This window comes from Pseudopodoces humilis, chromosome 12, assembly GCF_049639895.1.
Source record: "Pseudopodoces humilis isolate 2021_Gansu_Grassland_sample_001 chromosome 12, ASM4963989v1, whole genome shotgun sequence".
Lineage (NCBI taxonomy): Eukaryota > Metazoa > Chordata > Aves > Passeriformes > Paridae > Pseudopodoces > Pseudopodoces humilis.
Window position 1 is genome coordinate 10,701,798 of NC_142211.1, and position 72,089 is coordinate 10,773,886.

At 45.5% G+C, this 72,089-nt stretch overlaps 1 pseudogene; it reads left to right on the top strand.

Moving 5' to 3' along the window:
- Positions 1–30,602: 30,602 nt before the first annotated feature.
- LOC148183362 (uncharacterized) lies at positions 30,603–44,756 on the top strand (annotated as a pseudogene).
- The last annotated feature ends 27,333 nt before the right edge of the window (positions 44,757–72,089 follow it).

The following is a 72,089-nucleotide window of genomic DNA, read 5'->3' on the forward strand; positions in this document are numbered from 1 at the left end:
GTTTTTGTGCATCATTAAGGGTGCGGATCTCAGTGGTTAATTCCAATTTTTGTGGGTGGACTGGCGATGATGTCAGAATCCACCCTAGATACTTCCATGGAGCTTGTTTTTGAATTTTTTCTGGGGCAACCACCAAGCCTTTTGCTGCGAGCTGGGCAGTGATAAATGTGAGATCTTCATCTTGGAATGGATCACGTTGACAAAACAAGATGTCATCCATGTAGTGATAAATAATTGTCTGGGAGAGCTTGGCACGTACAGGTGCCCAGTGCACAAACAGTTGGCACATTGTTGGAGAATTTTTCATCCCTTGTGGAAGGACCACCCATTCAAATCTCTGAGACGGACTTTCTTTGTTGATTGATGGTAAGGTGAAGGCAAATCACACTGTGTCTTCTTTCTGCAGGGGTATTGTGAAGAAACAGTCTTTCAAATCTATAACTAGAAGATACCATTCTTGTGGCAGCATTGTGGGAGAGGGCATCCCTGGTTGTAATGCTCCCATTGCCCACATCTGGTCATTTACCTTGCGCAGATCATGCAGCAGTCGCCATTTTCCGGACTTCTTTGGGATGACAAAAATTGGAGTATTCCATGGGCTGAGCGATGGTTTGATATGCTTTGAGTGTAGCTGTTCTTTGACAAGTTCATGTGCAATTGCCAGCCGCTCCTGAGAGAGAGGCCACTGCTCAACCCACACAGGCTCATTAGATTTCCACTGAATCCTTGGGGTTGGCGGCCTGTCAGCAGTGGTGACTACTGAAAAAGCGATTGATTGGGAAGAGTTAGTGTTGCCCTGAGCTGGCTGAGAACATCTCGACCAACGAGCCCTCCAAGGCTTCCAGGCAAAGGCATGACGTATGGACATAAGGTGGTAGTCTGTCCTTCAGGAAATCGAAACTGGATCGGGTGTACATTTCACAGCGGTGTGGAGTATCCTCCTACACCTTGTACTGAGCTTAAGGCTCTGTGGAGAGGCCATTCTCTTGACCACCAAACTCGGCTGATGATGGTAACATCAGCTCCTGTGTCTAGCATCATCTTGACTCTTTGCTGCTTTGATCTGTGGCACAGGGTGATTTCAACTACTGGCCGATGGCTCATTTTCTGAACAAGATTCACCACTGTGTCTTCTGTTGACCCAAATCCTCTGACTCCACGTCTAGGAGCACTTCAAAAAATGTCTTTCTTGGTTGTCACCTTTTGAAATAACACCAATTGAGCAATTCTTGTTCCCTTTTTGATCGTAAGTGGAGGAGCTAAGGTGTAGGCACAAACTTGGATTTCACCGGTATAATCAGCATCAATGACTCCTGGGAGAACAATAAGTCCTGCATGCAGCAGTGGCATGATTGTCTACTTGGCATCGGGCACACCACACAGGGACTCGACAGAATTTTCGGAAGTGTCCTCTGTTGCCACATCGATAACAGATGGCTGAAGGTGTGGTGGAAGGTTTACATCCACTTCCCAGTTTACTGACTGCAGCAGCAAGTAGACTTGTAGTTGGCTTGATGGCTTCTGCAACGGCATTGGCCACTAGCTGCCCTTGTTGCATCTGATTTACTCGCAGGGCAATATCGAGCATGTCTCCCACATCTGCTTGCTTTGGGAGTGTGGCAAGGATAGGCTTTATCGTCGAGTTGGCATTCTCAAAAGCTAACAGTTTAAACATGTTTTGTTTTGCCTCTTCAGTCATGTCATTCTGAGCTTTCAGGGCTGCTGACAGACGGTCGATGAAATGGGAATACGGTTCCGTGAGGCCTTGCTGTACTCTTGTGAAGGAAGGATGAGGCTTGGAATCAGGCACAGCATTAAAGGTTTGACGAGCAAGCTGTGCAGACAAATGATGCATTGCAAGAGGGTAGTTTAACTGTACAGCCATATGACTGTAAATTCCTGAATCGGTGAGCATGTCAGGATTAAGTTCATATAATACATCATTTTGATCTCGAGCTCGATTGGCTTCTAGAACTGCTAACCTTTTCCATTCCTTCTCCCTCACCATAAGTTGTGATGGAGTTAAAAGCAGACGTGCGAGATTTTAGTTGTCTATGGGACTATTAACATCAGAGGTGAACAGCCAAACCAATGCAGTGTTTGCAGCTTCAGATTTAATGCCATTCTCAGTAACTGTCTGAATTGCATCTCGAATGATGCTGGACCACCTCTGCTGTGCTCTGTGTTTTCTGTTCTCTTCCTCCAGGGTGATAGAGCTAGAACAAGGTTGTGGTGTTGCCAGTGTTTCCAAAGGTGGAGCAGATGGTTCAGGACGCAGCATATCCTGTAGTTGTTGAACTGACTCTGCTCGCTGTCTCGGTGTTTGCTGCAGAGCTGCTTTCTCTTGTTGAGGCTGTGCTCTGTTTGCACATAGGGTTTGTTCCATCTGAGCTTGCAGCTGTTGCACGAGCTGCTCTATTTGTTGTTGCCATTCCAGTAGCACTTTCTTTGATGTACTGTTGTCATCAATTGGCTCTGCTCCTGCTGCAAGCCGTCTGTCATTGGAGTGCATGGAGATATAATCATCGGAGGGGAGAGGGATGTCCTGCGGTCTTCCCCAGTGAACAGTAGATGGCATCGAAGGGTAGATCTTTGGTTTGCACTTTGTGGCTCTCGTTTCTGCTGACGTATCAGGCTCCGCCTGGCTGGAGCTGGCGCCCGCTCCTTCCGGGGGAGCCGCCATTTCTACATCCGCGTTCGGCAGGGTGACTTCCGGCTTAGGCTCCGCCGGCGCGGCCGGAGCTGGAGAGGGCTCCGCCGGCGCGGCCGGAGCCGCGTCTGAGCACCCTTGGGATTTTAAAAGTTCCGACACGGTGCTACACTGCTTCCCTGTGAGCCCCTTCGCTGGCCGGACATGCCCAACCCCGAAAAATGCACTCAAACGGCTAGCGGAATTGGCAGGAGGTGGCTGCGGCGCGTCCGTCTCGGACAGCGCCATGGCATCTAAGGCAGCTGCTGCTGCTGAGGATTCTGCCTTCATATCGCTTAAGGTATTTAACACAATTTTCCATACTGAACCGAGGGCTACTACGTCTTTTTCCCGTGATTGCCGTGTCCCACATCAGATTCCCGGCATCTATCCTTTCTTCTACCGCAAAAAGCAGTGAGGGCACTCCAAAATGCCCACGATTTTTCGCCCATATAATGAGCTTATCCAGGTCCTTTTCCCTGGCTGCTCCACCTCGTTTAACGAGGATGCAGAGAAGCAGTTTTTCCGCCGCTGCAAATTCCACATCCATGTTAACGGCCTGCGACAGGGGGGAAAGTTGCGACCCTTCTACAGCGTCCCCACCTTCGGACTCCCCCAGCGACTCACCCCCGTTGATTCGCGAGCCGCCTATGTGGTACCGATCCAAGGCAGCATCTATCTGCGCTCAGATCCGTTCCACCAACCTCGGTCCAAGGCTCCGTCGCAACGTGCGTGGACCCACTGAAGCCCCCCTGCCCGCAGGGTGTCCCGTTCGAGCTCCAGATATTGAGAGACCGCCAGCTATTCACCACTCTTCACAGAAGTAATCGTGAACGCCGTTTATTTCTATTATTAACACACCTTTTATAGGGTTTTACAGGGTCCGTGGGCAGAGCAAGCTACTATTGGCTAGTACACACAAGTTTACATTTTTTTCCTTGTACACAAGATTATTGTTTTGCTTTACTCTCTCTTCTTCAGGCAAGTTTCAGGGATTTTAGCCCTTAATATTACGACTTACTCCAGAGGCTGGTTTGTGCAGACAGGCTTTTACTAATATATTGTGCCCACCATCTGCTAAAAAACTCTATAGAGAGTCATGAGGCTGGATCAGCCCAATTGGTGGAATTTCGGGCTTCTGTCATAGCATTTCAGAAGCTTTCCCAAGCACCTTTCAATTTGGCCATGGATTCTGCCTCCGTGACCAAATTGAGAGCCACCCACAAGCAGGTGTTGATGTTTTCACTTTTATTTTGTTGGGGTTTTTTTAATAACGAAAGGGTGATATATCACCCTGAAATTACAGCCTTCTGATTGTATGGAGCACTGTTTTTCTATTATTTTTCCTTTTGATTGTTTATAATGTTGCTAGCTTCTTTGTTCATTTTTCTTTTCCTTTTTGTTAAAACCAAAAGGGTGAGATGTCGCCCTGAAAACTCAGCTTCTGAGCTTGCTGACATGGTTTTCTTAAGAACTTTCCCAGGACAGTAACTATAAACATAGAGATATGTATGCATTCCTTCTGTTATACGATTTATTCATCTCCAGTGGCAACAGATCTTCCTCTATGAGATCTACATTTTAAAAACAGAAATCCTGGGAAATCTCTTTCTTTTTTGCTTCTGGCCTTGAAAGGTAACAGAGCTCTAGTGAGGCTGGCCCTGCTCCCTTGCATCCTGGGGGAGGCTTGGCCGGAACCCAGTGGCTTCCAGGCAGGGGACAGGAGGCCAGAGGGGCCCCGGCCCCAGGCTGGGCTGAGCCATGGCTGCAGACATCTTGCTGACATCAAGCGCTCCCCCCCCCCCCCCCTCCTTGCCCCCAGTGGCTGCCAGGCAGAAGGAGGGGCCCAGCACAGCCTGAAATCCATCATCATGACTTCTAAGGCTACTGTCTATGACTATCTGCAGGCCTGACAAGATTTAACTCTTTCAGTGCACATATGAGTCCTGCAGACTACGATTGTCTCTTTGGGTGAGAGAAAAGGACAAAATGAGGACACGTAGAAGACAACGTGAAGACACTGAGGTCAGTAAAGAAAAACTCTAGATGGAAGGTGAATGAAGAGATGTCTTAGTGTTGGGCTGAAATATTCTTTTGACAAGGCTATGGAGACGGATAATGATACACTGAAATATCCTCTTCCATTCATGAGAGAGTATGGGGGAATGAAGTATTCAAACTGTAAATGTGAGCAGGTTTTACCTCTATGTTGTCAGCTGGGGAAGGAAAAGTGTTCTGGAGGTTTTATTCTGATGCTTCATATTCTTGTAGTCCTGTTAATAAAGTTTCTTGATACCTTTTAAGTTTTAAGCCTGTTTTGCCCTTCTCCTAATCCATATCTCAGCAAGAAATGAATAAGTGAACTAGTGATTTTAGGCAGTGTTAAAACCCACCACATTATTTGGTGCATTGGCCAGGAAACTCAAATTGGCAAATCTAAACCACTACAGAGAGGTTTTATGATTTCACACTATTCATTTTTTCATACTTGTTGCTGTTCAGGGCCCCAGTGGAAATCATTTTTCTTGTGGGTAACCAGGTAGAGAGGGCTCACGATTTGGCTGTACTCAGGAATGTGCATCCTCCAAAAACCTATGGTGACTAGGAAAGCTTGTGTTTCCTCCTTGCTGGTCGATGGAGACATTGCAGTGATCTTATTGATGACCTCAGTGGCAACCTGATGCCGTTCGTCCTGCCACTTTACCCCCAGGAACTGAATCTCACGAGCTGTTCCTTTAATTTTGCTCTTCTTGATGGCAAAACAAGCTTCCAGGAGGATCTGGATGATTTTCTCTCCTTTCTCAAACACTTCTGCTGCTGTGTTCACCCACAGAATGATGTCATCAATGTACTGCAGATGTTCTGGAGCCTCACCCTTTTCCAGTGCAGCCTGGATCAGTCCATGGCAGATGGTGGGGCTGTGCTTCCACCCCTGGGGCAGTCGGTTCCAGGTGTACTGCACTCCCCTCCACATGAAGGCAAACTGAGGCCTGCATTCTGCTGCCAGGGGAGCAGAGAAAAATGCATTGGCAATATCAATAGTGGCGTACCACTTTGCTGCCTTGGACTCCAGCTCATACTGGAGCTCCAGCATATCCAGCATGGCAGCACTCAGCAGTGGAGTCCATTCAATGCACGATAGACCACAGTCAATCTCCATTCTCTTTCAGATTTACGCACAGGCCAAATGGGGCTGTTGAAGAGTGAGTGGGTTTTGCTGATCACCCCTTGGCTCTCCAAGTCATGGATCATCTTATGGATGGAGATCACATCATCTCGAGTTGTTCTATACTGTCGGCGGTGCACCGTCGAGGTGGCAATTGGTACTTGCTGTTCTTTCACCTTCAGAAGTCCTACTGTAGATGGATTCTCGGACAGTCCAGGCAAGGTGTTCAGTTGCTGGACACCCTCTGTCTCCACAGCTGCTATCCCAAATGCCCACCTGAGTCTCTTTGGGTCTTTGAAATACCCACTTTGGAGGTAGTCTATGCCCAGAATGCATGGGGCCTCTGGGCTTGTCACAATAGGGTGTTTCTTCCATTCACTTCCAGTCAAGCTCACATCAGCTTCCACCAAGGTAAAATCCTGCGATCCCCCTGTCATGCCAGCAATAGAAACAGATTCTGCCCCTACATGTCTTGATGGGATTAATGTGCACTGTGCACCAGTATCAACCAAAGCCTCATATTTTTGTGGTTCTGATGTGCCAGGCCAAGGAATCCACACAGTCCAAAAAACACGATTTTCCCTAGCCTCTACCTGGCTAGAGGCAGGGCCCCTCTAAGCCTGGTTATCCTTCTTTCCTTGGGTATATGATTTGGAGGTTCCTTCAAGGGGATCGGACATATCATCATCATACATGGCAGTTAGACTACGGGCAACTGGAGCTGCTTCCCTTTTGGTGGAACTTCCTTTGTGACTATTCTCTTCCTTCAATTCACAAACCCGTTGTGCCAGAGCCGCAGTAGATTTCCCATCCCATCTCCTCATGTTTTCTCTGCAATCACGCAGGAAGAACCACAGCTCATCTCGTGGGGTATACCTTCTCTCCCGATCTGGGGAACGTCTGCGTTGAGTACCAGGACCTCTGATCTGTACTGCTGAGATTTGGAGAAGGTCCTCTTTAATCTCATCTCTAAGTTTCTTGTGATTCTCTTCTATCTTCTAATTTCTGCAGACGTGTTTCCACAGCTGCAATTCTTGCATGTGTGGGGCCATGCACAGCATCTGCATATGCTCGAAGCTTCTTCGCCATATCCAGCACGGTCTCCTCCCTTTCATCCCGCTTCATCATTGCTAAAGGAGATGCATATTCTTGTGGCCCAAGTCGTACAAATTTTCGCCACATCACGGATGTACATGGCACCAAGTCTGGATTCTTAGTTGGTATGTCATCTGAAAAGACAATCTCTACCACTGCCATTTCCCTCAGGCATTGGATCCTTTGTTCGATGGTTTTCCACTGCGTTTGCTGCATGTAGAGATCATCTACACACAGATATGTTTGAGCTACACTTTCCAGGACCCGTGCGCAGAGACTGTGAGTGTTAGCCCCCCATATCATCCCCTGGTCGATAACCGAATCATGTGACAGGGATCCCAGATGCCTCACTTCAGTACCATCCAGAACTGTAGCGTCACCTGCGGCGTCCCACAGACGGACTAACCAACTTATAGATTCATCAGGTCATTGAGTGTAGTCCTTCCTTAGGCCACGAAGGTCTTTCAGGGAAAAGGGCTCAATATTAGCCTCTGATCTTGTGCCAGTTGCATTGACTCTTGATTTTATGTCAGGAGGCATTGAGGGTCCTTCTCCTACATCATCATCATCATCCACTGGTCGATCGGTTTTGTCCGTGTACTTTCTGCTTCTCGTGCTAGTAGCAACAGCCATTGGTTGAGGCTTGCTGTCTGGTTTAGCTACCGTCTTTGTAACTGGGGTGTTGGCTGCAGCCTGAGTGACTGGGGTAGCTGTTGATTTATCTCTCTGTCCCCTTTCTCCTGTTTGCTGCCCTACAGTATCTAGCAGTGTACAATAAGCATATGCTAGGGCCCAGCTTACTGCAATGATCTTTTTTTCCTTGGAATCATCATGACACTTCTCTTTCAGGTATTTCCCCACCTCAGCTGGATTCAGACTTTGTTCATGTGGAAAGTCCCAAACTATAGGGTCAGAAAATTCCTTCAGAATTTGGCCCATATCCTCCTATTCTCCACACCACTCAGGATTTTCCATGCCTGGTTCAGGGGTCTCATCAGTCCCTCTAGAAATCTCAGCCCTCATTCTAGAGAGGCTGAAGACTGTATAGAGGAAACTTGCCAGATTAAATGCCACAAAGATGGTCTCTAACATTCAGGGGAAACTGAACACTCTCCAGTAGTGATGTAACAGATTCAAAGAAGAAGGAAAGGAAAGGCTGAAAAGCCTCATCCCCTGCTCCTCCTCTAACAAACTGTGTGCATAACCATACCCATGAATCCTTTATACCTGGAACAGACTCCAGCACCTGAATAAACTTCTTAGAAGTCATTATCACTAGGCCCAGCCCAATAGCTATTCTAATCCCTGCCCCTCTACTGTAAAAGCTATGTGTTAGGGAAAATACCAGGGCTAGTTCTGGATAAGAAAATAAACCAACAGCCCATAAAGGTATTAAAACCTAAAAAAAGCCTAGCGACCAGAAACACATGAAGGCCTGCACCCCAAAAGACATTATTAATTCAAACAGCATGGCTGGATGGCTAGGGACTGCTTTATCCTATCCCAATACAAAGTAATTGCCACTTCAGCACAATCACTACAGGTTTTTTCCACTCCCTTGTGCCACGCGCTGGGCGCCAATTAATATATTTCTCCTGGTTTAGGGCAAATTTGGGAGAAAACCTCAAATGGGCCCCCCCCCGGGAAGCAAACCCATGTGGCCCCTTTCTCCCACCCCCCAACCAGTTTGGGAAGAGATTTCTCTGAGAGAAGTGGAAAAAACCTGTTTATTTCACAGGCACAGCACTACCCAGCACAAGAATGAACAATATCAAATTACAAAACTCGCCTCTCTGAAGAGATGACAAAATTCAGAGGGTCTCTTTCCTGTGGATGCTCACTCTTATCAATCCCTCTGGCGCTGGAAAATGCCGCTGCCCAGGCTGGGCTCCCAGTAGTCGACGGGTGCAAGCTCCCAGTGCTCCCCTGAGTCCCCAGTCCAGAGCAGGTTTGATCCGTTTCAAGGAAAAGGGAAAGAAAACAGTCCAGGAAGAACTCTGCTTTGACTAGTTGGAAAGCCAAGGCCATCTGTCCCTTGTTGTCTGTCTGTGCTGTAGTCAAAACCCCGTCCCGGGATGTGGGGGGAGCAAGTACAGTCTCTGATAACAGACCCGGTGCTTCTTCACTTTTACTCTTAGATGAAGTTTTAAGGATACAAAACCTATTTCTGGGCTAGGTGGATGAATGGGGATACAATTTAACATCACACTCCCCCCAGGACAATAATGTTGGAAAAATTTGCTGTATGAAACTTAGAAATAGTGTTGTAATACATATATATATATATATATATATATATATTTAGGCTGTAGTATGGTATTAAAATAAAGACTGCTTTTGTTCATATAACACATAGAATGAAAAGATAGTCAGGAACCTCCCCCCCACATTCTTAGATTATCTTATCCAGATGAAGACAGTGGTGACTGGAGCCCCAAGGGAGGAATTTTTCAACCTCTGTTATCAGGGGATGTGAGACTCAACGGAGCCAAGAAGATTGATCTATTGGGGAGGGGGGAGTGGATGCTAAACAAAGGAACATCTAAAACTTAAGAGGAATGTTTGAATCATGCATGAGAATTTATGAATATGCAAGAGATTGGTGTTTTTTTTTAATAAGGTGTGCTCTTGGCTGAATGCTGAGGCACCTGGCCGTATTTGTTCATTCTGCTTTATTTCTGTCTCCTAACTGTCTTTTTATTAAACTTTTTAAATTATACCAAAAAGGTGAACCTCATTTTTCACACCAACACATTCCCAGAGGCATTTCCCAAGCCTTCTATTGTTTTAATAATAAAGTGAAACAGAGGAAATGTAGTGGTTTAGATTTGCCAGTTTTGTTTCCCGGCCAATGCACCAAATAAATGTCATGGTTTTAAAGCAGTAACTAAACAATTACTAGAAAACTTACTTATTTCTTGCTGTGAGATAGGGATTAGAACAAGAGCAAAACAGGCTTAAAACTTAAAAGGAATAAAGAAAGTTTATTAACAAAACTACAAGAATAAGAATACCAAAATAAAACTTCCAGAAAACTTTTTCCCCCACTACCCAACCAATCCCTTGTTTATATGACAACATAGAGACAAAAAACTTTGGAACTTTGGTGTTTAAAAGTCCCAGTTCCTGCTAGAGTCTTTTCATCAGTCTTTGTAGAGAAACAGAAGTCTTCTGCTAATCTATGGAGTTTTTCACAAGAAAACTATTTCTGTTATAGCTTTCTATTTTTCTGATGCCAGCTGCCCGGAAATCTGTCATCAGAATTCACTCCTCCCATTTCACATCACTCTGAGGTGTGTTATGGGCCATGAGTCTAGGGATGTCATTTTAAGGATGAGTTATTCAAAGGCAAAAGTTCTCTTCATCTGTCTCTGTGAGCTTTCCTGGAAACAGAAGTTTTCTCTTTGCCTCTACAACGGCCCCAAATCTTCAACTATTACTTCTCCCCCCTCTGTTCCAGCACCTCACTGTATCACAATTACTCCACCTTTTGCTCAAAATCCAAACTTTGAACACTCCATTCCTCCCAATATACTCTGTCATGAATTAAAGGCGTTTTTCCAGAACACTATTGTCCATCTCCATAGCTTTAACAGAAAAATATTTCAGCTTATAAATCATCTACTTATTCTCTTTTCCCCATCTAAAACTTAACTCTTTCCTTCACTGTCTTTGATGGTTTTATGATGTCTTCTTCATGTTGATTGTCTCTCTCTCTCTCTGGGAAAAAAAGGAGTAATCTGTACGTCTCATCTAGGTAGTAAAAGAGTTGAAGTCTTGGAAAGCTGCAGATGTTCATGGTGTCAGGTTTCAGTTCAGCAGCAGAAACTGCAAACCAACCCAGGCCAGCCGGCTCTGTTTCCCCCCCCCGCCCTCTGCGGCCTTGTCCGGCCTGGAGGGGGGGGGGAGGAGGCCGAGACAGAGCCTGTTACCTTGTCAGAGGCCGGAAACCAAAGAGAACAAGAAAGCCCTGGCTTTACATCTTAAAGTGGTGTTCACAAGTTGATCTCACTTTTCAATGGTCAAAATTGCTGTCAATTCTTAGAAATGACCAATAATTGGTCAGGAGAAAAGACTCCCATCAGCCTCCAGCAGCTTCAACTTCCTTAGCTCCCAAAGCTATCTTAAAGGTAAAGTCACCCCATGACAGGAAAGAATTTAGAAACCGAAAGGTCCTTTTCTGCTAAAACCAAATACAGTTTTTTCCCAACAGCATCCCAGAAAGAATCCAGACAAACAGAATCCCATGTAGCATTTGGGAATTGCTTGAAAACCCAGTGAACAAAACGTTTTAACTGTCCCTTAGAAAACCTGAAATTCCCCACAAGTAAGGCATTTAGAGCCTGGAAATAAGTGTTCATTTGAGGATGGGTGAGTGTAGGATGGTGTAAGAGATGGTCCGAAGATTCTCTCATTTGTCTCACAACTGTCTCAAGGCCAGAGACTGAGACCCTGAATATCACAAGGGACTTGGTTTAGGGGTTTGGGACTAGCTGAGGTGGATGTTTGCTAAGTGATTGTTTGCAGGTGGTTGCATGGTACACTGCACTCTTTCCTGCTGGTGAGCAAAAGCTTGTGCATTGTATCCTGCACAATGTATTTCCACGACACATTACCCTTGTTCCTGCTGGTGAGCAAAGACTTGCAAGATGTGGTTTGCTCTGTACCCTACACCTGCCCCCTGCGCAATGGAATTCATCACAATGATCATCAATCTCCTCTGTTTTTGGCCCTGTGCCCCTTGCTTTGTAAAAGACTATAAAATTACACCCCAAACTTACCTTCCTTTGAGATCTCCCCAACAGACAGGAGACTCTGCATCGATGGACGGCTGAGTGGACTTCGACGTTGGTAGCTATAATCCCCTTACTCTCTTTTCCTATGCTTTGCTTTCTCCTCTTTTCTCTCTATCGCATATTAGTGCTGATGAGCACTCAATAAAGTGCATTTTGCTGTTTAAGTACCTGGTTTGCTGATAATCTTTTGTACTCTAAGATCGACTAAAAGAACCACATCACAAATCCCACCTTGCAGATCATGACAGATGGCTAAACTCATTTCCCATTCTTGTTCGTCACCCACTCCCAGTAGTAAAAGGCAAAAAAAGCGCCCCAAATCGACACACACTTCAGGCACGGAAAGCCTTCTGGGTGAAAAAAAGCTGCTGGGTGTGGCAGTCACCTCTTCAACCAGTCCTCAGGGGGTCTTCCTCGCTCCCCAGATGATTTTTGGAGAATCCTGGTCGCCCATCAGAGAACCTTTGCTAAAACATAAGAGGTTACTCCTCGGGGACCTGGCTGTCCCGAACGTGGCTTCTGCCTTGCATCTGAAAGCTGCAGGGATGCTTTTCCATGGAACCTCCTAGCATCCCTGTTTGGGCACCAGCTGAGGCGGCTGGGTGTAGCAGTCAGGTGCGGTGACTATCGAAGGATGCGTCCCGAGAAGAGGACTTCCTGGAAGTCCAGGAACCCCTGAAGCTGCTCCTGTGATTTCAGCTCTGAGCCCTTAGAAGGGCTTTTGATTCAAATTCCAGTTCTCCAAGGCGGCACAGAAGAAAGAGACGTAGCTTTCACAATAGATGTCTCAGGAGGTTTTGAAGATGTCTCAGGAGGTTTTGATTAGCACTTTTCTCCAAGAAATCCCCTAACGAATAGCTAGGGATACAGAAAAAACAGAGGTTTCTATCCCTGAGGGCCTGTGGTAGGGCAAAGGGGAAGAACTAATGAGATACCTAGAATCTATGTAGGCTGCAAGCATGCCAGGAAGTGACTTATTTTGGCCACCACAACTGCAAGGGCTCTTAACTAGGGTTTCTCCCCCGGGGGAGCATGACAAGCTGAATCCTAAGGGTTTCCTCTGCAGGGGAGCACAGACACCCCGCTGGTCAGCTCACCACCCCCCACAGGCCTGTGCCCCAGATTGCTCTCACTTGCAAGTTCTTAAGAATGGCCAATTAGGTCTATTATTAAATGAATTATTTATTGAATAGACACAAAATTAATAGACATAAGACTTTAAAGAGACTATTTACTACACAGGATAAAACAAAAAGAACTACTAGTAGATAAAAATAGAGTGCACGATAAAAGTACCTATATTACAGCTAACAAAGAAATAGTATAAATTAGGATTTGATGTAACTTACCACAAAATTGATGATGGAGAACACATAGAATTCTTTCACTCAGTTCCCAGGAAAGTATCCATGGATCCAAATTCCAGGGAAAGTCCTACATGTTTCCAGGGCGTGTGCAGGAGGCTTCTGCCTCTGTGAAAGTGTAGCTTTTATAGCTTGTAGTGTCTCTCAGTCAAGAATTCTAGCTTATCTCTCCACATCTTGTTCTCAAGCCCAGTCATTTGTTGGGAATTCTACTCCTGGCATGAGAGGGGATGAGCACCAGCTGATGGACAGAGAAGATAAGCTCTTTTGTGGTAGGGGAGATGTCCTGCCATGATAAATATATAGGCCAGAAAAGAAAGGACAAGGAGAGTGTGTGCCACCACCATCCCCAAAAAACAAGGAGAACTAGTATTAGCAAATATGAAGAAGGCTGAGGTCCTCAATGACTTCTTTGCCTCAGTCTTCACTGGCAGTCAGGCTTCCTACATCTTTCACATCCCTGAACCTCTAGGTGGGGGTTAGGGGAGCAAAATCTATTGGAAAACCGCTCAGACTGTTCACTGAGTCTTCATAGAAGTATAGCGAATGTAGTTTATTTCTATCTTTAGCACACTTTTATAGGGTGAGACAGGGTTCGCGGGGCTTAACAAGCTACTATTGGTTAATACATATTGTTTACATTCTTTTCCCAATACACAATGCCATTGTTTTTCTTTTTTCTCACTGTTCCAGGAGAGTTTCAAGGACACTGCCTTTAATATTGTCACCTGGATTGAAAGCTGGGTTGTGTTGACAGGCTTTTACTAAAATATCATGCTTTTACTCTGTTAAAATGTTTCTCTACAAAAATCCCTCACATGGTAAGCAAAGAGCAGGTGAGACCAATTGATGAAACTGAATAGCCACAAGTCTATGGGACCCAATGAGATGCATCCCAGGGTCCTAAGGGAACTGCCTGATGTTGTTGCCAAGCCATTCCGATCATATTTGAAAAGTCATGTGTCCTGTTTTAGGGCAAATTTGGGAGAAAACCTCCAAATGGGGTCCCTCTAGAAAGCAAATTTAAGTGGCCCCTCCCCCAACTGGTTCAGGAAAATATTTCCTTGAGAAAAGTGGAAAAAAATGTTTATTTAACACGCAAAGTATCTACAAGCATTAAAAATGAATAATATTAAACAATAAAACCTCTCGCTGTTCGAAGAGTATGGCAAATCCAGAAAGTCTTTTTTGTGGGGTGTAGCTCAGCTCACTCAGTTTCTTATCAGTCCCTCTGGCGCTGGAAAGTGCCGAGGCCCAGGCCCTGGTGGGCCACAGGCGTGAGCTACCAGTGTTTTCCTGAGTTTTCAGTCCAGAGCAGGTATGAAGATATCCAAGAAAAAAGGAAAAACAATCCAGGGAACTCCCCTGCCTCAGCTAGCTAAAAACTACCTAAAAGCAAAGGAGAGCTCTGTCCCACTGTCTGTCCGTGCTGCAGACAGCACAGTCCAGAGAGGCATGTGGGGGAGTGAGTGCCCTTTCTGAAAAGAAAGTGCACACTTCTTCTTTCCCCCCCTTCGCTCTCAGAACCAGTCTTAAAGGTGCAGAACTTAACATCCAGCAAAAACAGAAGAGATGATTTGGGATACAAGCATCATAAAGTCACCCCCAGGACATTCTGCCCTTTATCCCCATATCGTCAGCTTATTACCCAAAATAATATATTAGTCTACAAACCCAAACATTATACATACATACATATATATATATATATATATATATATATATATACAGACAAGGACAGCAACATTCATCAAATAGTGATATTTACACATGGTTCTAACTCAACAATCACATCTCCCTGAGGTACACATCGTATTGTTCCATCTTTCTGTATTATCCTCCATGTGCAACCTGGTCCTTGAGCAAAGACAACCCCACAGATGGGTTTGTCTGTACTTGAAGCAGAATTGATCCAAACTGTTTTCCCTAACAAACCTCTGACATGTACCACTGGGACTTTGTACCTGTCTCTTGAGAGACCACCAGCTATTCAACAAACCTTCACAGAAGTAAATGTGAATGCCGTTTATTTCTATTATTAACACACCTTTTATAGGTTTTTACAGGGTCTGCGGGCAAAGCGAGTTACTATTGGCTAATACACACAAGTTTACATTTTTTCCCTTGTACACAAGAATATTGTTTTGCTTTACTCTCTCTTCTGCAGGAAAGTTTCAAGGATTTTAGCCTTTAATATCACGACTTATTCCAGAGGCTGGTTTGTGCAGACAGGCTTTCCCTAATATATCGTGCCCACCTTCTGCTAAAAAACTCTCTATACCTGTCTACTGTATGCAGGGGCTCAGATTGGGCAGGGCCTGCTCGGTTGGTGGAACCTTGGGTGTTAACTAACCAGGTGACCTTTGCTAGATGATGCTCCTAATTTTTGTAAGATCCCCCACCTACTGCTTTCAAGGTGGTTTTTAACAGTCCATTGTACCTCTCCACTTTACCTGCAGCTGTTGCATGGTCGGGGATATGGTACACCCATTCAATACCATGATGCCTAGCACAGGTGTTGATAAGGCTGTTCTTGAAATGAGTCCCACTGACTCAATACTCTCAAGGGTACCATGCCTCCAAAGGACTTGTTTTTCAAGGCCAGGATGGTGTTCCGGGCAGTGGCATGAGGCACAGGGTAGGTTTCCAACCATCCAGTGGTGGCTTCTACCATTGCGAGCACATAGTGCTTGCCTTGGCGGGTTTGGGGCAGTGTGATGTAGTCAATCTGCCAGGCCTTCCCATACTTATATTTGGACCACCACCCACCATACCATAAGGGTTTCAACCGCCAATTCAGGCCAATTGACAATTATCTCCAAAATCCCAGGGCGATTCAGTTTTCCAATACAGGCCTGCTGTGTGATGAGAGCAATCCACCTGCTCCATGTGGAATTGAGGGCACAGTGAATAGAGGGAACCTTTGCTTTGAAAATCCATCCTAGCACCAGTAGTTGGGGTGCCAGTAGTGGTGCCTCCATGATAATCACCTCTGAGGCAGCTTGAACTCCTTCATAGGCTGCTTAAATTTCCTTCTCTTTTGGAGTGTAGTTGACTTCAGACCGTCTGCAACTTCGACTCCAGAATCCCAGAGGTTGACCTGAAGTCTCACCAGGCACCTTCTGCCAAAGGCTCCAGGACAGACCACGGGTCCCCGCTGAAGAGTAGAGCACATTCTTGACATCTGGTCCTTTCCTGACTGGGCCAAGGGCTACTGCATGAGCAATTTCCTGCTTGATCTGAGCAAAGGCTTGTTGCTGTTCAGGGCCCCACTGGAAATCATTCTTCTTGCAAATAACTAGGTAGAGAGGGCTCACAATCTGGCTGTACTCAGGAATATGCATTCTCCAAAAGTCTGTGGCACCTGAGAAAGCTTGTGTTTCCTTCTTGTTGGTTGGTGGAGACATTGCTATGATCTTGTTGATGACATTGGTGGGAATCTGACGCCATCCATCTTGCCACTTTACTCCCAGGAACTAGATCTCTCAAGCAGGTCCCTTAACTTTGCTCTTCTTGATGGCAAAACCAGCTTTCAGGAGAATCTGGATGATTTTCTCTCCTTTCTCAAACACCTCTGCTGCTGTTGTGGTAGTTTGGCATTTAGGGAAAGAAGTGGGAAACACCCACGGAAGTGATTTCTCTGAGAGAGGCTGCTGGGAGTTTCTTCTCTGCTTGAGATCAGGCCATTAGCTGGCCAGTTCTGAGGACTGAGAGCATTTTGCAACACTGAAGAGTAAGTTCACCTTTGTCAATACCACCTTTTAAAAACCCAAGCGTGGGAGCTTCTTGTCTCTTTCTTTCCAGCCTTGAAAGGTAGCAGAGCTCTGGTGTGGCTGGCCCGCTCCCCCACCACCTGTGTGGCCTGGGGGAGGCTGGGCCAGACTCCAGAAACTCCCGAGCCGGGGATAGAGTCTGCGGGACCTCCCCTGCCCCCCCACCCCTGCCCAGGCTGGGCCGGGCTCTGCTGTGGCCTCTTCCGGGAAGCCCTCCGGGTACCATTCCAGTGGGGTGGCTGAAACGCTTCTTAGGGGGGCCCCCGGCCCTAGGCTGGGCTGGGTCACGGATGCTGACATTCCCCCAATACCACCCCCCTACCTCCCCCATGGCCCACACAGATGGCTCCAGGCCGAGGACCATCCAGTCTCTCTCAGCAGCTGCTGTGATGAAATCTAACACTGACTGCTTGCCGCAGCTTGGGCCAGATTTAACCCTTTCACTACACAGATGAGACCTGCAGACTTTAATCTTCTCTCCAAATAAAGAAAAGGATGAGAGCAATCGACACGTAAAGAAACAACATGAAACATCAAGGTCAGTAAAAGAAGGAGTCAAGCCTCAAATAGAAAGAGAATGAGGAGATGCTCAAATAAGCAGAAATATTCTTTTGGTAAGGCCAAGGAGATGGACAATAATGTTCTGAAAAATAACTTATTTAATTCATGAAAGAATATTGAGGGAATGATGTATTCAAACTGTAGATATGAGCAAAGGTATCCATTGATAAAGCTAAGCAGATGGTGGAGTAGCTGTGATCCCATGAGATGCTTAAACAGAGAGACAGAAGTGAGAGCTGATGAAGACCCTTTGTCCTCAGGGAGAGAAGAAGAAAACCTCTGTTCCCAGACATGATCACAGAGACAGATTAAGAGAACCTTTGCCTTTAAATAACTCATCCTTAAAATAATACCCCTTGAGTTCATGGCCCGTGAACACACCTCTGAGTGGTGTGAAAATGAGAAGAGATGGCAGAGTTTGTGCCTGGGTGGCTGCCAGTCATAGAAATAAAAAGCCAAGAGAAAACTGTTTCTTGTGGAGAACTCTCCATGGAATGACAATAGAAAATTCCTCTCCCTACAGAGACTGATGAAAATACTTGTATAGTTGGTACTGCTTTAACATCCCAGGTATTGTCTCTACATTGTCAGTTGGGAAAAGAAAGGTTGGGTGGGGAGGGGAGAAAAGGTTTCTAGAAGTTTTATTCTGGTTTCTTATTCTTGTAGTCCTGTTAATAAAGTTTCTTTATTCCTGTTAAGTTTCAAGCCTGTTTTGCCCTTCTCCTGGTCCATATCTCACAGCAAGAAATGAGAAAGCACCCTGGTGATTTTAGCTAGTTCTAAAATCCACCACAGCTGTGTTCCTTCACACAATGATATCATTTATGTATTGCAGATGTTCTACAGCCTCACCCATTTCTAGTGTAGCCTGGATCAGTCCATGGCAGATGGTGAGTGAGCTTCCACCCCTGGGGAAATAGGTTCCAGGTGTACTGCACTCCCCTCCATGTGAAGGCAAACTGAGGCCTGCATTCTGCTGTCAAAGGGATGGAGAAAAATGCATTGCAAATGTCATTAGTGGCATACCACTTTGCTGCCTTAGACTCCAGCTCATACTGTAGCTCCAACATGTCTGGCACTGCAGCGCTCAATGGTGGAGTCACTTCATTTAAGGCACGATAGACCACAGTCAATCTCCATTCTCCTTCAGATTTACACACAGGCCAAATAGGGCTGTTGAAGGGTGAGTGGATTTTGCTGATCACCCCTTGGCTCTCCAAGTCATGGATCATCTTATGGATGGAGATCACATCATCTCGAGTTGTTCTATACTACCGGCGGTGCACTGTTGACTTGGCAATTGGTACTCGATGCTCTTCCTCACTCAGGAGTCCTACTGTAGATGGGTTCTCTGATAATCCAGGCAAGGTGTTCAATTGCTTGATGCCCTCTGTCTCTACAGTTGCTATCCCAATTGCCCACCTGAACCCCTTTGGGTCTTTGAAATACCCACTTTGGAGGTAGTCTATGCCCAAAATGCATGGGGCCTCTGGGCCTGTCACAATGGGGTGTTTCTTCCACTCACTTCCAGTCAGGCTCACATCTGCTTCTACCAAGGTAAAATCCTGCGACCCCCCTGTCATGCCAGCAATAGAAACAGATTCTGCCCCCACATGTCTTGATGGGATTAATGTGCACTGCGCACCAGTATCAACTAAAGCCTCATATTTTTGTGGTTCTGATGTGCCAGGCCAAGGAATCCACACAGTCCAAAAAACATGATTTTCCCTAGCCTCTACCTGGCTAGAGGCAGGGCCCCTCTAAGCCTGGTTATTCTTCTTTCCTTGGGTATATGTCTTGGAAGTTCCTTCAAGGGGATCAGACATGTCATCATCATCATCATACCTGGCAGTTAGACTACGGGCAACTGGAGCTGCTTCCCTTTTGGTGGAACTTCCTCTCTGAGTTTTGCTGTCCTCCAATTCAAGCGCCCATTGTGCCAGAGCCGCAGTAGATTTTCCATCCCATCTCCTCTTTTTTTCTCCACAGTTGTGCAGGAAGAACCACAGCTCATCTCGTGGGGTATACTTTCTCTCCCTATCTGGGGGCCACCTGCATCCGGTCACAGAACCTCTGATCTGTACTGCTGAGATTTGGAGAAGGTTCTCTTTAATATCTTCCATGAGTTTCTGGTTATTCTCCTCCATCCTATCTTCCATCTTCTGCAGACGTGTTTCCACAGCTGCAATTCTTGCATGTGTGGGGCCATGCATGGCATCTGCATATGCTCGGAGCTTCTTTCCTGTGGCAACTGCTAGTGGCTTGGGTGCACTGTCTGTTTTAGCTGCTGGCTTGGGCTCACTGTCTGGTTTAGCTATTGGCTTAGGCTCATGTCACAATCCTTCTTCCCCTCCCTGGGGTTCACCACAGCTAGCTCCAAGTCCACCCGGGGGGAAGAAGATTTGACAAGGACAAAGGTAAAAGACAAGGAGGCTCTTTCTCCTCAGGACACTGTTCCACAGTTTATTATTGGAATGAATTCCAGGGGGAAAAGAGCGAGCAATAGATGGCAGGGATTTTCAAACTGGGGGGAAAGGGGAGGGGGAGAGCAGAACTACAACTGATGGGACACAGCCAAATGGGTGGGGTGAGGGGAAGGAACCAACACCACAACCTAGGTGGGGGGAGCACAGGGAAAAACTACTTAGTGTAAATAGAACAACCTACTTAGTGCAACACAACATCTCACTCTTTTTAATTGCATAAAGTTAAAAGAAAGGCATCGGGCTTATTCTGATTCAGAACATTAATTTGTCCACCACTCAAAATTTGCGGGCTGGTTAGATTGCTCTCGGTCCGTTAATTCTATGTGGTTGACTACTGAGGTAGCAGGGATTAAACTGCTGATGGCTTTTAAAATTAAGCAATGTACAACCCCAAACACTAACACTATTAGGAGCAAAACAACAAGAAATAACAGAATTGTTTTAACTATCTAAGTCCACCATCCCATGAGTCCCCAGCCTTTGAACAATTCACTGAACCAGTCTGGATTCTTGTTTCACTTGTCCAATCAAACTTTTCATGACTCGGAGGGTTGTGTGAACATTGGGAGCTTTTGAGGTTAGGTTTAAGCAACAAAGTCCTTCAAATTCCTCGCATTCATGTCCATGCAGCATCAGGAGGAAGTCAACGGCCGCTTGATTTTGCAGTGTGGTCCGCCTGGTAATTTCCTCATCTTGTAGGAGGGCGCTGATCGTCGTGAATGTTAAGTTTGACTGTTTGACCACTCAGCACTTTTGGTGTCCCAACTCACCCAGAGTTTTGGCGGCTGCGACCCATGGAAAGAATAGGGAAGCAGCAATTCTTTCTGATTTGGCCCAGTGAAAAATTTCATAATCACAGTTTGTGTCCAAATTGTCAGTGCTTCTTTTATGAATTTTGTTGGCTGAATTGTTTTTACAAACTCATTTGCCAATTAAGGTTTGGTTTAGTGCTAACAGGGAAAACCACCCTATGGTACACGGCCCCCCTAAAAGCTGAGATGGGATTCCTGCCCATGGCCGATCCCCGCAAATTAGGAACAAGCCCTTAGGGATTTTTGATGTGAACAGAATGGATCGTCTGCTGTGACATGACTTAGAATATCACAACATTTCTTGGCAGTGAATTCTTCCCAAAATTGTAATATGTTGTTAAAGGCTCTAGTGTCAGACCACGAGTTGTAAGTAAAGTGAATACAATAAGGTGCTGGGGAGGAACCAAATAGCTCTAATTCTTGGGTTTCCCTATCTGCTTTGGGCAGTTTTGGTAACCACTCCTCTACAGGGTTCCTAATCATTACAGCCCGCTGCCTATGATTTTCTGTGTAGTCAGATGTTGTGCGACTTGGGACCTGTGTTAGGCATAGGAGTGTCAAAGCTGGCTGGAAATTCTCCATCCTGCAATGGAAACCCTACCAGGCAGGTAGACATAGGGTCCTTTGCTGCTGCAGTAGACGGGTATATATTTTCTTGCTGGAGTGTCTGTGCCAGGGTCACCCAGATGTTTTGGCATGGCTGAGGGACGATCCACACAGCTGTCAGACTGCTCAGCATGAACAGGATGACAACTGGAATAGGGCTCATCACGAAGTTGAGTGGAAGGTAGGTTTTCCCTGAAAGGAAAAAACAAATATTTTTAAATCATTAAAAGTCAGTGTGTATTGCTGGAAAATAACCAGATGTTAAGGTTTCCTCTCCCTTTTTCTGGCGGCGTCTTCTTTTGGAAGTGACTGCCACTTGTTTTTCATCCCCTTCTGCTGGAGCTGGAATTTTGGGGATGAAAGGCTTTGCCCACTTTTGGGGTATCCAGCGCAGGCCTGTGGGGGTGGACACACATGCGTAACCATGCCCACAGATAACAAGTTCATAGGGGCCCTTGGTCTGCCAGGTTTCTGGGCCCCTGATTAAGACTGGTGGATGCTGTGACAACTTAAAATGCCGAACCACCAGGGGATTCATGTTTTCAAATTGATAGTAAACATGGCTTTGTAGAGCTTTTGTTGTGGTGACATCCACACTGTTCAACTGCCCTGCCTGGCTAGGACTTGTTTGAGTATCTGGTAGGTATGCTCAATCATAGCTTGACCTGTTGGGAAGTGGGGGATGCCAGTCTTATCTTCCACCCCCCCCCACTGCTGGACAAACTCTAGGAACTCCTTAGATTTATACGCTGGGCCATTATCAGTTTTAATTTACCTAGGGATCCCCAGCACTGAAAAGGCCAGTAACCAGGTGCTGTTTGGCATGCACAGCCTTTTCCTGTGGTAGTGCACATTTCTGGGCGTTCCTTAGTTTCTGTGTAAGCCCTCCCTACAGCTGTGACGTGTTTTTCCCCTCCCCTCCCTGTCCCTAAAATGTTATCCCATTGGTTGGTGTTATATGTCTCCCCACCCCTCTCCCGAGGTTTGAAAATGTCCAGGAGATGTTCCTCTTTCTCCTTTTCCTCCCGGATCCCAGCCTGAATAAACATCTGACGTTATCCCGGAGGGAAAAGCAGCCCTTTGGTCTTTTATCTTGGTTGTGAAGAACCCCCCGTCCCTCCCCTCAACACAGCTAGCCAGGATTACTTCGGGGGGGACAAAGGGGGCTTACTTCAGGTGGCGCCCATCGTGGGGGCTTCAGAACCCCACGGGATGGCTGGAAAACACCCCACTGGTTTTTTAATAGGCCTTGGGAACGTCATCTACCCTGCCGTCTTACTGACGGGGATTGGGTTGGTAGCTCGCAGAGAACACGAGTCAACTCGGATCAAGAACCTTTTGGAACACCGCCACGTCCTTCAGGAAACGGGTACCGGGGGAGCACAGGAGATCCGGTGGTTGTAATGGGGTTTAGCAGGTCACGGTGGTGGTGGCGCCGGTGCCAGACGAGCCTCCCCCCAGTATCGGGACCGGGGGAGCCCACGTGGCAGCACACGGGGTGTGTGTGGGGGGGTACCGGCGGCGTGTCCCGGGCTCCGTGGCAGTTTTTAAACTCTGACCACACTTTGGGTCTTTTTCTGCTTTTTCTCTGTAGTAAAAAAAAAGGTTAGACCAGTCTGTGTAGCAAAGCCTTAATATCGGCCATGGGTTCTCGTTTTTCTACACAACAAAGGTTAAACTATTCCCATATTAAGAATATCTTAAAGGCTGGAAATATCACTTTCTCAAAAAATAAGCTGAAAAAATTCGCAAAATGGGTATTTTTGCATTTTCCAGATTTAAATATTGATTCCCTTTCTGAATGGGACAAAATCGGACAAACACTCACTATGCAGATTGAGCACGGAGAGAACTGAGCTGGTAAATACATCCCACTGTTCCTTTTAATTCGGAATGCAATTCTACAAAGGCACGAGAAAAGGCTAGAAAAATCTTTGGTTCCCTTACCTTCTCTCCCTCCCTTAGCTCCCCGGTCCGAGGGTATGTCTGAGGCATATTCTGTGGGAGTTCCGAGCGCTTGCCTCCCAGGGCTCAGACAATCCCCCCAGCGTACTGACCCCGTCTGCCTTCTGCAGGCAGACGAAAGCTCCTTCCCACACCCTTCCCTCCCCGCAGAAAATCCCGAAAAGCATAGCTTAAAATCCTCCCTGCAAGGAGGGGGAAGCTCAGCTGAACTTACTCAGCAACATGTGCCAGACCATCATGGCGCCGACCACATGCTCTCCTCCCCCCACCCACCCATCCCATAACCCTTTCCTCCCACAGGTCCCCACCCCCAAGCCTCTCTCTGCCCAGAACCCCTCCCGTCCTCAAGCTCTTTCTTTCTCCGGGTGCCCGCCTTGCGTGACGTCACCCTATAACCCCTCCCCTCTGCCTGCTTCTTACGGGATGGGGGGTGGAGCGGGGGGCGGGAACGCGGCGGGAGTCGGGGCGGAGGCTGGGAACGAGGCGGGAGTGGGAGCCGGGGGCAGGGCTGGGGGCTGGGCTGGGGGTGAGGGGTGGAGCCCCTCGCAGTTCCCACCGTCTGGGGGGCGGGCCCGGGAGCGAGCAGGGAGGTGAGATTGCCTCACCACATTCCAACGGCGGGTGTGGTTGTGCTGCTGTGCTCTGCCCTCATGGCCCTGGGTGACGCCCCGGGGGATGTGAGGGTGGATCCGCTCAGCCTGCTCCCACTGTAGAGTCACGCGGCACCCCTGGGGGATGGGGGAATGCTACACTTCCCAGTTCCCAGGCAGGACAAGCCTCTCTGCTGTGCCGAATTAATACAACTCCCGGGAATGGGGAACCTGGAAACTGGGACTCAGTTTTTTTCCCTACTGTTGCACCAGTAACTTTTACTGGAGCAAGACCGCAAAATCGGCATTACAAGCCCTTCTCATATCAAGACAAAAAAGAAATTTGCAAAGTTCAAAGAGAATTCGGTCGTTACAGTGAAATATTTAAAAGCATAATTAAAACTACATTAACGTCAAATGATTTAGTTCCCACAGATATTAAAGATCTTCTCAGGTGTTTACTTACACCCTCTGAATTTGATTTATGGGAGAACACATGGAAACGGTTTCTAAAAAACCTACTGGTAGAATTATTAAAAGCCAATCACCTAAATGTTGATTTGTTAAATAATGCTATTACTTTTGATCATTTATGCGGTGAAGGAGTATGGGAAAAACCTGATGACCAAACAATGGCTTTACCACAAGCCGTGCTAGATAAAATCACTGCAGCTGCAGAGAAAGCCTTTAACCAGCTACCAACAGCTGAGACTAAGGGTAGTTATATTAATGTAAAACAGATGCCTTCAGAAGGATTTCTGCAATTCTTAGACTGCTTAAGAGAACAATTCTCCCGTCAGGTAGAAGACCCCGTTGTACAGGCAGAATTAATCAAAGAAATTGCTCAGAGAAATGCTAACGAGTCTTGCCGTAGGGTCATTCTGGGCTTGCCAGTTGATCCCCCTCCGACACTCGCACAGATGGCAGAAGCCTGTGCGAGGAAAGCAAAGATGTTTTCACAGGAAAAGAGACCTCCTTGGACCAACCAAAGAACTGTTCTGTGGTTTCATCTGAAACAAGGAGTGAACAGATGACGTCGAACCAGCAACAGCGAGTTTGTTCTCACTGCAGAAAACCAGGACATTTTGCTAAAAACTGTCCTTTAAAACAACGGAGAAACACTGATACCAGCTTGCCAAAAAACTTGGGTCTCAGCGCTTACCCGCCCTGCGCCCAGACATAAATGAAGCGGGGATCAATCTCTGTCCTTTAATAAAAAAGGGGGAGGGGGGTGAGAAACTGCAGAAATATAATTGTGAGGAACATTTGCCTAATAAGGTCTGGCAACCGCAAAAGCGATTCAGACTTGTAACTGCTAAAGCTTTTTGTTTCAGATCTGATCGTTGGACTGTCGTTGGAGTAGACTTGCAGGATAATTCACAAGACCTGGCTGGACTGGATAGTAGGTATTTTGTTATTGGAGACACAGCACACACACCAATAGAGATTGAGGTGGCTCCCATGACAATTAAGGGACACCTAACACACCTCATTCTCTTGGCAAGATGTCCTCAACCACCCTTCTATGTAGCCAAAGGGCAGATAATAGCCCAAGTGATCCCTGTTCCAACAGAAGTCCCAGTAGATGACAAAGCACCTGGAGTCTACTGGGCAGAAGTGGTGGGTGAAGATAAACCCATTATGGGGTGTAACTTAACACATAAATCAGAACATCTCCATGTAGAAGTGTTAATTGATACTGGGGCAGATGTGACTATCATACCTGAAAAGGTGTGACCTTCACATTGGGAACTGCAGCCCGTGGCAGGAAAAATGCAGGGTGTTGGAGGAATGAAACTGGCAAAAATCGCTAAAGATATCGTCCAGATTGAAGGTCTGGAGGGTAGGATAGCTAGTGTCCGACCTTTTGTTATTGACTACAAGTACCCGCTGTGGGCAAGAAACACCATGTCCCAGTGGGGAGTGAAATTAACAATTCCTGAGACACCTCAGGATTTTTGATGGAGGCCACTGTACAGCGTCTGGTCCAAAAGCTATCTTGGGTAGATAATAATCCAATTTGGGTGAACCAGTGGCCTCTCAGCAAACAGAAACTCGGGGCGCTAGAAAAATTGGTGGAAGAAGAATTGGCCAAGGGACACATAGTAGAAACAACCAGCCCTTGGAATTCCCCGGTGTTTGTAATGAAAAAGTCAGGGAAGGATAAGTGGTGCCTCCTTCAGGATTTGAGAGAAATAAACAAAATAGAGGGCATGGGGTCTCTTCAAACAGGTATGCCATCCCCATCTATGTTACCGCAAAATTGGCTATTCAGATTCTGAATATGAAGACCACGGGGCTGAGGTGCAGAGGGAAGCCACACTGGTGGGGAACTCAGCTCTGTCCTGGAAAATACTTGCCTTTCCAGTAATATAGAGGAGAGACAGGACAGGGGCACAAGTTGCTGCATGGGAGTCCCTTCACTACAGGGAGTTGCAGGAACTTTGTAAGGCTGCTGAAGAACATGGCCGGGGCTCTCATTTTTTCAAACACTTGTTGGAAGCCACCTTCACTGCCCACATCATGGTCTCCCATGACATCAAAAATATCATGAACTGCTTTCTCTCCCCAGCAGAATATATGCTGTGGGAGAGGCAGTGGAAAAACATCTAAAACAATTGGCAGATGTCTACGCTAAAGATGCCAACTGACCAAATTTAACCTTGGAGCAATTAGCAGGAGAAGGTGATTTCCAAAAGCCCCGAGATCAGGCCTGGGATCTGCCTGAAGCAGCTTCACAGGATATTGCAAACTCTGCAAAGATATCCCTCTTTACCACTCCCGATGATAAAGTGCCGACGCAATGCTTCACTAACATCAAATAAGGGGCAAGTGAATCCTTTATCAAATATGTGGATAAATTAAAATTGGCCATTGAAAAGCAGATACAGAGCCCTCAGGCACAAAAAGAATTATTGGCAAAGATAATAATGGCCAATGCAAATTCAGAATGCAAGGCAGTTTTACGAGCCCTTCCACTTGACCCCGAACCAACCTTCGAACAAATGGTTGAAGCCTGCGCCACTTTTCCGCCTCAGCAGAAAATACAGTGGCACTTGCAGTAGCGAATGGAGTGGCAGAGGGGATATCTGGAGCTTATTCTGCAGACCCCAACACAAATCACTGTTTTAACTGCGGTGAGCCTGGACATTTCTTCAAGGACTGTCCGGAGAGACATTTTATACAACCACCTGCCCACCAACGGTTACTCAGACCAAATTGACGTTCGGGAAACTTCAAGCAGAGGGCGGAATGGCCCCACACTCCAACATAAAATCAAATGCTGCGCCGCTCCACCCCTCCCGCAAAGCCTACTATCCCGCGAGTGCAGACCCAGCAGGTGGAGCAATTCAAATGGGGACCTGACACCAATTGGTAAGCAGACTTTCCCTCCAGCTTTAGGGTGACTGTGTTTATAAGATCCCCACAGGGAAACATGCCCCACCAGGCAGTCTCTCCAACATTTTAATACTTGGGGACCAAATTAACTCTCCAGGGCAGATCCATGTAATGCCAGAAGTACAGACAGTACACCCAGGAGATGAAATTTTCATCTCTCTAACCTGTATAGGCCCTCCTTATTTTATAAAACAGACCCCCGAGGCACAAGCCTTTTTACTTCCCAGTGGCTGCCCGGAACAGGTTCCCCTCAACCCCAGCACTATGTGGACTCAGGTTGTGGGCTCCAACCAACCCATCATAGACTGCCACCTGTTTTTTTACGGGGAAAGAATTCATCGCCCAGGCATGTTGGACATAGGGGCGGACGTCACCATCATCGCCCGCTCCGAGTGGCAAGACAATTGGGAGTTACAACCTGTGGCAGGCATGATTTCAGGAATGGGAGGGATGACAGCTTCCATGAGGAGCAAGTGGAATGTTGTCATCGAAGGACCCGAAGGGGAAAATGGCAACCATCAGGCCATTTGTGGTGAGAGCACCAATCACCCTCTGGGGACAGGATCTCCTGTCCCAATGGGGGGCTTCTCTGCGGATTCCCAGCAGGGATTTTTAGTCGGGGTCACTGAGAAGTCCGCCAAGCCTACCATCCCTCAACTCACCTGGAAACAGCACCATCCAGTGTGGGTTGATCAATGGCCCCTATCTGAGACAAAATTGCGCACACTGGAAGCCCTCGTGGAGGAGCAGCTTGCCAAGGGCCACATCACAGAGTCCAATAGCCCTTGGATCTCCCCGGTCTTTGTCCTACGCAAACCAGGCAAGGACACGTGGAGACTCCTCCACGACCTCCGGAAGATCAACGATGTCATTGAGGACATGGGACCCCTTCAGCCTGGTATGCCCTCCCCCTCTATGCTCCCTCGGGACTCAAAGCTGGCCATCATTGACATAAAGGACTGTTTTTTCAACATACCCCTCCATCCGCGGGACGCCTCCAGATTTGCATTCTCAGTTCCCTCCCCAAACACACAGGCGCCTTTAAAGAGGTACCATTGGCTTGTTCTCCCACAAGGGATGAAAAATTCGCCCACCATCTGCCAATGGTACATAGCCCACATCCTGTCACCTGTGAGGACCCTGTTCCCAGATGCCATCATCCTCCATTACATGGATGACATCTTGGTTTGTGCTGCTGACGACAACTATCTACACCGGACTTTACAAAAAACTATCCAGACAATTGAGGATGCTGGAATGAGATCCGTGAAGACAAGATCCAGCACACCAGCCCCTGGACCTACCTGGGACTCCGGATTTGTGAGTGGGCCATCGTGCCCCAGCAGCTGACCATCAGAGACAATCCCAAGACCCTGCGGGACTTACATCAGCTCTGAGGGTCCATCAACTGGGTACGTCCTCTGCTTCGGATAACAACGGAAGTCCTTGCACCCCTCTTCAACCTACTCCGCGGCAGTGAGGACCTCGACTCACCACGCGCCCTCACACCGGAGACCCAGGAATCCATCCTCAAGGTCCAGGAGGCCCTGTCTTCACGACAAGCCCACCAATATGAGCCCAGCCTGCCCTTCCAACTGGTTATCCTGGGTAAGGCACCGCGCCTATATGTGCTCATTTTTCAATGGGACATGGCATTGAAGGATCCACTCCTTATCATCAAGTGGATCTTTACACACAATCAGCCCACCAAAACTATCATGACTCTGCAGGAAATCATGGCTGAACTCATTAAAAAAGCAAGAGCCCGTCTCCGCACTCTTAAGGGGTGTGAGTTCACATGCATTTTCCTTCCATTGACAACTGGGGATTTGGAGCCTTTACTCCAAACCAACGAGGGCCTTCAGTTCGCTCTCGATAGCTATTCAGGCCAAATTTCTATACACCCACCTGGCCACAAATTATTTAAAACCACGTTTAATTTGGTCCCCAAATTATTACAGAGCAAAACATCACTCAAGGCTCTGACAGTTTTTACTGACAGCTCGGGGAAATCTCACAAGTCAGTCATGACTTGGAAGGACCCCAGGACACAGAAAGGGGAGTCTGATGTCCAGGTGGTTGAGGGATCACCACAGATTGCTGAATTAGCAGCCGTCGTCAGAGCTTTTGAGAAATTCCAAGAACCTTTCAATCTGGTGACTGATTCAGCTTATGTGGCTGGAATAGCTATGAGAGCAGAACATGCATTTCTAAAAGAGGTCTCTAACCCAAATTTATACAAATTGCTTTCTGAATTAGTATATCTTATCTCTCACAGAAAGCAACATTACTATGTCATGCATGTGAGGGAGCACACCGACCTCCCAGGTGCCGTTGCCGAAGGCAACAGGAGGGCGGACACCTTAGCCATGCCTGCTGGAGCAGCCATTGTCCCGGACATTTTTGCACAAGCGAAATTGTCCCACTAGTTTTTCCACCAAAATGTGCCTGCACTGATGAGAATGTTCAAACTACCCAGAGACCAGGCTAGGGCAATAGTTGCCACCTGTCCTAATTGCCAATCGTTCCAAATACTTGCCATTAACTCCGGGGTTAACCCCCGAGGACTTAACAGCTGCCAGATATGGCAGACTGATGTCACTCATGTCCCGTCCTTCAGGAGAGTAAATATGTACACGTCTCGGTAGACACCTTCTCTGGTGCAGTGTTTGCCTCAGCCCTTGCAGGAGAAAATGCCAAGCATACCATCCGACATTTTCTCCTTGCTTTTGCTACCCTGGGAGTTCCGGAACAAATTAAAACAGACAATGGACCCGCTTATACCTCTCACAGATTTAGAGACTTTTTCAATCAGTGGGGAGTGAAACACACCACGGGCATTCCTCATTCTCTTACAGGGCAATCAATAGTGGAGAGGACACACCAAAACCTGAAAAGAGTCCTTGATCACCAGCGGGGAGGAACAGAGATCATTCCCCCCATTGAGAGGCTCTGTAAAGCTCTATATATCATGAACTTTCTAAATTGCTCGCCTACAGAGCCTGACCCCCCTGTAATACGGCACTTCTCCAATTCAACCCATGCTAAACTCACAGAGAAGCCGCCGGTGCTGATCAAGAATCCTGAATCGCAACTGACATCAGGACCTTTCCCACTGATTACCTGGGGAAGAGGGTATGCTTGTGTGTCCACACCATCAGGACCTAAGTGGCTCCCAGGGAAAAATGTAAAACCTTATTTAGGCCCTACAAACCCTGCACCAGACTCAGAAATTTCAAAGTCTCCTGAGACCCACACAGGTCCAGAAAAGCAACAGACCACTGCAGCCTGGAGACAGAGATGTCGTTGGAGTCCACCGAACCGACCTGCCACCAGACCACCAACCAGACAGAAGCCAAACCGTCCTGCTACCAGGGCTGCAACAAGACGACAGCCAACGTCAAGCCCGACACTGTGACAATGCACAAGTTCCCCCAACTCCTTTCGTCTCCCTTTCCCCTCTCTCTTTTCCCCTTCTTACCTCAATTACCTGTTCCTGCTTACTAATTTGCACAAAATGCACCTTAGTGTTGCTGCTGCTGCTGTCTGATCATGTGTCCCCTATGCACGAAATGACCCCACCAGCAACTAACTACTTCATCCCCAGTACCTGTTCCCTGCTTGTATTTTCTTTTTCTTTCTTCAGAAAAAAGGGGGGAGGAGACAGGAGAGGAAGGGGAAAAGAAAATAGCCCCCCCCAAAGTCAGAGCTAATATTTTTCTGTTTTATTAGAGAAAATGGAGAGCAAAACCATCCTTGAGTTCCTGACGTTCCTGACCATCTGGATGCTCCTGAAAACATCAGCTGTGGATGCCTGGTTAGTAGCACAGCCCCAGGAGAACGTGTGGATCACCCTCACAAAGACTCTCAAACAAGACCACATGTGCTTGTCCATGGGCAGCGCCACCAATCCTGTCATCCTGACTGGTAGGGATTCCTTTAAAGCCCCATGAATATCCTTTCACAGGGAAAGAACCCAACCCAGTAGACACTTGGGATGAGTGGACAAAGATCTTTCCCCATGCACCAGAGGAACCCCAGGAATTGGAGCTTTTGGGGTCCTCCAAGGCTACCTATTGGGTAAATTTTGATTATCACCCAGCAGGCAATGCATGGCCTGCCTAGGAATACTACAGGGCAATTAAATAAAAGAAAAATGTGACTCCCAACAGTAAAATTTACAATCAGTTCAAATGGTGCAATTACACCAGCAGCACACGATCCGCCTCCTCTCACCGTCCCAGAGTGCTGCCCCGGGGAGTGTTCTTAATCTGTGGGGATAGAGTGTGGGCAGGAATCCCTTCCCGACTCCAGGGAGGTTCTTGCACGCTTGGACAGCTTACCATCCTCACTCCAAACTCAACTCTAATGCATGATTGGCTGAAAAAGAATGAATTGGCCCACCAAAAGAGACATCTCACTCAATTAAATGAAAATTGCGATAGCCAAATTGAAGACTGGTCCTACACAAAGAGGGTGGTGATGTCAGCATTTTTGCCGTGGGCGGCTGCTGCTAAAGCCCTCGGTGAGCCTTCTCACCTGGAGTGTTGGCTTGGTAAGCAGGCCAACCGGACCTCCTCTGTCCTGAGTGACCTCTTCACAGATGAAGAGACTGTTAGGCACGCCACACTACAAAACCAAGCTGCCATAGACTTTCTGCTCCTGGCCCATGGACACAGCTGTGAGGAGTTTGACGGACTGTGCTGCTTTAACCTCTCCAGCCCCAGTGAAGGCATCCACGCCCGCATCCAGAGACTCCAACACACGGTCCAGGAACTCAGGTCTGAAAAGGAGCCCCAGTGGTTTGAGGACCTTTTTGGGAGCTGGGGACTCAAAGGATGGGTTGCCTCCCTCCTCAAAAACTTTTTTTGGGTTTTCCTAATTATTATTATTTTCCTATGTATGTTTTCATGTTTTAAGAAGTTATTAGCCAAATCTCTGGGAGATCCCTTTTTAATAAATAAAGAAGAGGGAGTTGTGGGGGCCAGGAAACTGGCTGATTCAGAGATCCTGGCTCTCCCTTGGAGGCGAGGCACTTTTCTCTCAGAGAGAAAAAGGTGTCACTCCCATAGATCTTTGAGTTAGGTATGATAAACTGTTACACTCCATTGGTGTTCTCCCCTGCCATTCCACCCCGATACATATATCCCAGTTTCCCCCGCCCCTCTCCTTCCCTATAAATACCCCAGTTTTTCCCCTGTTTGGGGAGTGCCTGTCACTGGCTCCCTTCGCCGAGGGCCCTGCTTTAATAAAGGCTAGTTCTCTGCAGAACACCACACAGCACTCTAGTCCCTTCTTCCACGTCACCTGCAGACCGCCACTGAGCTGAGATCACTCGCCGGGTAGAGGATGTACCTGTGCCCCCGGGCAGTCCAACCGTGGACTGCTTCTTCCAGGTAGTTGTGGCACCCCTGCCACCTCCATCGCCGCAGCAGCTAGTATATGGTTAACTAGTTGCTTACTGCTGAATAGAAAAAAAAAATAAAAATAAAAAATCTCTCCAGGTTGATAATTTCAGAGAGATATGTAAGTATAGTACTAATGAGAAATTGGCAAATGTAAAGCCAATTAGCCACAAAATAAAGAATTTACGCCGGTTAGGACTAGACAGACCAAGGAACACCGTAACTATGCATGCACTGAAGACAAAGTTGAAAAGTTCATATACAAGGAAGATTTTGGAAGACTTCATCAAAGACTCCTGATGATCCTTGAATTGGGGAGGTGCAAGCACAGTGCAAAAGAACTATTTATAACCATGAGATCATACTATGTAAATTAGTTCTGGCACATATATCATGTTGTTATAATGACATAGTAACACTAAGCAATACTTACTGTATAAATATACCACAGCACCTGACAAAAGTGAGTTAGGAAGAGAAATCCCCCTTACCTCCAGCACTGCAATAAACAAATACCTGCACTATAGACACCAGTCTATGAGGTTTTATTTCCAGCCTGTCTTTTGAGCATCATAACCTGCCATGCTGCAAACAAAGGGACAAAGAAAGGTGGCCGGCTTGGCTTGTGCAGTGTCGCCCTGAAAACTGAGCTTCTGAGCTTGCTAACATAGTTTTCTAAGGACTTTCCCAGGAGAGTAACTGTAAACATAGATATGTGTACATTCTTTCTGTTACACGTCTTGTGATGGGCATCTCTCATGGCCAGTGCAGTGAGAAAGTGTTATCCTGACCATCCAATCCTTGGCCGTGGTAGGAAGCCTATAAATCCTGGGAGGAAAAATAAACTCGGCTCTTTCTTTCACCACACCTCGACCTGTGTCAGCGTGATCTATTCATCTTCAGAGGTAACAGTGCAGTGCTGGGGGAGATGACATGTCCAACAGTGAGAAGCTCAGCAAGCAATTCCTCCAATGCAAGGCCCGGGCGAGATTAACCTTGTCAGTGCTGCAAAATTCCACTTGAGAACAGATAAACCTACAGACACTAATCTTCTCCCAAGTCAGAGAAAAGGAAAGGCGAAGGCACGTGAAGAAAACGATATGGCAATACCAAAGTCAGTGAAGGAGGGGCCAAAGCCCAGAGGGAAGAAGGGGAGGAGATGCTTCGGCCTTGGAGCTGAAATCTTTTGCAAGCCGTGGTGAAGACATGATACATTAGACTATTTCCCTGTAATTCATAAAGCAGGTGGGCAGATACAGCGTTCACTCGCAGCCCAAAAACAATTGAAAAATGTAGATGTTGAAAAAAGCTGTGATCTGACTTAAACAGAGAGAGAGCGCAAAGTTTTGCTTTCAGAGATAGAAGAAGAGAGCCTTTGCTTCTATACTAGAAGAGCTCATCCTTAAAAATGGTACCCCATTAGCCAAAAATGGCTCTCGAAAGCAGTTGTGGGAAGCCTGTAAGTTGATGGGAGGTACTTCCACATTACAAACAGGTTTTTATAGAGAGCTTTTTAGCAGAAGGTGGGCACGATATATTAGTGAAAGCCTATCTACACAAACCAGCCTCTGGAATAAGTCATGATATTAAAGGCTAAAATCCTTGAAACTTTCCTGCAGAGAGAGTAAATCAAAACAATATTCTTATGTTCAAGGGAAAAAATGTAAACTTGTGTATATTAGCCAACAGTAGCTCGTTTTGCCCGCGGACCCTGTAGAACCATATAAAAAGTCTGTTAATAATAGAAATAAACGGTGTTCACGTTTACTTCTGTGAAGGTTTGTGGATAGCTGGCGGTCTCTCAAGATCTGGTGCCCGAACAGGGACCCTGCAGGCAGGGGGGCTTCGGCTGGTCCATGCACCGTGGGATGAAGCCTTGGACTGAGGTTGGTGGAGCGGATCTGAGCGCAGATAGATGCTGCCTTGGATCAGTACCGGATAGGCGACCCGCAGATAAAGGGGGGCGAGGCGCTGGGGGAGTCAGAAGGCGGGGGCGTAAGATAGGGGTCGCAACCCTCCCCCCGCCACGGCCGCGTGGAAAATGGAAATGGAGTTTGCGGCAGCTAAAAAACTGCTTCTGAGTATTGTCGTTAAACGAGGCAAAGCAGCCAGGGAAAAATACATGGATAAGCTCATTATATGGGCGAGAAATCACGGGCATTTGGCAGTGCCCCCACTGCTCTTTGCAGTTGAGGAATGGACGGATATCAGGAATCTGATGTGGGAAACGGCAATCACGGGAAAGAGTAAAGACGTAATAGCACTTGGTTCAGTATGGAAAATTGTGTTAAATACCTTAAGGGATAAGAAGGCAAAGTCCTCCGTAGCGGCCGCTGCTTTAGAAGCCATGGGGCCGCCCAAGACGGACGCGCCGCGGTCACCTCCTGCCACATCCATTAGCCGTCTGGGTGCATTTTTCGGGGTAGGACACGTTCGGCCATCGAAGGGGCTCACAGGGAGGCAGTGTAGCACCGTGTTCGAACTTTTAAAATCTCAGGGGTGTTCCAATGTGGCTGCATCCTCGTCAGCGGAGTCCTCTCAGGGCTCAACAAGAGAAAGCAGCTCTTCAGCAAACACCGAGACAGCGGGCGGAGTCAGTTCAACAACTGCAGGATATGCTGCATTCTGAACCATCTGCTCCACCTTTGGAAACGCTGTCAACACCACAACCTTGTTCTAGCTCTACCACCTTGGAGGAAGAGAACAGAAAGCACAGAGCACAGCAAAGGTGGTCCGGCATCATTCGAGATGCAATCCTTGAAGGAGAATGGCATGCAGCAGGGGCAGTCGCTTGTCCCATTTTATATGATCAGCAAAATCCACGCTATGAACAGCACGACTGGAAGATCTTGCAGCAAGCTAAAAAGACAGTTACCGAGCACGCCATTAAATCTGAAGCTGCAAACACTGCATTGGATTGGCTGTTCACCTCTGATGTTAATAGTCCCATAGACAACTAAAATCTCCCACGTCTGCTTTTAACTCCATCACAACTTATGGTGTGGGAGAAGGAATGGAAGAGGTTAGCAGTTCTGGAAGCCAATAGACCTCGAGATCAAAATGATGTATTATATGGCCTTAATCCTGACATGATCACCGGTTCAGGAATTTACAGTCATATGGCTGTACAGTTAAACTACCCTCTTGCAATGCATCATTTGTCTGCACAGCTTGCTCGTCAAACCTTTAATGCTGAGCCTTATTCCAAGCCTCATCCTTCCTTCACAAGAGTACAGCAAGGCCTCACGGAACCGTATTCCCATTTCATCAACCGTCTGTCAGCAGCCCTGAAAGCTCAGAATGACATGACTGAAGAGGCAAAAAAGAGTATGTTTAAGCTATTAGCTTTTGAGAATGCTAATTCAAAAATAAAGCCTATCCTTGCCACACTCCCAAAACAAGCAGATGTGGGAGACATGCTAGATATTGCCCTGAGAGTTAATCAGATGCAACAAGGACAACTAGTAGCCAATGCAGTTGCAGAAGCCATCAAGCCAACTACAAGTCTACTTGCTGCAGTCAGTAAACTGGGAAGTGGATGTAAACCTTCCACCACACCTTCAAACATCTGTTACCGATGTGGCAACAGAGGACACTTTCGAAAATTCTGTCGAGTTCCTGTGTGGTGTGACTGGTGACGAATAGACAATCATGCCACTGCAGCCTGCCAGTTCACAAAAAACATGTACAAGAGCGCAAAGAGCCGCCGCGCGGGGACACAAGTTTCTGGCCCAACTCTATTCAGCAGCTCAACCCACCAGCAACCAGGGGAAGCCTGGGAATCGATTTGGTAGCATCAGTAGATGTCACTCTCATCGAAAGCACCATCCATAAGATCACAACTGGAGTTAGAGGACCTGTTTATTCTGTCACCAGTGCACTTGGTGCTTTGTTGATTGGGAGATCATCTGCAGGAATTGCAGGACTTATTGTTCTCCCAGGAGTCATTGATGCTGATTATACCGGTGAAATCCAAGTTTGTGCCTACACCTTAGCTCCTCCACTTACGATCAAAAAGGGAACAAGAATTGCTCAATTGGTGTTATTTCAAAAGGTGACAACCAAGAAAGACATTTTTTGAAGTGCTCCTAGACGTGGAGTCAGAGGATTTGGGTCAACAGAAGACACAGTGGTGAATCTTGTTCAGAAAATGAGCCATCGGCCAGTAGTTGAAATCACCCTGTGCCACAGATCAAAGCAGCAAAGAGTCAAGATGATGCTAGACACAGGAGCTGATGTTACCATCGTCAGCCGAGTTTGGTGGTCAAGAGAATGGCCTCTCCACAGAGCCTTAAGCTCAGTACAAGGTGTAGGAGGATACTCCACACCGCTGTGAAGTGTACACCCGATCCAGTTTCGATTTCCTGAAGGACAGACTACCACCTTATGTCCATACGTCATGCCTTTGCCTGGAAGCCTTGGAGGGCTCGTTGGTCGAGATGTTCTCAGCCAGCTCAGGGCAACACTAACTCTTCCCAATCAATCGCTTTTTCAGTAGTCACCACTGCTGACAGGCCGCCAACCCCAAGAATTCAGTGGAAATCTAATGAGCCTGTGTGGGTTGAGCAGTGGCCTCTCTCTCAGGAGCGGCTGGCAATTGCACATGAACTTGTCAAAGAACAGCTACACTCAAAGCATATCAAACCATCGCTCAGCCCATGGAATACTCCAATTTTTGTCATCCCAAAGAAGTCCGGAAAATGGCGACTGCTGCATGATCTGCGCAAGGTAAATGACCAGATGTGGGCAATGGGAGCATTACAACCAGGGATGCCCTCTCCCACAATGCTGCCACAAGAATGGCATCTTCTAGTTATAGATTTGAAAGACTGTTTCTTCACAATACCCCTACAAAAAGAAGACACAGTGTGATTTGCCTTCACCTTACCATCAATCAACAAAGAAAGTTCATCTCAGAGATTTGAATGGGTGGTCCTTCCACAAGGGATGAAAAATTCTCCAACAATGTGCCAACTGTTTGTGCACTGGGCACCTGTACGTGCCAAGCTCTCCCAGACAATTATTTATCACTACATGGATGACATCTTGTTTTGTCAACGTGATCCATTCCAAGATGAAGATCTCACATTTATCACTGCCCAGCTCGCAGCAAAAGGCTTGGTGGTTGCCCCAGAAAAAATTCAAAAACAAGCTCCATGGAAGTATCTAGGGTGGATTCTGACATCATCGCCAGTCCACCCACAAAAATTGGAATTAACCACTGAGATCCGCACCCTTAATGATGCACAAAAACTTATTGGATATCTGCAATGGGTACGACCCATTGCTGGTATCCGAAATGATGAGATAGCACCCTTAATGAGACTTTTAAAAGGCACAGACCCGCAAACTCCAATTACCCTTTCTGCTAGACAGAAGAAATGTCTCCTATACCTAGGGAAGAAACTGCTTTCAACATTAGCAGACAGAAGATTTCCAGATGTGCCTTTAGGACTTCTGATTTATAACCACTCTATTGCCCCATGTGCTATCATATTTCAGTGGCCTGCTTGGCAAAAAGAGAAAGGGGGAGAAGACCCACCTGAGAGCCGTCGAGATGCCAAGCAGTCTGCCAAGAAGGTACAGTTAGTGCAATCAGCGAAGAAATGTGCAGAGCTTTTAGCGATCCTTGAGTGGATTTTTACACCGCATACGCCACCAATGAGTATTTGGCAGAGGACAGAAGCAATTGTTTATCTCATCAAAAAAGCAAGAACACGAATTGTGGAAATCAGTGGTGCTGAGCCGGAACATATCAGTCTGCCAATAAAGGTAGAAAACTTTGAGTGGATGCTGAGACACTCAGAACCAATTCAATTAGTGCTGCTCAACTATCCAAGAACTGTACACAACAGGCAACCTAAAGATCCATGCCTGCAGATCATCTTAAAGCAGCGGTGGTTGCAACAGCCCAAAGTCGTGAGGCAGCCGGTAAAAAGCCTTACAGTATATACGGATGCAGGAAGTTGGCAGAAAAAAGCAGCCTGTACCTGGCGAGAAGGCTCGAGTTGGAGAAGCAAAACTATAGATGGAGATGCACATGACTCACTGCAGACATTAGAACTTACAGCTGTCTCATGGGCACTGTCTCATTGGCGAGGCAGTAAGCTGAACATTGTATCAGATTCATTGTATGTGGTAGGAGTGGTACAACATATTGAAGATGCTCTCATCAAGCCACCAGATAATAAGCGATTGCGTCAACTATTTTTTCAAATCAAAAGAGCTATAGAGGACAGAAATGAGCCTTGTTGCATCATTCACATTCGCAGTCATCAAACAGAATTAGGTCTCGGAAAAGGCAGTGCAAAAGCTGATACTCTTGTCAGTCCTGCTGCAGCACCAAGAGACTCTTTCGCAGCTGCAAGAGAGTCATGCTCTCTTTCATCAAGCCGCGAAAGCCTTACAGAGACAATTTAATATCAGTTCAATAGATGCACAAGGCATTGTAAAATCCTGTCCACAATGCAGTCAATATGGAACCACTCTAGGCTTAGGTGTTAACCCTAGAGGTCTTCAAGCTTGTGAAATCTGGGAAATGGATGTAACACGTGCCTGAATTTGGTTGCCTCAAATACGTACATGCCACAGTAGATACCTTTTCAAAAATGGTTTGGGCCACTGCACAAGTAGGAGAAAAAAGCATACATGTAATTCGACATTTGGTAGCGTGCTTTGCTGTAATGGGAGTTCCAAAAGAACTAAAGACAGACAGTGGGCCTCCATATGTAGGAACACGAGTTTCTTGGTTCTTACAAAAATGGGGAGTCAAACATGTAACTGGAATTCCCCATGTGTCAACTGGACAGGCCATTGTAGAGAGAGCCCATAGGACCCTAAAAGAGTATTTAAGTAAACAAAAAACACCTGAACAATCAGACCCTACCATTCGATTGCAGCAAGTGTTGTTCACGCTAAATTTCCTCAGTTTAGCTGGAGATTTAGAGCAACCCCCAGAGGTAATTCATAATAGTCAAGTAAAGATGCAAGCTACCCCAGAAGTTAAGTTGCACTACAAGAACCCAAAGACAGGTATCTGGGAGGGACAAAGTCCATTGCTATTTAACGGGTGTGGTTACAGTTGTGTTTCCACAGATGCTGGATCGCTATGGGTGCCTAGCCAATAGACCAAACCAGCCAAGAAAGATCTGAAGAACAATCAGAACGTTGATGCCCTCAGTCAATCTCTGATCTGCTGCCAGCTGACACCACGAGAACAACAGATGTTTCAGGACTGAATCGTGTCAAGTCATAGTCTGTCTGTGAGAAAATCCTGTGAAGATCTCAGAAGAGTGCTGAGACTCTCTAATTTTACACAAAACAAATTTTAGCTGTGTGTTTACATTTCAGCAAATTGCTTTCACGCTTAGACTACATATATACCAGAGCCTGTGTGTCAAAAGTAGTTTGATAATAGTTAAGATAGAGTTTAGCTTGTGCAGTAATTGTTATATTAGTACAAAGTATAAGTATTCCCCCTTCAAGAGCTAGTGTAAGCATCTTTGAAAGTACATTTAACGTTAATGTTTTAGCTGTGAGTTTGTCAATATGATGTCATTTACATGGAACAAACTGCTTATGGTAATTGTGCTGTGTGTAGTCCCAATCAACTGTCTGCTGACTAGCATCCAAAAGCGACAGAACATATGGGTCACTTTAGGACACTTGACAGGCCAAAAATCAATGTGTTTGAGCCTAGCCACAGCTGGAGATCCTTTTCACACCTGTCTCGTAGGCATCCCTGAATGGGATCCTCCAGCATTTAAAGGCTTAGTTAGTAATGAGACTCGACTAAATCGATCGGCAATGCTGCAAGAGTGTAATCGCACCATTGGCTTCACATCTAGACAACTTGAAGCCTGCTGGCAAGCAAAAATTATTGAAGTTCTTGTCGCCCTGAAAACTCAGCTTCTGAGCTTGCTAACATAGTTTTCTAAGGACTTTCCCAGGACAGTAACTATAAACATAGATATGTGTACATTCTTTCTGTTACACGTCTTGTAATGGGCACCTCTCATGGCCAGTGCAGTGAGAAAGTGTTATCCTGACCATCCAATCCCTGGCCATGGTAAGAAGCCTATAAATCCTGGGAGGAAAAATAAACTCTGCTCTTTCTTGCACCACACCTCAACCTGTGTTCGCGTGATCTATTGATCTTCAGCGGTAACAGTTCTTAATGTTACCATGGTGCCCCCAGAAGAATTAGATTTGTTAGGTTCCACCAATACCTCAGGTGGATGGATAATGTTTGAACCCCTGATGAAAAGTCATCCTGACAAAGTAACACAGCGCTGGGCTACAGTCAACCCTATAGTTGATCTCGTTACTGCCACTGAGAGTAAAGCTTTTTACTCACAGTGCAATCTCACAGGACGATTACCAAAGCGATTACCTAGTTCCATATTCCTAATCTGTGGGGATAGAGCATGGAATGGAATTCCTGCTAGTCCACATGGAGGGCCCTGTTATCTTAGGAAACTTACTTTGTTCCACCCAAGCTTACATCAATTGCTAAATGTGGTTAGCAAAATGAAAAATATCAGATGGTCAAAGCGAAGCCTAAATTAATTACAATGTGATGATGTTAGAAACCCAGACTTTTGGAATCGCGGTCTAATATGGGCAACCTCCTTTTACATTCCAGGAGCAGCTGCCGCTAAAAGTTTAGCTACTCTAAAAAGGCTCGCTTGCTGGACTAAGAAAGAATTAAACTTAACATCCACAATGTTAAGTGAACTTTCAGCCGATGTGAGTAGTGTACGCCATGTAGTACTACAAAATCGAGCTGCAATTGATTTTTTGCTCTTAGCGCAAGGACATGGTAGTGAGGAATTTGAAGGCATGTGTCGCCCTGAAAACTCAGCTTCTGAGCTTGCTGACATGGTTTTCTAAAGACTTTCCCAGGACAGTAACTGTAAACATAGATATGTGGACATTCTTTCTGTTACACGTCTTGTGATGGGCATCTCTCATGGCCAGTGCAGTGAGAAAGTGCTGTCCTGACCATCCAATCCCTGGCCGTGGTCAGAAGCCTATAAATCCTGGGAGGAAAAATAAACTCCCTCTTCCTTTCACCACACCTCAACCTGTGTCCGTGTGATCTATTCATCTTCAGCGGCAACAGGCATGTGCTGTTTGAATCTTACTGATCATTCAGTTTCCATCCATAAGCAACTACATCAGCTACAGGATGGGTTACATGCCCTGAAGGAAGATAGTGACCCCACTGGAAGTTGGTTTGCCACCTGGGGTATCACTGGATGGTTGAGGTCTCTTGTGCTAGAGGGGTGACGGATGCTACCTATGGTGTTAATTGGGATAATACTTTTAAGTTGTATGTTTTCTTGTGTTCGTAAAAGTGTAGAACGAGCCGCATCCAAAGCCTGGTTTGTGCAAAAAGAGAAAGGGGGAATTATAGAGAGTTTTTTAGCAGAAGGTGGGCACGATATTTTAGGGAAAGCCTGTCTGCACAAACCAGCCTCTGAAATAAGTCGTGATATTAAAGGCTAAAATCCTTGAAACTTTCCTGCAGAAGAGAGAGTAAAGCAAAACAATATTCTTGTGTACAAGGGAAAAAATGTAAACTTGTGTGTATTAGCCAATAGTAGCTTGCTTTGCCCGTGGACCCTGTAGAACCCTATAAAAAGTGTGTAAATAATAGAAATATACGGCATTCACTTTTACTTCTGTGAAGGTTTGTGGATAGGTGGCGGTCTCTCAAGAGGTTTTTACTGGGCAGACAGTTAGCTGTAAAATTAAAGCCACAAGATAACCATTTCTTGTGGAAAAAACTCTATGGTATGGCATGAGAGACTCTTCTCCCTAAGTGAATTGAAGAAAGATTTATTTTTGAAGTGGTAAATGGATTAAAAATTCCATGTTTTGTCTCTTTACGCTGTTGGTGGGAAGGAAAAAAGGCTGTGAGGGGGCAGGTGTTCCAGAAGTTTATTTTGGTTTTTATCATTCTTCTTTTAATTCTGTTAATAAAGTTTTCTTTATACCCTTAAAGGTTTGAGCCTGCTTTGCCCTTCTCATAATCATTATCTCACCCCATAAGATTTATTTTAATTAACTTTTCCCCCTCTTCTGCTCAATTATTACAGAAGAAAATTAATAAATAATTTTAGTGGGTGCACTGGTGTTTGGCCAGCACTCAACCTGCTACTTTTTTGGTGTGTTGGGTGGGAAAGGGGTGAGCATAGCTGCCTTACAAGCAGCTGACCCAGGAAAATTGAACCAAACCAGTTACAAAGTCACTGTAAGAAAATTGATTGGCATAATTATCATAGTCCTGACATTAATGGCAGGTACATGGATTCTATTTCAAATATGCAAAATAGGATATAACAAAATGTGTAAATATGAAGAAACACATTTTTTTTTTAAAGAGCTCAGAAGAATGGATGACTATTCTACTTGTTCGTTTATATAGTGTTAAAAACCTTGATCAGTGTTGTTAAGGTAGTAGATGATAGCTTTCAATTGCTTTGATTAATATCTATATATGCAATGTCTCAATACTTTTGCAGTATATATGAGTTTTCCATAAGTATTGCTTTAGAATGCTTGTGTCTTCACTGGTTGTCACAGTGGGTAGAAATATTTCTCCCTGAATGTAACTTGAATTTCCATATGATTATGGAATCAGTTTTGTGCACCACTTCCTACCTCCTCAGAGTAAGGTATAAAATTCCCGACTGGAGTAATATGCTAAGTATGTAGGAACAGTTTGAGTTTCATTACACCTTTGATTCCCCTGAGGCAACTAGACTATTATAAAGTACATTTGTTCAGGTACAATTGTCTAACACTTGATATGTTGAGCAAGGAATATGTGAAATGCTGAACTTCACTGAAGGACACTGTACTAAGAAGCATGAATGGAAGTGGAGTCGCTGACCCATTTCCTTTTGTCATATTGCTTGTTGCTTGAGAGATGACACCCACCTGTCTACAACCTCCTTTCACGTAGTTGTAGAGAGCAATGAGGTCCTCTCAACCCTCTTTTTCTCCAGATTAAATGCCAGTTAACTCAGCCACTCCTCATAGGACTTGTGTATTGAGAGACCGCCAGCTTATTCACAAGTCTTCACAGAAGTAAAAGTGAATGCCATTTATTTCTATCTTTAGCACACCTTTTATAGGGTTTGCCAGGGTCCGTGGGCTAAGCAAGTTACTATTGGCAAATACACACAGGTTTACATTTTTTCTCTTATACACAAGGATATTGTCTTGCCTTATTCTCTCTCCTGCAGGAAAGTTTCAAGGACTTTAGTCTTTAATATCACGAATTATTCCAGAGGCTGGTTTGTGCAGACTAATATATCATGTCCACCTTCTGTTAAAATATTACCTACACTTGTGCTCCAGAACTTTCACCAACTTTGTTGCCTTTCTTTGGACATGCTCCGGTACCTTAATGACTTTCTCATATTGAGGGGCCTAAAACTGAACACAGTATTTGAGGTGTGGCCTAATGTCTTGGTTTAAAACAAGTTAAGGACGCAGACACTCTAAAATGAGTTACCTCCCCTTAAGTTTAACCAATCCCTTTCCACCAATGAGATGAATATGAGTAGATATAATTGAAAAAATAACAAATAACTTTTTACTAAGAACAAAAAAACCTCAACAGCAACAGGCAAAAAATAACAGTAATAGTCTGTAGTTACAAAACTATTGAAATCTTATGAACTCCCCAGAAACAAAGAAACTTAAAATTCTAGAGTAATCCTTTCCATGATGGCACCCTCTGCAGGCAACCACATGTAGGGAGACAAAGGGAAAATGGCTGCAGCCCTTTTCCCCATCCCCATCTTTCCAGTGACAGCAGGGCTGTCAAGGAAGATGGCTAGCATACTCCAGTGGCTGATACTTGGTCAAGTACTAGAACTTGTGAAGGGACTCCCTCTTAATAGAAGATGGCAGGCAGCCAGCTGGGGTAACTCAGACTGTGCCTTCTTGCTTCAGCTGGGTGCTGCTGGCAGGCTGGGGTGACTGCATGGAGGAGGGCCGCTCCACTCTTCTGGGCGTGATGCTGCAGCCATAGTCAAGCATTTGCAGAACTTGCCCTGAGGCAGTCCAGGACTGCAAAACACAACCACTCAGAAAAAAAAACAGCCAAGAGCAACCCCCTTAGAAAAATAAAAGAAAACCAAAAAGGGGAGCTCCTGTCTTGAACAAGAGATACAAGATACTCAGTCTCTTCCTCCAGATTGTCAATAAACATATTAAACAGGCCTGGCCTCAACACTGAGCCCTAGGGGGACACCACTGGGGACTGGACACCAACTGGATGTGACTCCATTCACCACCAATCTCTGGGTGTGGCCATCCAGTCAGTTGTTAACCCAGCCAAGTGTACACGAGTCCTGTAAAGCAGGACAAGGAGAATAAGGAGCATGAAGCAGGGCCATCACAGGAACAACAGGAACAGACATAACAAGAGGTAACAGCCAGTCTATCCTTATCCCTATCTGTCCTGGGGTGACTGTGATGTTAGATTGTATCCCCATTTGTCAGCCTAGCCGAAAAATGGGGTTTGTATCCTTAAAACTTCATCTGAGAATAAGAGTGGAGAAGGAGCACAGAGTCTGTTATCAGAGACTGTACTTGCTCCCCCCACATTCCAGGATGGGTTTTGACTACAGCACAGACAGACAACGAGAGGGAGATTGCCTTGGCTTTTCAGCTAGCTGAAGCAGAGAGGTCTTCCTGGACTGTTTCCTTTCGCTTTTCTTAGAACGGTTCAAACCTGCTCTGGACTGGGAACTCAGGGGAGCACCGAGAGCTTGCACCCATCGACTACAGGGGGGCCTAGCCTGGGCAACGGCATATTCCAGCGCCAGAGGGACTGATAACAGAGCGAACACCCACAGAAGGGAGAACCTCTGAATTTGTCATCTCTTCAGAGCGGCGAGAGGTTTTGTAATTTGATAGTGTTCATTCTTGTGCTGAGTAGTGCTGTGCCTGTGAAATAAACAGGTTTTTTCCACTTCTTTTGGAGAAATCTCTTCCCGAACTGGTTGGAGGTTGGGAGAAGGGGCCAAGTGGGTTTGCTTCCCGGAGGGGGCCCCATTGGAAGTTTCCTCCCAAATTTGCCCTAAACCAGGAGAAATACATTAATTGGTGCCCAGCATGTGGCACAAGAGAGTGGAAAAACCCTGTACTGATTGTATTTAAGTGGCAATTACTCTGTATTGGGATAAGATAAAACAGTCCCTAGCCATGCTGTTTGAATTAATAATGTCTTTTGGGGTGCAGGCCTTCATGTGTCTCTCGTTGCTAGGCTTTTTTGAGGTTTTAATACCTTTATGGGCTGTTGGTTTATTTTCTTATCCAGAAATAGTATTGTCCCTAACACATAGTTTTTACAGTAGAAGGGCACAGATTAGAATAGCTATTGGGCTGGGCCTAGTGATAATGATTAGTAGGAAGTTTATTAAGGTGATGGAGTCTGTTCCAAGTATGAAGGGTTCATGGTTATGCACCCAGTTTGTTAGAGGAGCAGGAGATGAGGCTTTTCAGCCTTTCCTTTCCTTCTTCTCCTCTGAATCTGTTACATCACTATTAGAGAATGCTCAGTTCCCCTTGAATGTTAGAGAGACCATCTTTCTGGTATTTAATCTGGCAAGTTTCCTCTATGCAGTCTTCAGCTTCTCTAGAATGAGGGCTGAGATTTCTAGAGGGACTGATGAGACCCCTGAACCAGGCATGGAAAATCCTGAGTGGTGTGGAGAATGGGAGGATATGGGCCAAATTCTGAAGGAATTTTCTGACCCTATAGTTTGGGACTTTCCACATGAACAAATTCAGAACCCAGCTGAGGTGGGGAAATACCTGAAAGAGAAGTGTCATGATGATTCCAAGGAAAAAAAGATCACTGCAGTAAGATGGGCCCTGGCATATGCTTATTGTACACTGGTAGATACTGTAGGGCAGCAAACAAGGGAAAGGGGACAGGGAGATAAATCAACAGCTACCCCAGTCACTCAGGCTGCAGCCAACACCCCAGTTACAAAGACGGTAGCTAACCCAGCCAGCAAGCTTCAACCAATGGCTGTTGCTACTAGTACGAGACGTGGAAAGCACACAGACAAGACCGATCCACCAGTGGATGACGATGATGCAGGAGAAGAACCCTCTGATAATAATATATTTATATTAGTAAAGGCCTGTCTGCATAAACCAGCCTTTGGAATAAGTCGTGATATTAAAGTCTAAAGTCCTTGGAACCTTCCTGCAGAAGAGAGAGTAAAGCAAAACAATATCCTTGTGTATAAGAGAAAAAATGTAAACCTATATGCATTAGCCAATAGTAACTTGCTTAGCCCGCAGACCCTGGCAAACCCTATAAAAGGTGTGCTAAAGATAGAAATAAACGGCGTTCACTCTTACTTCTGTGAAGACTCGTGAATAGCTGGCAGTCTCTCAATAACCCTCAATGCCTCCTGACATAAAATCAAGAGTCAAAGCAACTGACACAAGATCAGAAGCTAATATTGAATCCTTTTCCCTGAAAGACTTTTGTGGCTTAAGGAAGGACTACACTAGATGACCTGATGAATCTATAATTAGTTGGTTAGTCCGTCTGTGGGACGCCGCAGGGGAGGCTACAGCTTTGGATAGTACTGAAGCGAGGCATTTGGGATCCCTGTCACATGATCCAGTTATTGACCAGGGGATGATGAGGGGAGCTAACCCTCACAGCTTTACAGATTTCTTTTATATTTTGGTAAGAGAAGGACTAATAGTGTCCATTTATCCTTCTTTTACCAATATATATGACAGGAGCGGCTGAGGGTAGAGCTACTTCATCATCCCCAGGGCCACCATCTCCTGGATGACCCCGCCCACTCCCACCCCTACAAGGGCGGGGGTCCCAGCCCCCCCACCGGGTCTGGGGAGGGGTCCAGCCCTACCCCCATGGGAGCTGGGCGGGGGTTCACCCCCCCTCCCCCCATGGGAACAGGGTTGGAACACCCCCCTCACTATGGGAAAAGGGGCCCTCCTCCCGCCCCCGTGGGAACAGGGCGGGGACCCACCTTCCACCCTGTGGGAACGGGGATTATAGTCACCTCCCCCCCAACTGGCCCCACCGTGGGAACAGGGCAGGGGGGTGTGGGAACCAGGGACAGGAACGGGGGTGGGGCCACCATGGGAACCAGGATTGCAAAACCTGGAAGCGGGGTTTCAGGGTGATGTCATGCAGGACAGGAACACGGTGGAGGGGGGAGGGATGTCGGAGGGAAGCAAGATGTTGTGGGCAGGGTAAGGGTTGTGAGTGGGGACAGGTGGGTGAAAGAGATTGTGGGAAGGAGAGTAAGATGAGGGTTCCACCATGTGGCCATCCAACACGTGTCCAGCACCATCTTGGACCTCAGCCACGTGGGGATAAGGGGGGTCATCATTTTTAAAACTAACAGAACACTGATGCTGAGGAGTAACCATTGGGTTAAAGAGGTGCAGGGAAGGATCTCTGTCAGTCTGTGCACAACCACCAGAGACAAGGTACTGAAAGGGAGGCAGGGAGCCAGGACAGCAACGGCTGAGCTGAGTATTCTGCATTTCTTGGGAATCTGCTGTGACTGTCCCTTCACTTCCCTGTTAACCAGCTCTTTCCGAATTAAAAGGAACAACGGGAGAAACTGTGAAGCAACTTTGTCTCCCTGTTCTGCTTTAAGGGTTAACAAGTTTCCGATTCTGTCCCAGTGTTATAAATTTGTATTGTGATATTGGCTTTCGCAGATGAATATTATATATTAAATACTTTTTAGCTATGTATGTACTTTTTTTCTTGCTAACAAGTCTTAAGTTTAAAAGAATTTCCTAGGTACAAGGCAAGGAAACCCCAGAGGGCAAGGACAGTGGGGCCCAAGCTGTTATCAGGAGAACAATAGAGGCCAAACTGTTATCAGCAGAAGATATGAAACCCAGCTACCCTCAGGGGAAGGATGACAGGCCCGGACTGTGATCTGCCCTGACCATTTGCAAAAAGAAAGGAAACCAAACTCCAAAATAATGATGACCAGCAAGAATAATGATGACCAGCAAAAATAAATGCTGACCAGCAGAAAATAAAAATTGTGAAAAGCATGATCTAAGAAGGCGGAACCAGGGAGGGGGCGCTTTGAATATGCATTAAACCTTCACAGTAGGGGGGGATAAAAAGAGTGTTCCTGAGATACCAGGTGTGTTCCTGGCAAGGCGCCAGGGCACCCGGCCGTTTTAACCCTTTGCTTTATTTCTTTTGTCTCCTAATTGTCTTTTGTTTATATTAAATTCTTTTTATAATTTATTAAGTGAATCGCGTTTTTAAGACCAGGAAGAGACAGAATCTACATCTAGCAGGGTGAGCTGCGGGAACTAGAGAGACAGCTAACAAATTGTTTCAACCGAGTTTTATAAATCTTAACATTCCCACTACCTAAAATTTCCCGAACTTGGGAAAACAAACTCCTTTGATGTGCAGATAGCTGTGAGCCCATCTTGATGTTAAAAGCTATTTGCACACTTCAGTCTACCTTCCTTCACAACAAAAACAACACAGGCAGCCCTGGGAGGCTTCTTAGTACCTCTCCCCCCACACACTGGGGTAAGAGATGAAACTTCCTGGCAGGGATTCTCCTCCCTGCGCCGACGCCTCCCGTGGGGCCGTGCACAAGGCACACCGGCTCCTCCCACGGCCCAGCCCAGAGCCAAACCGCCAAAAACCACATGGCCGGAGCCACGCGGGACTGCCGCTGGTGCCCCTGCGGCTGCCGCCACAGCCGGTGCGCTCACCGCACACAGCACCTTCTGCGGCTGCCGCTCGCGTGCCACTGGGCATGCCACGTGGCCGTCTGAGAAAACAGCTGGTCCGCCCGTGCACTCTTGCTATGCCACAGCACCGAAAAAAACCTCATGGCTTCTGCGTGGCATAGCTGGAAAACCCGCGGCTAGCGCGCCTCACGGCTTTGCGGCAAACACACTCCGCAGCTTCCCGACCGAACTCGCATGGCTGAACCCGCACCGCTAGCACTCACCCCTTCCTGTGCCCTCGGCTGGCTCGGGCTGTGGTAGGAAGTCTTTAATCTTCTAGGAATCAACTCTCCCGGGCTTAGGAGAGCTGCTAATTCCACCCTTGTAGGCTTGGTTGCGCAAAAAAAAAAATTGCAGCCCCAAGGTAGTTGACAATCCAAAGCTTGTATAATCCACACGTGGATTTCCAGCTGCTGCGTGGGGGGGGGTCTTCTGTTCTCAAGTCAAGCCCCCATGTTGGACATCAACTGCTGTAATCCCTCTGCTCCCAGCCCTGGGAAATCGCCCGACTAGCTCCAGTCCACCAGGGGTGGAAGAGGGTTATGCAAAGTTAAAAGACAAAGGAGGCCCTCTTTTCTGGGACACTGTCCCAGTTTATTCACAGAACCACTCCAGGGAAAAAGGAAACCAAGGGAGGAATCGCAGGGATTTTTAAACTGAGGGAAAAGGGGAGGGGGAAAAGCAGTTTACAGCCAATTTACACCCCTTCGGGTGAAACCGAAGGGGAGGGGCGAGGGGAAGGATCCAACACACCACAGACCGGGGGGGAAGCTGGGAAAAACCACTTAGTGTAACATCGTAGTGCAACACGACACTGTCCTGCTCTAAAAGGAGTGTTGGGGAGGATTCTTTTTGATCGATTCCTTAGATGAACATAAAGCGTGAATACAGCAATATTATATCTGAGAACTGTTTATTGATAAAGAAGGATAAGTCTTCTTACCAAAGCGGGATAGAAAAGTGTTGCATATAGGTAAAGCATTCTAAAATAAGGGCCTTATTACCCTTGTAAAATCATGGCTCAGGCCTGCTACTTTGGCTAGGTAGAAGAGGACTATGGGAGAGTGACTCAGCTGAATTAGAGGTAGGAAAACAAGTTCTATAACCATCACATGTTCACATTGTGGTGGATGGTGGTTGGTTGAATTATGCTTGTTATGATTTAAAACCATGTAACTGATAAAGGCCTAACTGCTTAAAAAGGTCTGGTTTTTGCAATAAAGCAGCTCTCCTTTGCACTTCCCTGGGGACTCTGCATTACTACAGACCCTCACCCACAGAAAAGGGAACAAAAAAGGGAAAAGAGATGGAAAGAGAAACAGAAGACAGGGACAGATCGTTACTGCTGTACCCTGGGCACCCTGTTAGCATCAGCTTAGCAGGTGTGTGTGCTGTGAGCTGTGATGAGTCTGCATGTCTCCTGTGGTGGCTAGGCACGATTTCCAAACAGCGGCTGACTACTTGTCTCTTCCTTGGGCGAAGAATATATTTCTGTGGCTACGGGCGCACTCATGGAGCAGCTGTGGGTTGTCAGGGTTGGGGCACGGCAGCTATGGTGGTAGTAGCTGCCCTGTCGTGAAAACAGTGGAGCACTATGTTGCCATGGCGTCAAGCTGCCTCAGGGAAATGGAGACACAGGGCACATGGACAGGTGTGGACAGGGAAGACAGCCAGGGAAGAAGCAAAAACACAGGGAGGAAAAGGGGGGAGGGGAGGCCAAGCTGAGCCTCCAGGTGAGCCCCTGCTCCCTCCAAGAAACCCAAGGAAAAATGGTCCCTGTTGTGTCACCGTTAACTACTTTTATTTTGTAAAACTCCTCCCATAGCTCAATTTCCTTGGCATTTTTTCCCGGGCATCCGGGAATCTGCCCCACCGGCAAGTTGGGACTTGCTTGCAGTCTGATTGTGGAAGCTTTCTTTCCCTTGACTGGCAAAAGCTGTAACTTTTTCTTAAAAAATTCTTTTTCTCTTTCTTTTTTCTCTTTTTCTGATTCTGCTGCACTTCTGTACTTTTCTTTCCACTCCAGGATTTCTCAGTCCCCTTTGGGCTGAGCTCCTTTGGGATCTTCCCTCGTGGGGAGTCCCACTTATCTCAGTTCTCTAGGTTTGAAGAAAACTCCCGAGATTGTTAGAATCTTGTTTCTCGTGTTTATTAGGATGTTATCACAAAACTTGGCAGGTCTCTCCAGACTAGCTGCACAAGTTCAGTTCACTGCAATCTGGCTCATTTTCTTCTGATGATACAGAATGGCCATGTGGCTCACTTTGTGTTTGAAAGCACAAAATGGCCCCAGACTACGCAGTTCTTTTGTCTTTATACTTATTCTTATCCAGTTAACAATAGACACGTTGTTGATATATTTTATATATTAGTAAAGGCCTGTATGCACAAACCAGCCTTTGAAATAAGTCGTGATATTAAGGGCTAAAACCCTTGAAACTTGCCTGCAGAAGAGAGAGTAAAGCAAAAGAATATTCTTGTGTGTAGGAGAAAAAATGTAAACTGTGTGTGTTAGCCAATAGTAGCTTGCTCTGTCCGCAGACCCTGTAGAACCCTATAAAAGGTGTGCTAAAGATAGAAATAGACAGCGTTCACAATTACTTCTGTGAAGACTGGTGAATAGCTCGGGGGTCCTTCAACATCTGGCACCCGAACAGGGACCCCCCTGCGGGCAGGGGGGCTTTGGAGTCAGCGGAGTGGATCTGGGCATTAGACGTCGCGGGCTTGGATCGGCACTGGATAGGCAGCCTGAGTGCGGTGAGACGCGGAGCGGTTGGACGTGGAAGTAATGCTGCTAGGGGGGGCCCAGGCAGGCAAGGGCGTAGTAGAAGGGTCGCAACCTTCCCCCTTGTGGGTTGCCGTCAGCATGGATGTGGAATTTGCGGCGGCAGATAAACTGCTTCTCTGCATCCTCGTTAAACGAGGTGAAGCAGCCCAGGAAAAGGACCTGGATATGCTCATTATATGGGCTAATTGTCACGGGCATTTAGTAGTGCCATCACTGCTTTTTGCAGTGCAAGAACGGACTGATATATCGGCTCTGATATGGGAAACGGCAATCACGGAAAAGAGCAAGGACACTCTGTCTCTCAGTCGAACTTGGCAGATTGTAATTAATACCTTAAAATCAGAAAAGCGAGATATGCTGAGGCTGTGAGCTCCGTAATTCTACCTGCGTCACAGAGGCAGATGCCTTTACCTCCCACTGCTGCAAGCACTCCTATCTGTGTTGCTCATGGAGAGAGGGAGGGAGAGTCAAAGAGAAGAAAATAATGAGAAAAAAAAGTTCCACAGCGAACGCTGAAACAACGAACAGAATCTGTTCAGTTATGGCAGGATGTGATACATCCAGAAATATTTGCTTCATTTTTGGAGTCACTTTTAGCATTACAATCTTATTTAAGTTCCATCTTTACCACCCTGGAAGAAAAGAAGCCAAATTTAGATTGGTTTCCACCCGAACCAGGGGGACATGGGGGAGCGAGGTGGGTGCAGAGAACAAAGGCACCCCGGGGGTAGAAGCAGCGCAAGAAAAGTTCCAAGGCCACGCTGATAAGCTGCAATGATCGCCACTGTTAGCACCTGGCCGTGAGAGACTTTTCGTGTAACATCGCCTGCTTCTGTAAAATCGTGCCCTCTTTTCCTCTATTGGCGAACAACAAGAGAGATTGAGAGAAAAAACTGCATTTATTCAAGTTAACTTTGTGAGGTTTTTTTTTTTCTTTCTCTCCGTTTTTCCTCTCTGCGAGAGTATGTAGAGAATGTGAAGAAAGATAACAGCAGCAGAGAGCAGCAGCAGGGCGGGCGGTCAAACCCCCCCCCCGCTCCCTCTCTAAGAAGAAGCGCCGGGATTGTACCTAGTTTGTTAAAAAGTCATGATTTATTGGGTTTTCAAAATGTTTTTATATATCCATTTCAGAGTTAATTTTGTGTTTTAAGTAATTATGAGTTTATGCAATTGCAGTTTTTAGAGTTTTACTAGAGAAATTATTGTGGTTCTTTGAAAGTTTTAAAAAAAAAAAAAGAAAAGAAAAAAAAGAAAAAAGAGAAAAGAAAAAAAAAAGGAGAAAAAGTGTTTAACAGAAGTTGCCTTGCAATAATTGGTTTTAGAACCCAAGGTTAAAATATGGTGTGATTTACAGCTTCTAGGAAAACCTTCCAATTAATTTTATCTACAGAAGAGATTTATGGTTTAAAAAATAATTAGTTAAGAGAACTTTACTGTACAGGACAAAGTTAAGTTAGAGCATATATTATCTATTTGCTTGTTTTTTCCACAATTTTAATAAGGTAATTTTAATGTGAGTTCTTTTGTTATATAAAACACATATAACTGCATATATACCAATTTGTATTTTCAGTTTTAGTTTAAGAATTGGACTTAATGTTTCTGAAAAAATGTAAATGTAGTACTTTTGAAAAGTGCTACAAAAGCTAAATGGCAACCTACCAAATCCTGTGTTGTTGTGGTTTTTCTCCAGAAAAACTACACTTTTAAATCCTAACCAATTTAAGCATATACTAGGTAAATTCCTGTTATGAATGAATATTTTTAGTAACATTTGCAGATATTGTGGGTTATTCTCAAAGCTAGATGACATAGAATTGTGATGTATTTGCTACATTTTTATAATCTTTATAGTGAATCCATGTTATTGTTATATTGTGTTTAAAAGGTATATATCAAACTTTTAGTTGCTTTTTTGTAGTAACAGAATAAGATTAAGTTATGTTTTTATTTAATATAGATTAAGTGTTAATAGAATTAAGGATAGTCAAGTTTTATAATGTTTAGGCTTGAATGTTTTTAAGTTAAGTTTTCTAACTTAGATATTCTTTTAAGGTTAAGTTTGTTATTTCCTTTTGTCATAAATAATTATTGTTAGGTTTAAATATTGTTTAATTTAAATTGTTTTATGTTTTATTGGAGACACTTGTTTAAACTGCAAAGTATAGTTATTTTCCTAGAGAGATGAAGACAGCCACAACTGAAACAGCAGTGATGGAACACTGGTGAACATCTGCTTGTGGATGGAGGTGAATGCAGTCTGTGACACCCTTGACTTCACTGGGAGTTCTATTGGTTGTTGCAATCTCTGCAGTTTTTGTTTGTTATAGCTTTCTTATTTTTCAGTGTTTCCAGAATTTTAAGAAGATGTATCATTGTTGAAGATCAGCTGCCATGGGGGAGGCTTCAGATTAAACCAAGTGCTGCATGGTTTAATTGGTCTGGTACCTAAGGCTTCTGATCATTTGATTTGTACAAATGAGTTTTAACAGTTTGCTGTGCTGTAAGCATCTCATAGCTGCTGCTATTGAGAACCTTGTTCTAGAAATATGTTAAGAGGCATCTTTCCAGTTTAAAGCCAGGCCCTGGCCAAGCCTTGACTTTACCTGGACAGAATGTTTGCCAGCAGATCCAGATGTTTTCTGTACCAAATCAGTATTTGAGTCACCTTTTGACTCAACAATTTGACCCTATTAATATGACAGCTGGATCAATTTTGAAGTGGGCTTGGAGAATCATTTCCGGAGATGATTACCCAATCCTTCACTGATTTTTTTGTTTCTGTTTGTTTGCTAACTATGGGATGCTGGTGCAGTGTTTTAGTAATTAATAGTGGTTTTATATTACATATGTTATTAATAATGTTTATGATTTAATTGATTTTTAACTGGTATAAGTTCTTATTAATTGTGTATATGGTTTTGCGTTGATGTTGATGTTTATAACAGAAGTACATCTCATTTTATTTTTTTTTAAAAAAATGGGGGAAATGGATGCCCTAAAAGCATTTAATTAGTGTAATTCATTAACTTCAAGGAGAGAAGTGTCTGTGTTTTGTTGGCAGGTTCAAAAAGGTCACTTGTCCATCTGACCAGACTGTGTGCCTCTGAACACATGAGATCCAGGGAACAGAGATGTCATCACACAGCCTTGGTACTCCAGACATGGATCAGAAGTGGACCTGTCAGGACACAGTTGTGTCTGAACACTATACAGACAGTTTACCAACAGAACTTTTATGTTGTTATTATGATGTTGTGTCTCTACCAATTTTTCAGGTATCCTTTGTTTTAAGATTTAGAAGGATCTGAAGAACAACTTGAACATCAAAGCCCTCAGTCACCGATCAACTGCCAGCTGACATCACGGGAGCAGTGAACTTTCCAGGACTGAATTGTGTTAGAGAAATTCTGTAGAAGATCTAAGAAGTGTAGAGACTCCATTTAACTGTATATAAAGCAAATTGTAGTTGTGTGTTTACCATTTCAGCAAATTGCTTTCACGCTTAGACTATATATATACCAGAGCACGTGTGTTAAAAGTAGTTAGATAATAGTTTAAGATAAAGAGTTTAGCCTGTGTAGTGATTGTTATGTTAGTATAAAGTATAAGTATTCTCCCTTCAAGAGGTAGTGTAAGCATCTTTGAAAGTTCATTTAACGTTAAAGTTTTAGCTGTGAGTTTGCAAATATTATGTCATTTACATAGAACAAACTGCTTATGGTAATTGTGCTGTGTATAGTCCCAACCAACTGTTTGCTAACTAACATCCAAAAGCGACAGAACATATGGGTCACTCTGGCACATTGAACTGGCCAAAGGTCAATGTGTTTGAGCTTAGCCACCCCTGGAGATCCTTTTCGCACCTGTCTCGTGGGAGTCCCTGAATGGGATCCTCCAGCATTTAAAGGTTTAATTAATAACGAGACTCAACTGAATCGATTGGCAATGTTGCAAGAGTGCAGTCGCACTGTTGGCTTCACATTAAGACAACTTGAAGCCTGTTGGCAAGCAAAAATTACCTAAGTTCTCAATGTTACAACCATCAGAAGAATCAGATTTGTTAAGTTCCACCAATACCTCAGGTGGATGGATAATGTTTGAACCCCCGACAAAAAGTCATTCTAACAAAGTAATGTAGCACTGAGCTGCAGTCAACCCTATAGCTGGTCTCGTTACTACCATTGAAAGTGAAGCCTTTATTTGTGGTGCAATCTCACTGGACAATTACCAAAGCGATTACCTAGTTCCATATTCCTAATCTGTGGAGATAGAGCATGGAATTAGATTCCTGCTAATCCACAGAGGACCCTGTTATCTTGAGAAACTCACTTTGTTCCACCCAAGCTTACATCAATTGTTGAATATAGCTAGCAAAATGAAGAACATCAAACAGTCAAAGTGAAGCCTGAATGAATTAAGGCCTAGCCACTCTAAAAAGGCTCGCTTGCTAGACTAAGGAAGAATTGAACTTAACATCCACAATGTTAAGTGAGCTTTCAGCCGATGTGAGTAGTGTACGTCATGCAGTATTATAAAATCGAGCTGCAATTGACTTTTTGCTCTTAGCGCAAGGACATGGTTGTGAGGAGTTTGAAGGCATGTGCTGCTTGAATCTTACTGATCATTCAGCTTCCATCCATAAGCAACTACAACAGCTACAGGATGGGTTACATGCCCTGAAAGAAGATTGTGACCCCATTGGAAGTTGGTTCGCCAGCTGGGGCATCACCGGATGGTTGAGGTCTCTTGTGCTAGAAGGGGGACGGACTTTACTTATAGTGTTAATTGAGATGACAATTTAAGTTGTGTGTTATCTTATCCGAAGCCTGGTTTGTGCAAAAAGAGAAAGGGGGAATTGTTGATATATTTTATATATTAGTAAAGGCCTGTATGCACAAACCAGCCTTTGAAATAAGTCGTGATATTAAGGGCTAAAATCCTTGAAACTTGCCTGCAGAAGAGAGAGTAAAGCAAAACAATATTCTTGTGTGTAGGAGAAAAAATGTAAACTGTGTGTGTTATCCAATAGTAGCTTGCTCTGCCCGCAAACCCTGTAGAACCCTATAAAAGGTGTGTTAATTATAGAAATAAACGGCGTTCACAATTACTTCTGTGAAGACTGGTGAATAGCTGGGCGGTTTCTCAATAACACGTATATTATTTTTCTTAATGACCCAATGACCCATCACCTGTGTGCTGAACTGCGGCATTTTCTAAGCAATCACTTACTATTACCCAAAAACTTCGAGAAGAAGAACATGAAGAAAAAAGAGAATAGTCTAAGTCCTCCATCTTGCCTTCTGCTTTCTAAAGTAACTTATACTCTTTTTCACCCAGTGACTTAAGAAAACTCTCTAATCTACACACTCACACTTTTAGCTTTTCTAACTTTAACAGTTGTTTTCATGCATCACCATGAAAACATGCTCATGAATTTCATGTTATATGAACTTCAGTGTTTTTCTGGATCTTAGAGTTAAGTATCAGAAACAAGGGCACACACTCTGTATTCCAGACTCCAACAAAAGCCTCCCTATGCACAGGGCTCCCAGCACATGTACAGCTCTTATAGTAATTTTTCACCTTATGTATAACATATTTTGAGGCATAAATTAAAATACAGTTGGTCCCTTTCAGAAGGATAAGTATTTTTCCAATAGTTGACCCAGTCTCCAGGGGACGTGTTTTTGGTATCATCCCCAGTACTGCTCCTGAGAAGTGAAATAACGCAAGTAGTCAGCAGAGAGACTCCAGACTGGTTACCTCTTCTAGCGAGTGACTAAGGTTTATCCACCTAGCATTAATACGATATTTAGCTCCACTACTGTAATTTGTTTTGTGTCTTTTTTATAAAGAGATAGAGGTTTAAAACAGCAGGGCCTCCCCATATTAGTGAATTTATGACCTGGGGGTCTACAGAAGCTGAGATGGTAGTTCCTGTGTTCATCCCTATTGTTCATAGCTTGAATGCAGGCTTCCTTAGTAACAGCAGTACAAAGTTTGCTTAATGATTGAATAGGGATAGCAGTGGATTTTCCCTGCTCCCAAGGGTCTATTTCCCCTGCCCAATAAGCTATTTAGCATGTGATAGAATGCAGTTCATTGTTAGAGTCTGGTCCCCCTTTTAAAAAATACTCCTGGTCCCCAAAAGCCATCTGCTTCATCTTGATTTAACATTATATGTCACTCTATTTGGAACAGCGAGAAGAACGACACAGACTCTCTTGTGGAGTCAAACTGGAGAATTTCCTCTCGGTTTATTATTTCAGGTCTTTTTTATAGACCGATACATGAAAAGTACAGAAAGGAAAACTCTTATTGGTTAGTAAACTAACACATTACCATCATTGGTCAGTGGGGTTCACCACACCTCGACCTTCTCTTGCAAGAAAACAAGGAACAGACGAACAGCACCTGCAAGGCTGTTTTCTATCTCTGAGGATTGTTTTAATTCCTCCTTATGATTTCCCAGGCCACTTTTTCAGGCAAGACTGAGAAAGTTATGTGGCCTGCTATTCCACAGGCACTATGCTGCCTGCTTCAGAGTTAGCATCTATAATTATACAATTTCCTCAGGTTAAGGAGACGTTCTATAGATATTTAGTTTTGCTCTCACCAGGCTTTGACCCATATTTTTCTTGCAAATTAGGCAGCTGAAGGGGGTCTCATGGAATGGTTCTTGTGGTATTCCTTTGTTTGCCGCCCTGAGGCCCTACAAACACTTCAGTTTTAATAATAAGGGACACCTTAAACTCTGATTCATCAAACTTGCTCTCTTCACTACTCTCAGCACTAAATTCCTGCTCAGAGTTCCCCCATATATCTCCGTCTTAGTTTTCTGGGGACACAATTAACTTATGGATCATTACAGGGTCTGGGGGACTGGGGGCCCGAGTTATGAGTTCTAGTTTGTCCTTTACTCTTTTTCTCTCTTCCTTTTCCTCCCCTAGTTACTTCAGTGATTGTTCTATTAGCAGAAAGGACAGCATTTCTTGTAATTTTCTTTGTTCAACCCCATCTTGTAACATTCTCGTTTCCTTTTCTTTTTATTTCTTATACTGACATGCTGCTTCCGAACACATTCCAAACATCTTGCATATTATTCCTTGTTCTTTACCATTTTTCAGTTGCTATCAATATGTGCAGCCATCAAGGCCAGTTGAGCTCTTCCTCCATAGTAGCTGACTGCATGGCAGTGATCTCCCCTTGAGATGCCTCTCAAGGTTACCCCTCAAGGCTGAAAGATCCCTTACTTGTCACCAGACATGAATGGGTTGCTGACATTTTTTTGCATGCATGTAACATTTAAGATACACATAGTAAGCTTATGCAATAATCTTTCTATCCCATACTGACTTTAAGTGTAGCAAATAGCTGACTATTGAACACAAATTCATCTGAACTTATTAAATATTTTACATAACTAAACGTACTGATTAGAACTCAATAAACTAGCTGCTAGCTCAAATCTGTCTGTTTTCTGAGTCTTCTCCCATGACAGGATGGGATCTACACAGCATGCTGTGTCTTGATTTGAGACCCATTCAATATCACACAACATGGGGTTACCAGTATTTGAAGGGACATGAGATCATCTACATTTTACTCTTTCTTTGTAGCGTTAGCTGCAATGAATAGCATTTTAATTGGTACTTTGCAGAGACTTGAGTGCCTTTCTTACTGGGATCATAATGTACCAGCATCTAATGGTATTCACTTCATTTGCTCTGGCTAGGACGGAGTTATGGAGTAAACTTTCCCCATAGCAGCCCTCATAGTGCTGTGCTTTGTATTTGTAGCTAGAATGGTGTTGATAACTGTGCTGGCTCTTGTTGGGGGAGACTTAAATTTCTTCACAATAGCTGGTATGGAGCTACATTTTTTATTTGTGCTGAAAACAGTGGTGCTAATACAAGGATGTTTATTGTGGAGTGGTGCTTACATTGTCAAGGCGTTTTCTGCTTTCTGATCTTCAAGGTCCCTTCCGACTCAAACCATTAATTGATTCTATGATTTTCACACTGTTCCACAAATGAATATGTGTTTTAATGCATTAAGGAACATGGTATGATCCAGAGAGATATACCCTCTGAGGTGCAGAGTGGTTAGTCCCTTCCCTTGACTCCTCCCTTGTAATGTTTTCCTACTGGTTATAATTTGTAACCCTTCCCCCTTTCCCCTCCCTTCAAAAAGCAGCGCCGGGCCAGTCTCTTCCTCTTTTCTGCATTGGATCCCCTGAATAAAGCTGGAACCTCATCCCAGGAAGAGAAGAGCCTCATTTTTACCTCTAATCTTTGCTATTTAGATATAACCCCCCCTCCTCTGGACCACGGCTGGGTGGAATGTGACCCCAGGGGAGTAGGGGGACTAAAAATAGCAGTTGGCACCCATTGGTAGGGCTTTTTAGAGACCCTCAAGAGCGGCTGGAAACTCACATGTGTGTTTTGCAAGCCTGGAGGATGTTGTAACTTTTCTTTAAAAACTCTTTTCTGTTTCTCTGTTTCTGCTGCATGTCTTCTGTATTTTTCTGTCTCTTCACAGATTTCTCAGCCTCCTTTGGGCTGAATTCTTTTGGGATCCTCCCTCGTGGGGAGCCCTGCTTATCTCAGTTCTTATGATTTGAAGAAAACTCCTGAGCTCGTTAGAATCTTGTTTCTCGTGTTTATTAAAAGGTCATCACAAAACTTAACAGGTCTCTCCAGGCTGGCTACACAAGGTTAATCTTTGCAGTCTGGTACATTTCTTTCTTCTGATGGTACAAACAAGGCCTTGTGGCACACTTCGTGTCTGATGCACAAAATGGCCCCAAAATACGCAGTTCTTTTATCTTTATACCTATTTTTACCCAATTAACAATAGACACGTATATTATTTTTCTTAATGACCCAATGACTCATCACCTCTGTGATGCACTGTGGCATTTTCTGTCCAATCTCTTACTATTACCCAAAAACCTCTAGGAGAAGAACATGAAGAAGAAAGAAGAAGGGACAAGAGACAACACCCTAAATCCTCCATCTTGTCTTCTGTTCTCTAAACTTTTTCACCCAGTGATTTAAGAAAACTCTCTAATCTACACACACTTTTAGCTTTTTTCATCTAACTTTAACATTTGTTTTCATATATCACCATAAAAACATGCTCATGAATTTCATATTATATGAAATTCAGTGTTTTTCTGGATCTTATAACTAAGTATCAGAAACAAGGGCACACACTCTGTATTCCAGACTCCAACAGATGTCAGCTGGTAGCCTTCTCAAGACTGGAGAAGGTCAGTCTCAGGAATAGGGATCTTCTTACACTGCCTGAGACAACCGAGGACGTAAAAGTGGTGAGTCAGACTAGCTGACTGCAGCGGCAGGCGCAGAGATGTGGCGTAACGGCGGCCTCGTGCTGCGGCAGAGTGGCCCCCAAGCGCGGCCCGCGTGGGCAGCGGCAGGCGCCGAGCTGGCGTGCACAGGCCGAGCCAGCAGGGGAGCGGCGGGACCGATCTCACCTAGTGCTGCAGGTGAGCAACGCCTGGCGGTGGCAGCGCCAAAGTTAAGATTGGCTGGGCGTGTGCCCGGGACAGCGGCTGCGGTAAATACGGCTTGCGCGGACAGCGGGGGTGTCCCCGCAGGTGGCGCCAGGCAGCCAGAGCAGCGTGGGCCACTGAGTGTCACGATCCACAAGGTGGGATTTGTGATGTGGTTCTTTTAGTCGGTCTTAGAGTACAAAAGATTATCAGCAAACCAAGGACTTAAACAACAAAACACACTTTATTGAGTGCTCATCAGCACTAATATGCGATAGAGAGAAAAAAGGAGAAAGCAAAGCATAAGGAAAAGAGAGTAAGGGGATTATAGCTACCAACGTCGAAGTCCACTCAGCTGTCCAACGACGCAGAGTCTTCTGTCTGTTGGGGAGATCTCAAAGGAAGGTAAGTTTGGGGTATAATTTTATAGCCTTTTGCAAAGCAAGGGGCGCAGGGCCAAAACCAGAGGAGATTGATGATCATTGTGATGAATTCCATTGCGCGGGGAGCAGGTGTAGGGTACAGGGCGATCCATGTCTTGCAAGTCTTTGCTCACCAGCAGGAACGAGGGCAAGGTGTTGTGGAAAACCCATTGCACAGGGTACCACGCACAAACCTCTGCTCACCAGCAGGAATGAGAGCCATGAGTCGTGGAAAACCCATTGTGCAGGTTACCAAGCCTCTGCTCACCAGCAGGAACGAGAGCAGTGTACCGTGCAACCACCTGCAAACAATCACTTAGCAAACATCCATCTCAGCTAGGCCCAAACCCCCAAACCAAGTCCCTTGTGATATTCAGGGTCTCAGTCTCTGTCCTTGAGACGGTTGTGAGACAGATGAAGGAATCTTCGGACCGTCTCTTACACCACCCCGTGGCTCACAATCGTCGAGGTCTTTCTACACGATGTTGTAGTGCTGCTGCAAAGTTCTTCATTGAAGTCTTCAGGACTCGTTACAGTTGGTAGTATATCCCAGAAAAAACAGAGACAGGTAGTAGGGAAAAGATAAGGGACAGAAAAAGGAAAAAGAAAAAACAAAACAATAAGAAAATCAATATATTAATTTCAAAGAAAAACTATTCCATATATATTATTTTAACTAAGGCTCACATATTGGTTTCTTATCTTAAAACAAACAATAAATTATATTATAAAATACAACATGATAAAATGATTAACCTCATAGTCACAATGACAAATTATTTATTGTAGTGCCTGCATAATTCATCGAGTATCGATAACCTTAGGGGTATCAGCAACATGTAAAGTACCAATTATATTGTGGGCATCCATTATGGAAGTCAATTGTGTCAACCGCTTCATCATTCTCCAATTCAGGATGTACAAGATTGCTGATAGAACAAAACCAAGTAAAACTAAAACCAAGAGGACGATGATGGGATGACACAATTTGTTCAAAACACCTGTAGCAGTTGGTGACCACCCAATATGATTGTGACCAACGAACCCAAGGACTGTGGCAGCAGCAACATCAGGAATGAACAAGCCATAGATGCCACCAAAACAGCTTCAGCATATCATCTACTTCCAGTGTAGGAGGCCAGGATATTTTGCCAGAGACTGCCCTCAAAGCCAGAACCAAAAGAAACACCAGGAAGAAGCTGTAGCCAAACAACAAAAAACTGTAAATTAAGCGCTTTCCCACCCAGTAAAAAGACACAAATGTAGTGGGCCAAAAAATAAAAAAAGCCTCTATTTTAATTGAAAAAGGGAAGGAAGGGAAGCGGGATGTGGGACCACAGAAAAATAATTGTGGGGAACGCATGCCTAAAGATCTGGCAGCCACAGAAACGAACTAGACTTGTAACTGCTGAGGCTTTTCATTTCAGAATTGACCGTTGGACAGTCATTGGAGTGGACCTGCAGGACACTTCACAGGACATGGCAGGACTGGCTAGTAGGTATTTTGTTACTGGAGACACAGCACACACACCCATGGAGATTGAGGTGACTCCCATGACAATTAAGGGAGATCTAACACACCTCACTCTCCTGGCACTTTGCCCTCAGCCACCCTTCTATTTGACCAAGGGGCAGATAATAGCCCAGGTGATCCCTCTTCCAGCAGAGGTCCCAGTAGATGACAAAGTACCAGGAGTCTACTGGGCAGAAGTGGTGGGTGAAGACAAACCCATTATGGGGTGTAACTTAACACACAAATCAGATCATGTCCATGTAGAAGGGCTAATTGACACTGGGGCATATGTGACTATCCTACCTGAAAGGGTGTGGCCTTCACATTGGGAATTGAAACCTGTGGCAGGCAAAATACAGGGTGTTGGAGGAGTAAAATTGGATAAATTTTCTAAAAGCATTGTTCAGATCGAGGGCCCAGATGGAAGATTAGCTAGTGTCCCTCCATTTGTCACTGACTATAAGTGTCCCCTGTGGGGGAGAGACACCATGTCTCAGTGGGGAGTCAAACTAACCATTCCAGAGAACCCCCAAGATTTTTAAAGGGGGCCACTGTAGAGTGTCCTACCCAAAAGTTAACATGGCTAGATAATGTTATAAATGCAATGGCAAAATAGGGTTAATATAAAAAACGATTTATTATAAAACAATTTCAATCACAAGCAACGAGAGAAAAACCACAATAAAATAAATCAGCGCAGCGCCGGGTGGATAGGGGTCTGCACCCAGAGGTACAGATTTTCCCAAATCCACGAGGAAGGGACTGCAGTCCGGGGTTTTTATAAGGATTTTTGTGTCCTGAGGCAAAACCCAGGATGGGCACAGTCCAACAAAGAGTCTAGATGTGTGGGTGAATAGACTTCCCGGATCCGTTGAGCTGAGTCAATGGTCGACGGGGCAGAGTCCATTCACATGCGAATGGCTCTGAGTGTCTTCTGATTGCATCTCCTGGGTTGGAGTGGCCAGTTTGGGTGCGGAGCAGATGGATATCTCGGCCGGGCTACTCTTGTTGTCCGGTTTGATTGCCTGTGTCCTGCTCTTTATTTCGTGCTGATAAGCGTCGCCGTCGATCGTTACTGTCCGACTCGGGAAGGAATCTCTGGATTATTTTACATTTTTTATCTTTACAGTATTACAAATATAACATATAATTCTTTATTCTCCTTCACGAATTTTTATCCAATGCTATATTTATCACAGTCCCCCGCCTAATAATTTATCACATTAAAAATTCGTGTTATCTCATTTATTCTCAATGGGGAGGACTGGGGACTTTTAACAATACTCGTCCTCCTCCCAGTCCTTTAGAGAATCCTCACAGTACCCTTGAAAAGGGTCATTTTCTTCTAATTTCTTTAGGGCTTCAACTGCCTTCTCGTTTTCTCCTTTCTCTTCTAACTTCATTAGTTTAGATATTTGGGAGAAAGGAGTAGGCTTCCCTTGGGCATTTTCTGGATCAATTGGGAGGGCAGCGATCTGCATCCCCTGAACAACGGGATGAATTAACCTGATGAAACAGGGAATCAGGCATGGGAGGAAAATGATTCCTGCAATTGAACAAGTTATAAAGAACACCAACTTTTTCCACCAAGCTCCCTGTCCAAATATCTGGTCCCACCAAGAAGCTTGTAGAATAGAATTCCACTTTTGGACTGGCACATGTGCCACTTTCTTTATTTCAGCGGCTAGTCCCCTTATTGTCTCTCCATAGTACACGTTTTTAATTTTGCTTTATCATAACACAAAGGGTTGACCTTATAGTATGCCAGAAAAGTAGATTGTCTTTTTCCTCCCATTCATACAGTTTTATTTCATTGGCCACAGGTTGGAATCGGAGGAAGCATTCCAGCTTCTCTCTTATATATGAAGTGGGAAGCTTTGGTCTTTCCTCCTGTAGGAGTCTTTGACTGCCTGTCCTTAAGACCTGCCCCTGAGTGGTAACACCAGACCTCCCCCTTCAATTCACAGAGACCATACCGAGTACCGTTAGACAAGCAGAACCCTTTTTGTTGTCCCGGAGGACAGTCAATTATTTGTCCGGTATCTGTGGCAGTCAGGCACTGCTCACACTTCCCCAGGGGACGCTCCCCCGGAGGTATCTCGGGAATTATTCCCTTGGTCAAGCACACGGCTAGACTCAGGACAATCAGGATTCCCCACCGGCGTATCCCTCTGCCTTGCCCTTCGCCCGTACAGAAATATACGGCGGGGACTACCATCTTCTCGGCAGCAAGGATATTCTTCAGGGGCCCTTGTAGTCCTAATGGCATACCTTCTCTTGAAAGTAGCCCACCGAGACAATTTAATTGTATCTGTCCTGCACGGTACCTTGACTGTCTTTTGGCACTCGATCGCTAGTGCTTCTGCTTTGGCGTCTAATTTTCCCTTTATCCCTTTTTGGTAAATCAGGTACCACTCAGGAGAATCAAGTTCTAACAACCCCGCCCGGGTGACAAGTATTAAGAAACGGCTAGTCACCTCCTGTTCCTTAGTCAGACAATCGGTACACAATCCCTTAGGCCTGTACCCTCCCCAACAGTGGGTTACCCAAATTTGTTTACAATAAGCGCACTTAAAATGTATAAATGGAAAACAATCACAGTTTGCGTTGCTGCAACTTATCTGGTCGTCACTGGTCATTTGTGGTGATGCTGAAGCTTAACTTTCAGCTCTCCCAGAGGGGTGGTGACTTTCCACTCAGAGGTGTTGCAATCCTCGACCTTTTTCACTCGAGATCAATGTATCCAGCCCCTTTCTGCAGTCCGGACAGCAGTGTCAGTGGTGAGGAGAACGAGGAACGGTCCTTCCCAGTGTGGGGTGAGGGGAAGCTCCTTCCAAGCTTTGATGAGGACTTTATCCCCAGGCTGTATCTGGTCTTCCTTGCCGTTCTCCTCGGAATTAATTCCCTCCCATCAGGTAACCACCATTTTCCCTGTTTCAGGACTCCCCCTATCTTCTTGAATTCCCCAATCTCCCTTTCAGAAGGGAGCACGGGGATTGCAGGCGATTCCTCCGGGGTTACCTCAGGAATGCTTACGGTGAGCAGAGCTGCTCGTTTTGCCTCTTTATCAGCTAAGTTGTTACCTCGGGTTTGAAACTGCAACCCCGTTTGGTGTCCCTTTACATGGACAATTGATATTTCTTCCGGTTCTCGGACAGCCTCTAGAATCTGTCGGATTATTTCCCCATGGACTAGGCCTTTTCCCTTAGTATTTATCAATCCTCTTTCTTCCCAAATCTTCCCAAAAGTGTGTACCACCCCGAAGGCATACCGTGAGTCTGTGTAGATGGTCCCCCTCCTTCCTTTCAGCCTCCGGAGGGCTCTCAGGAGAGCATAGAGCTCGCAAGCCTGTGCGGACCAGTTTGCTTTCAAGGGACCCGATTCTACAACTTCCCCGGATGCACCATTTATTATCGCATATCCTGACTTTCTCTTTCCCTCAATAACTTTCGAAGATCCCTCTATAAACCACTTCTCTCCCCCTTCTAACTCCTGATCCTCTAAGTCCGGCCTTATTCTGGTCTGCAGCTCCACAATCTCAGTACAATCGTGTAATAATTTTTCTGGAGGTTCACCGAACAGGAACTGAGCAGGATTTTGTGCAGACGTGGGTTTTAATTCTAAACGAGGTGAGCTGATTAAAATGGCTTCATATTTCAGAAGCCTGGAATCAGTCAGCCACTTCTCTGCTTTTTGCTGCAATATATTTCTCACATCGTGGGGAGTGTAAACTACCAGGGGAGCCCCAAAAGTTATTTTCTTAGCTTCTCCCACCAACAGAGCCACTGCTACAATTGCCTGTAAACACGTAGGCCAACCCCGACTAACAGGATCTAAGATCTTTGAGAGAAACCCTATAGGCTTCCTCTTGCCTGCCCACTCCTGGGTCAGGACTCCCTGTGCTGTTTGTCCACTCACATCTACAAACAACTGAAATTCTTTATTTGTATCTGGTAGAGTTAGTACCGGGGCAGTCATAAGAACATTTTTCAATTTCTGGAAATTAGACTCATCCTGTTCAGTCCACTTCAGCCTGTCAGTGTTCAATCTTTCATACAAAAACTTCACTTTTTCACTGAAACCCTCAATCCACTGCTTGCAATATCCCAAGAGCCCTAAAACTTGTCTAATTTGTCTTTTTGTTCTCGGTGCAGGCAACGCAAGGATGCCTGCCACCCTCTCAGGGTCTAATTTCTTTTTCTCTTGAGATATCTAATGTCCTAGGTATTTTATTTCAGGCTCTGTGAATTGCAGCTTGGATTTTGAGACTTTCAAACCTTTCTTTCCTAGAAAGTTCAACAAGGCAATCGTGCTTTTCCTCATGCTTTCTTCAGTCGGTCCAGCTATCAAGAAGTCATCTACATACTGCAAAAGCTTTGTCCTGTCCTCAAGAACAAATTGGGTTAACAATTGTTCTAAAGCTTGCCCGAAAAGGTTCGGAGACTCCACGAACCCCTGGGGGAGGACCGTCCACCTTAGCTGTTGCTTCCGGTTTGTATCTGGGTCCTCCCACTGAAATGCAAAATAATCTCTACTCCTTTCATCCAGAGGGCAAGTCCAAAAAGCATCTTTCAAATCAATCACACTGTACCATACATCTTCCGGTGAGAGTCTATTTAGCAAGGTATAGGGGTTGGCCACCACCGGGAATCTAGTCCGGGTCCTAGCATTTACTGCTCTTAGGTCCTGGACCAATCAGAAACCGCCATCCGCCTTTCTTACAGCCAGGATGGGGGTGTTATGTTGAGACATGCAAGGCTCTAAAGTACCTCCTTTTAGGAGGTCATCAATTACTTGTTTCAACCCCCTTTTCCCCTCCATCGGGATGAGATATTGTTTAACCCTTATAGAGTCCTCAGGGTTCTCGATTTCTATTTTGATAGGTTTGATATCTAGCTTTCCTACCTCTCCTTTTGAATGCCATACTTCAGGGTTTATGTCCTCCTCATCCTTAGGAGTCAGTTTGAATATTTTTACTACCAATTCAGAATTTTTAATCATGATATTAATTCTTAAAGCGACAATCATGTCCCTTCCCAACAAATTGTAATCAGCTTCTTCCACTAATAGCAAATTCCCTAAGCAAATTTTATTTTCAGATTCTATTTCTACATCCTTTATTACGGGCACTTCGAAGGGGTCCCCCTTTGCACCGATTAAAAAAACTTTTTTTCTGCTAGCCACACATCAGTACGGCAATTTCTGCAGGGTACTTCTCTCCGCCCCAGTATCCACAAGAAAACTTACTTCCTGTCGTTGGGAGCCCACTTTTAATTTTATCAAGGGCTCTTTGGATGTTCTGGTCCCCAAATTGAAGAGCCCCCGACACCCCTAATCCTCCTGAAAAATTTTCTCGTCTTTTATTCTTTGTCTACAATTCCGCTGAACGTGTCCTACCTGTTTACAGTAGTAGCATTCAGGGAGTTCTCTCCGTGGGGCCGGGGCTGCCCGGTGAGAACCTCGGGGTTTTCTGGGCAGTGTTTTAAACTTACCTTGCGCCTGCTCCTGTTTCTGGACCTCCTTTACTGCAGCTACTAAAACTTTAGCCTGCAATTTCTGCTTCTCATCCTCCCTCCTCATGTATACCTTTTGAGCTTCCCTTCGGAGCTCCTGGAGGCTTTTATCTTGCCACCCCTTGATTTTTTCTAATTTTCTCCTAATGTCCTCCCAAGATTTAGCAATGAATTGTGTTTTTAACAGAACCTCCCCCACAGGAGAGTTCAGGTCAGTTCCAGAGTAAATCTGTAAACTTCGCCGTAATCTTTCGATCCATTCGGTGGGTGATTCCTCTTTCCCTTGACACTCTCCGAAAACTTTGCTAATATTCTGGCCCCTAGGGACCGCTTCTCTTATACCTTGGATAATTATGCTCCTCAAATCTATCATGTTCCGTCTGCCTTCCTCCGTCTGTGCATTCCAGCTCGGGCTTACGCTAGGCCATTTCTGGTTGCCTGGCGTCCCCTGTGGATTGCTTCTGTCCCAGTCCCTGATACTGGCGTGTTTAATCATTTCTCTTTCCTCCTGATTAAACAATGATCTTAGGATTGCCATAAGATCGTCAAAGGTATAAATACTACTCCCTAAAAATTCGTCTAACCTCTCAGCCACACCAAAAGGATCACCCAACAACCGCCCCATCTCTTTCTTAAATGCCCTTACATCTCCGGTGTTAAGGGGTACATTCACAAATCCGATCACTCCCGGGGCCGTCGGCACTTCCCTGAGAGGGAACAACCGGTGCCCTTCTTCACTCTCTCCCCACTCATCACCCATCATTCTCGCTCTCAAACGGGTTCTACTTGCGGGAGGGGAGCTGGTGATTGTGAGTTGTTTCCCCGTTATCAATTGTGGGAACTCCGCCGCCACCCGGTTGACGGGAGGGATCCCCTCCGTTATATGGGGGGGTCCCGGTTGTGGCGGCCGGACCGGCAAGGACGGATAAAGTGATCCCCAGCCTTGCGCAGGAGAAACCTCCGAAGAGGCTACTGTGGCTACGGTGTTTGCAGGCGGGGACAGGGGAAGGGCGGCCGGCATAGCTACCGGCGCCGAGTCTCCCGCTCGGGATGTATGCATCTCAGCGGGTTGGTCCCGGGAGCCCAAAGGTGCTGAAGGCACCACTTGATCTGCAGAGGAAGGCCCAGCCGGTCCATGATATGGGGGTGGTAAGTGGTCGAGGGGTTCCCAGGATTCAGCTCTCGACTCACGTTTTTCTTTTTGTTTTATTGGGAATAGCCCTACTCTGGCGTTTAACCAGAGTTTAGCATATTCCTTCTCCTCGGGATCCGAGGGGACTCTGTTCTCCACATAGGAGAATAATTTATTACACGTCCATTTTTCGAATGTGCCTAACACTGGCCAAGTGAGGTGACTTCTCAACTCTTGTCCTCCCCAAACCTCCATACAGTAATGTATCAATTTTGCCTTGGATTTTCCCTTTCTCTGGGGACAATCTTCCCAGTGTTTTAACATCCAACCCAAGGGGCTTTCCAGCGGGATGTCTAGTGATCCCTCCCCCTGATCGGAGGGGTTTTTCTCTGTGCTCTTTTTTGAAGCTTACTCTTTTTCTGCCCCATATTTCGCAAATATATAATTTCTTACCTGTCTTCGACTCCTCTGTGAGTCCGTTTCTGTGTCTGCGTTGTGCGCTTACCCAAGGAATCAAACTTTGCCGATACTCACCCTTCAGCGAGCTGAGCTGAGGTCTCTTGTAATCGGTACTTCTTGATTCTCTTCCGGACCTATACCTTGATCGGTTAACTAAAAGGGTTTACCAGTTCCCGAGCTCGACAGGACGTATCCTTCCCCTTTTAGTCCCTTGTGATCAGTCCCCCGAGACACCCTTTGGTCTCAGGTTTTTACAAGTGTGTCGAGAAAAAGCTTTCACTCTGGATTGCTTCCTTCGCGGCCGGCCAATTCCCTCGCGGGAGGATGGAAACGCGGCCTTGAACTCCACACTCGCCCCGTGATCAGATCACGTCTCACACACTCGCCCGATCACCCACTCAACCAGCAGTACTTACAGCTATTTTCCTGCGTGGATGTCTTCGTGCACAACAGACGTTTTACGAGCGAAACAAGCCGTGGCTTCCCGAAGGCTCCGTGCCTTCCCGAGCTCTCTGCTCCGGATCCGTTTCCCTTTTATTGTGGTTTATCTCAGCCTAAATTTAGATCGGATGTTGGAACGAGCTACGGGGGTTCTCAACTCACCAGGCCGCCAAAATCAGCGGGGGTACCCTTCCTGGGCAGTGAGATTCCCCGCAGTTTTCTCCGATCCGAGTCACGGCACCAAATCTGTTATAAATGCAATGGCAAAATAGGGTTAATATAAAAAATGATTTATTATAAAACAATTTCAATCACAAGCAACGAGAGAAAAACCACAATAAAATAAATCAGCGCAGAGCCGGGTGGATAGGGGTCTGCACCCAGAGGTACAGATTTTCCCAAATCCACGAGGAAGGGACTGCAGTCCGGGGTTTTTATAAGGATTTTTGTGTCCTGAGGCAAAACCCAGGATGGGCACAGTCCAACAAAGAGTCTAGATGTGTGGGTGAATAGACTTCTCGGATCCGTTGAGCTGAGTCAATGGTCGACGGGGCAGAGTCCATTCACATGCGAATGGCTCTGAGTGTCTTCTGATTGCATCTCCTGGGTTGGAGTGGCCAGTTTGGGTGTGGAGCAGATGGATATCTCGGCCGGGCTACTCTTATTGTCCGGTTTGATTGCCTGTGTCCTGCTCTTTATTTCGTGCTGATAAGCGTCGCCGTCGATCGTTACTGTCCGACTCGGGAAGGAATCTCTGGATTATTTTACATTTTGTATCTTTACAGTATTACAAA